This window comes from the organism of the source record quoted next, unplaced genomic scaffold (genome assembly GCF_019419815.1).
Source record: "Pyrus x bretschneideri cultivar Hongxiangsu unplaced genomic scaffold, Pyrus_bretschneideri_v1 Contig2, whole genome shotgun sequence".
Classification (NCBI taxonomy): domain Eukaryota; kingdom Viridiplantae; phylum Streptophyta; class Magnoliopsida; order Rosales; family Rosaceae; genus Pyrus; species Pyrus x bretschneideri.
Window position 1 is genome coordinate 10,353,221 of NW_025999501.1, and position 72,089 is coordinate 10,425,309.

Sequence of the window (72,089 nt, forward strand, 5' to 3'; positions counted from 1 at the left end):
TGACCAACAAGTACTATATGCAGAGATTCCTAAGATAGATCTTCAAGTGGCTTCGAATGATATCTCATTCTATTGAACAATTATTAAAAGGCGATGGATTTTTTATTGCGCATTCATGTATCTCCATACTCATATATATGAACCCGAATATCATATTATCGGGCTCTGCAAAGCAGTGAGGGTTTAGTGTGACATCCCACATCGCCCAGGGGTGATCCTTAAATGTATATCCCATCCCTACCTAGCACGAGGCCTTTTGGGAGCTCACTGGCTTCGAGTTCCGTAGGAACTCCGAAGTTAAGCGAGTAGCGCGCGAGAGCACTCCCAGGATGGGTGACCCATCAGGAAGTTATCGTGTGAGTTCCCAAAAACAAAACCGTGAGGGCGTGGTGGGGGCCCAAAGCGGACAATATCGTGCTACGGTGGTGGAGCGGGCCCGGGAAGTCGTCCCACCCGGGCCGGGATGTGACATTTAGTGTGAAATCAAAGTTCATATCTATAAATATAAGATACTTATGATGCTTCAAGTCTGAGAACTTTTTGCTACTACAACCAAAAGCTTTGTAACGTTTGACATGTGGTATGTATTCATGCGTTTAAGCTTGGTCGATGTTCAGTAAACTTGTTTAAGCGTCGATGTTCAGTAAACTTGTTTAAGCCTCTAAGGTTTGAGACCATGCTAACATTAATACGATATGCAACGACCTTTTTGGATAGTCAATGTCCAGTTGACTATTCAAACTAGGAAATTTATTTAAGAACTAAGGGATTATATAATACAATTATTTTTGTCCTAACCCTGTTTTGGACATTGCTTCCATTACTTAAATCCTACGGATTCATTCATAGTGTATGATATATCACCATAATTCAAACTCATGAATGAAAAAACTTGCCCTTTTATTAATTAGTTTAATATAAAGTTATATAATATCTAATATTACAAAATTAAATTTTAGGGCACAACTCCAACAACGTGTTATAAGCCTTGTGCATTTATTCATACTAGTTTAAAAAGAGTACACTTACTCCCCAAATTATACAGTAAATAGGAAAAATCTCTTTCCTACCCGTAATCCCTACCTTTAATTTACACAACCATATTTAATGTTACACACTTACTATAACAAAAACAAGCATTACAGCATCCCAAATCCCTCCCTCCCCGTTCCTGTGATATCAAATATATTATAATAACCAAGGCAAATGAAAACGTCAAGCAAAATGCTTTTATGGAGGAAACTTTAATAAAAAGCTTCCGGTACCGTTTATTTTAACGAAAAATCATATTTTTACACTAAAAAGTTAATCCTAATACTATTCATTTTACCTTTTATTTTGTCCTTATCGATAAAACTCAAAGTTTTCAAATCATTTTTATTAGTTTTCATTTTTATTTAATGGAATTAACTCATCTTCAAAAACCCACATCGCAAAAAGTAACCAATCAAAAATAGACAGTTGGAAATAAACAAGCCGGCTCTCAACTTCTAAGAACTTAGTTGACTTTTCTACAATCGGTCCTAATCTGACCATTGGTGCCCGTGAGAGGGCTTAGGTTTCCCATCTTTTTCATAGCATTGGCAAAATCTGCTCTGAAGGCTGCCGTATTGCTGACGTAAGCATTCACCTGAGCGTCGGTGGAGCCGCCACTAAAGAGCTGTTGATCGGAGTGCAAAAGGCCCCTTTGGTTCACCAAGTTCCTGAAGTAAGCATTGTTAAAAGTTGTTGGACTTGTGACATCAAGTGGGTAGAGATTGTTATCGCCCCCACTTGTTGGACAACTTGGTTTCAGTGATGTTGCGAATGAAGCGTTTATGTTTGTTTCGTTGTAAAGACGTGCCCGAAAATTTGTGCACCTAGCTAGCCCAATTGTGTGAGATCCTAATTATTAAACAACAAAAAACAAAGCAATTAGAGATTGGACTTGATTAGTACTTAAACAATAAGTAGAGATGATCTAACTTTTGAGCAAACCTGAGAGGGCAACTAGGTCCTTGGCAGTGAAGCCTTTGTTTGAGAAAGCAGTAATAAGGCCAGTAAGATTCAATGTGGGAGCGGGTATGTTGGAATTGGCAGCACTTAAGCTTGCTGTGGTGGAGTCTCTTCTGCCCAAAGGCACTTTATAGGCAGGTCCGCCCAACTGTTTAAACAATTGAATGTTATACCATAACACAAAGTGAGATTTAGTGATCACAAATTATAGAGGGAAGTCTTTATGATAGTGTAGACACTGAAATTTTGGTGAAATAAATGTTCACCAACACATTAAATATCAACATGCCAAGGCTTACGTGGCATGCACCATGTATCTCACGAATCATACATAATACACGTGACTCGTCAAAACTCGATGAGTCATCAAGAGTGACACTTTTTGACATTTGAGGGAAATTAATTAATGAATTATTTTTATTAATTCTTTGATTAATTTTAATTTAAAGCAAACAAATTAATTGATTTAAATTCAAATGTTATTGATTATTTGATGAAGTCAAATCACGAATCAAGCTCTAAATCAAGTATTGGTTTTTTCGTCAATGAATCAAGTCCACAATTTAGGCCAGTTCCAACCATAGGCAATACTTGGAGAGCCTATAAATACGAGGCTCTAAGACAAAGAGTGGGGCCAGAGAAATTCATTATCACACCCAGACGCTCAAACTCTCAAGCCCCAGATTCTACCAAACACTCCTAAGGCTCTCTGTGTTCTTCGTCACATCCATGAAGAATTATCAATCACCATTACACGTGCCTGTTCTTTCATAACCACAAGCCAAACCCTTGCAGCATCCGTTCATCCGAGATCAGTCATCGCGAAACTTGGATCAACAATCCTACACATACACTCTATAATCTCGGAGATCGAATAAGAGGATTTAAGTTTTTGTAAACAGATATTGAAACCATAGTTCTACATTATTACAATCATTATTTTGTACACATGTTATTGTCTCATTTTGTTTTTTTTGAAAGAATTTCGTGTTTACAATTAACACTCTAAACAAATAAAAAAAAATTAGACTTAAAGAAATGCATGATAATTCTTTTCGAAGTCTCAATAACAGGAGATATTTTTTAATGTGACAGGTACACAAGATGGTACACCACGTGTCACTATACAAATGATGAGATATGTGTGTTAAAAAGTTAATAATTTTAAAACATAAAATTTTCCATCACTTACATAAAAACACGTAGTATACCCTTTGTGTTTCGGTCACAACTAAAAATTTCTCCAATGACAGTTGATTATTAGTAGCGTTTTTTACTTACTGCAACAATAGAGTCCCGAGCAGCAACGGCTATGATGTCAGCACAAGAGACCACTTTGGGGCAGATACGCTCCAATTGTGATTTAATTGTATCGATTACATCAAATCCCCTCAAAGATTTAGCATTAGGATCTGCTGTTTTCTCTCCTGTGAAATTGGGTGTGTCATCCAGCAGAACCGAAGCATCACATCCCTGCATGCACAGTTCACATTTGTTATTCAAACAAGTCTACCTTTTTCTGTGAGAAACATGACTTATTTTTTTTGTCCTAATATATATACGCGCAGATTCACTTTTTTTTTTTTTTTGCAGTACGGCACAAAAAGCTCAGTTGAATGCGTGGCCCGCGAAGAACGAGAAAACAAGAAGTCAAATTAGATTATCGGATGGTTAAAAATTAAAACAGAGATAGAAAATAAAATAATTTATGAACAACAAATAAAAAAGTCCAAGATTTTGGTTGTCCAACTGAGTGTTAAAAAAATAGGATAACGCTATTTACGCACCTATTTTTACTTTTCACTCTTCTTAATTTTTTACTGTTAAATCGAATGAATTAAAGAAAATTATTGACAAAAAAAATTTAATAAAAGGATGTAAGAATTAAAAATTAGTGTGTGAATAGCACTTAAAAAAATATTGTATTTCTCTTACTTTATCTTCCACTTTATAATTGTAGATGACAAAGACAGCAATTACAACTCTTATTCTTTTCCAACATCTTTTTTACTCTTCTACAAGACTCAGAAAAAAATGTCAACAAAATCATGGAATTTCCTCAAATAAATAAAAGAAATAAACAAATAAAAGAAAGAGGACTGATTGGGAATTCGTACTATCTTCATTTTTTCTCTCTTCAACGAGGTATAAAAGAATTCACGAGCATGCATGCATGCAGGTGAAAGATAATAATTATATATATGAAAGAAAATCATTAGGCGGGAAGTTAAAGAGATGTAATATGGAGAAATGATCACTTGCATTTACAAAACAATCATGGAATTGAATACGGAGCAAGAAAGCTCCCATGCGAGCTTCCTTCGACACCGCTGAGTTCACCGCCGATTTTATGGTGGACAAGGCATTAGGACACGATGTTTCATAGAAAGTAGAGGACAACTGACCAGAAGCTACTCCAACAAGAAGGAAAATTAATGACAACATTGACATTTTAGTGATTGTGGGAGTGCATGAACCAGTATGATATGAACCCATGACTAATGCTAGATTTCTCATAACCAATATAACTAAGAAGCAAAGAGAGAAGAAGAAGCCTGCGACTAGTTTCTTGGTTTAATGCAGCATCATATCATATGTATTTATAGCCCGTGGTTAACTGGACTCTTACATTTTGATAATGCTTGTAGACTTCGAGTCAACTCAGAAATAAAAGAATATTAATGTGAAAAAGTAATCAAGAAAAATAAAAAGAAAAGGACCTTCGGATTTGTCACAATTTAATTGGAGCTTATTAAATTGGTCTAATAAGATTTTATGCCGTGGAAGACTTATGTTAGTTTTAGGTCAAGTAGCCCACGTTTCACAGCCAATGGGCAATGATGGACTCGCCTTTAATGGACTTGTCAATGCAATATAAGGAGTCATTTTCACGGTGTAATCCACTTTATTTTTCCAATTTTATGTTGGACAGGGAGGAGATCGTAGCTCCTATAATTAATTATAATTTCTTCTAGCTTCTTTTCATTCATTTTTTCTGTATAATCTTTGATTTAATGTAGATGATGCTTTATGCAGTGATAGAAAACAATCATATTTATGCACTTTAGTGCGATTCTATCCTCATTGATTCTACTTCTTTCTTTTTTGTACAAATGATAGTATCTACACTAAGAGGATAGGGTAGTGTGCTAAGTCTTACAATGAGTTTGCCATAATAATGAAGTTCAACTTTGTCTTTGGCAAGAATCGAACATAAGACCTCCCACTTACAAGTGAAAATGAATACTACTAAACCATAGTATTAAGTGACAATTCTCCTCCTTTAAAACCTAAATATTTAACTCACTAACCCTATCATTTGTAAATAAAAAAAAAAGATTTAATATTCATTTTCATTATACTATTGACACTTATTTATAAGGCTGGACAATTTTCCCGAAAATCCCAAACCAAACAAAAAAAACCCTTGATCCCATACCGAAAAATTCTCAAACTGAAAATACCGAAATTTATGGGATTTATCCCGAACCTTTTTGTTACATCCCACATCGCCCATGGGAGTGGATCCTGTAAGAATTATATGTATATTCCCATCTCTACCTAGCACGAGGCCTTTTTGGAGCTCACTGGCTTCGGATTCCATAGGAACTCTGAAGTTAAGCGAGATTAGGCTGGAGCAATCCCAGGATGGGTGACCCATTGGGAAGTTACTCGTGAGTTCCCAGAAACAAAATCGTGAGGGTGTGGTCGGGGCCCAAAGTAGACAATATAGTGCTACGGCAGAGTCGAGCCCGATATACGGTGGAGCCCGAGTCGGGATGTGACAATTTGGTATCAGAGTCACTATGCCGTGTGGTACGAGTGTGCTGACGAGGACGTCGGGCCCCTAAGGGAGGTGGATTGTTACATCCCACATCGCTCAGGGGAGTGGATCTTGTAAGCCGTATATGTCTATTCTTATCTCTACCTTGCACGAGGCCTTTTGGGAGCTCACTGGCTTCTGATTCCATAAGAACTCCAAAGTTAAGCGAGATTGGGCTGGAGCAATCCCAAGATGGGTGACGCATTGGGAAGTTACTCGTGAGTTCCCAGAAACAAAATTGTGAGGGCGTGGTTGGGGCTCAAAGCGGACAATATCGTGCTACGGCATAGTTGAGCCCGGGTCGGGATGTGACACTTTTGGTACGGGAATCGGGATTACATATTCAATTGTTTGGGAATCCCGAACCGAACCGAAAATATGTATGTATATTTATTTTGGTTGCATGCATGTTGAATGTTAAATTTAAGTAATTTGAGAGTAGACTATATTACAAATAGAAGTACGAAATTAAGTAGTTTGGAATTTTGGAATGTCAATTTGAGTTGGTAAATGATTTGGTATTTCAATTGGTAAGAAATTTCAAATTGGTAATAGGTAAAAAGCCTACATTTTAATTGATATGAAATTGGCCAACATAATCTTAAGCCAAATGCTCAAATTTTAGCTCACAACCAGCCCAAAACCTAAAACGCAATCCTGATCTATCCTGAAATACCGAAAATATTTTGGGATTCCTGAAAATTGAGAATACCAAAATTTCAGTTTGGGATTAGTCTTCAAATTCCTATCTTGAAAATTTTTAGATTGAGATTCAGGATCCTATTTTCAGTTTGAGATTCCACACTGAACCATCCCTGCTTATTTATAATGATAATCATTTTTGTAGTTATTTCGGATTAATGCTAACTGCATTTATGCTGTTGATTAAGCAAAATCATGTTGGCTCTCAAGAAAAATCTTATGCTGTACGTGTAGTGGTTTTTGTATACCGGTGGTTTTGGCTCGTTTTAAATTTTTTGATTTTTATTCAAAGTTTATGAGTGAGTCATGTACCAGGGCACAATGTAAAACCAAAGTCAATTATTTACAGACAAGAGCACATTACATATAAACCATATGAGTTGCGACGATGTGATATAAAGATCCGGGCTTCTGGTTAACTCGGACTTTAGACATCTGGAAAATCTTACTCCTTTGGATTTTGTAATCATGTTCACTAGCTAGAATATCGTCGTTTTGTGAGAATAATATTGTGACATTTGAGTTTGTTTTTGGGTCTGAATTCACATTTTCGGTCAAATTAGTCTTTAGCAGTTTTGGTCTAGTGGTGCGATGTTTGGATCCGATTTTGTTTCATCAGTTTTTTGAATTGAGTCCGTTGGATTTTAACGTTTTTCTAGATATTACTACTTGATTATTGTACTAATTATACTTTGGAAATGTTTTATGAGTTTGGAGATGAAAATAAATCTGAGAGGGTTTATGTGAGCATGTGATGTAAAAGAGTCTCAATGGTGAAATAAGAAACCTTGCAAGGGTTCATAAGAGGTTGGAGTATGAAAAGTATTCCTACAAAAACATTGTCTACAAATGATACCGGAGATGAAGATTTATGTTAAGTCACATAATAAGTTAGTCATTATAATTATGTATCAAACTCGTTATTCATAATAATCAAATTTGAGGCCACCCAACATAGCAAACAAAGCATGTGTAGCTCAAGTAGTGCTAGTGAGTTTGGTGGATCATTTTATTCTTGCGAGTTGCGCACATATGCATAACGAGCTTAGAATAAGTAGCTCAAAGAGTAAAGAATATTTACTTTTAATATCGTGTCTTCGATTGTCCCCTGTCATCATCTTTTGTGTCAAAAGTTAAGATTAGTAAAGTTTATATAATTTCCTTGGTTCTTAATCAAAAATCGAAAGTAAATGAAATAAAAACAGTCAATTAAACAAGGTGGGGAAACGGAATTCTAGAATCTAGAATGTGGTGCAAACATCACCGGCCAATTTTGATAAGAGCAACTCCAGCCCAAGCACATAGGCTGGTCCAAAGTGGGAAAAATAGGCTGGCACCCTTTAAAACCTCTCCAGCTGATCCAAATAGGCTGTCATCCAGCCCAAGTCAGCTTCTAGGCTGGTCCAAAATATGATGGGCTATGTGACGTCATGCTGGCGTCGGAATGACGTCACATGCCACTATAATAATTTTTTTACGTCAGGCACGTGGGAAACATGCGCCCATTCCAGACAGGAAAAAGGTGGCGGGGCCCGCTGTTGCAAGTGCAACAGAAGGGAGTGGGAGAAGCCACGTGGCTCGTTCTGGGCCGTTGGATTTCCAATAGTAAAAAAAAAAATTGAAATTCAAACCTAACGGCTAGTGACGTGACACGTTCTGGGCTGTTCGATCCTAAGATCAACGATCCACGATTTTCGCTCAACAAAGGTAAAAAAAAAATAATATATATATATATATACACACAAAACTGTCAGAATTATGACCGTTGGCCACGTGTCCACATCTAGACTGTTGGATTTGAATATTTTTCAAATCCAACGGTCTAGATTAATTAACTTAATAAAATATTATTAAAATATTTTCAACACTTTCAACCAAAGCTTTCATATACTTTTTTGTGAAAAAAATGGCTACGTGGAAGCTCATTGAAGTTGTTACGTTGTGTCAATGCTGGGCTCAAATAACTCATGACCCAATTACAGGTAATGAGATGGAGTTGCGAGAAATGTGGAGTAGAATTACTATAGCGTTTTGCGATAGGCTTGGAAAAGACACAAGAAGTAGTCAAGTCTTCAAGGTCGTTGGAAAAAACTCAACAACTCGCTTACTTGTTGGGAAAACACTCTCTCTCATGCTTCCACTAATCTGAGTAGTGGGAGAAGTTTAGCGGATCAAGTGACAATATGTTCATCACCCTCATCCTCAACCTCTTCCATTGCGAAAGCCTCATCTCCATCTTCCTCGAGATTGAACAATTCTTCCTGTTGTGCCAACAATTTTTTCTGTTGCTCATCGATGTCATACAATCTCCTTGAAGAAGACATTGAAAGAACTCAAGATTTAAAAACAATGAAAAAGGATTCTGAGCTAAAGGATTGAGTTTGGTGTGTGAATTAGGATGAATGTAGGGTTTATATGGACAAAAAAGAAAAGAAAGGATGAGGTTTTGGATAATGTCACGTGGCAATACGTGATTTGTTCAAAATCTTATTGAAATCTTGGCTAAATTATTGTAAATAGATAGTGACACGTGATGCGTCAGGATTGGTTGACAATCTTATTGAAATTTATCTACAAAATAGTACTTTCGGATAATGACACGTGGTGTGACAAGATTGGTTAAAATTCTTATTGAAATCTTGGCTAAATTATTGTAAACAGATAGTGAAACGTGGCGCGTCGGGATTGGTTGAAAATCTTATTGGAAATCTATCCACAAAATAGTACTTTCGGATAATGACACGTGGCATGACAAGATTGGTTAAAAATCCTATCTAAAATTAAAACTATTTTGTTTTATTATTTTGTAAAAAAATTAATAATATTTTAATGGGCTGAGTGCCATCATATTTTTTAGGGGTGAAGATGCATTTGTGTTAGCGCATTTTTTAGATTTTGTGCCAGTGCATTTTTTAGGTGTGGAGATGCATTTGACCAATTACTGTTCATTAGGGTCAATCACTATTCATTTGAGTGGATTAAATGTGATGGATGCCAACGTATTTTTAGGGGTAGACTTACTCTAAGGTGACTGCTGAGACTTATGATTGTGATTGACACAAAATATTACCTCATAGAATGAGTGAACCAACGACCCAATGAGACCATTGCCTTGGCCGAATCCAAATCCTTAGTCCAAAAAAAATAAAAATGTACTAGTTGCCAAGGCCCAAGGGGTAGGAAAAGAAAGAAAAAAAAAAAAATTCCATAATGGCATTTTTCTCATTCTCTGTTGTATTCCTACAAAGAGTCCCACATTTGTAGGAATACTTTTATACTTAAGATATCTTACTTATTAGTATAGAGGAATACCAACTGTAGTACTAAGTGGCAATCATATAATTAGTTGAACTACAGGATAATTATCATTATTCTAAGACCAACCTTTGGCCTCATAGGGTTCGTCTGTTGTACTGGATTATCTTAAACTGGACTAGCTTTCAGGACTCAGTTGGATTGGCTTGGGTTGGACTGAGCTGGATAAGAATAGAGAAGTGTTTGGTTCAGCGCCGGACTAAAATATCTTTAGGATCCAAATTATTTTTTATTATTTTTAATTTACTTTTTCCTTTGAAATAAAACAAATATTATATTACAAAATATTACTTTATATATTTAATTTTTTAAAACCTAATTAATTTTAAGAACTTTAACGAAAAGCTCACGATACTATTCATTTTAACGAAAAACCACATTTTAACACTAAAAAGTCAATCATGGTACTATTCACTTTATCCTTTATTTTGTCCTTATCGTTAAAACTCAAAGTTTTCAAGCCCTTTTCTACGGTACTTTTTAGAAAAAGAGAACCCAGATATTTGCAAATCTCTTTCTCTTCCTCTTCACCTCATCTCACAAAATCGCAAATTTTAAAATCAAACCAAAGAGTAAGAAAGAGATTGAAAATTTAGGAGTCGGAGCGGGGTGCATGTGTGATTGGCTCGAAGGTGGGAGATAGGGGATTAAATTTGGTTTCGGTTTCTAGGTTTTGGGCTTTTTTGCATTTTCTGGGTTCATATTTTGGGAGTTAGGTATGGTTTTGAAAAGGGAGAGATTGCAGAATTCCATGAAATGGGTTTCTCAGAGAACGAGAAAAGGAGTTTTTTGGGAAGAGGAGTTTTTAGGGAAATGAGTTTTTGACCACAAATCCATTGTGGTTTCACTGGAAGAGGAGTTTGCTAGGGAAAAAAATAGGAGTTAGGAGGGGCGAAGCGAAGAACTGGCGAAAGGGTGAAGCGGAGCTGGTATTAGCAATCTGTCCAATTTCAAGGGGTCTCTAAGACCCCTAGTGAGGCGTTTAGTCTAGGTGAGTCCCCTTAGTCTCATGAAATCTATTCCCCGTTGCTCACAAACATGGGATTCACTACTACAATATTAGCTTTAGGTGGCGGATATTAGAAAAATCATGTCGGATAAATTATATCCGACACATCATTTAATTAGTTGCAGATATTAGAAAAATCTTGTCGGTTATATCTGACATAAAGTCTTGGCGGATATTTAGTGGCGGATATCAAAAAAATTATGTTTGTTATAACCGACAATATTTTTTAATCTTTTTTTTTATAAATATTTTTGACAGATTATGGCGGTTTTTAAGTTAATGGTGGCGATTATAACCGACAGAAATGAAAATTTTATTATTTTAAAATGTTATATTGATTAAAAATAAATAAATAAACACAAATTTTAAATATTTTTTTTTTCACTCATGACCCTAAAGTCTAATGAACCCAATTCCCACGAGCTATAAATTTTCTAAGAGAATAATAACAACAAACTACAATCTAAAACTCTATCATTTTTGTAATAAGGATTATGCTCCCTCACAGGCAAGCAATAAGATACAAAGAAATTCAAACAATTTTTTTCAATGCATCACAAAGCACATTGTCTGGCACATAAACACACATGAACATCTGGTGTACTCTATCATGTCTGATTTTATTATTTTAAAATGTTATATTAATTATAAATAAATAAACACATGTTTTAATTTTTATTTTTATTTTTTCACTCATGGCCCTATCGGATATAACCGACACGAATAAAGTAAAATTTTGGACGGTCGCCAGAATAATCTCTGAATGGTTTTTTTTTGCGATTTTTTACACATGCTATCTTGGAGTACATACGAACATATTTGACGGTTAGATCGTTAAAACTAGTTTTGTAAAATGCATATCATATCAAAGTGATAGATTTAACAAACATTTAGGAGTTAATGTTATACTTCCATTAAGTATAAAATAAGATTTATCCACTAGTGTAAATATTTTAAATTGAAGATCGAATTCATTCATTACATTCTTATAGGGTTGAGGAGTGTAGCTGTAAAAAATCATCAAAATCGGAGCTAAAATAACTGTTAAATTGTGATTTTTCGTTTATAACCATCGAAAACTTTTGTTCCGTTACCTAATTTCTGAATGTTTGTATTTTGTGAGTTTTTATGTATGTGATCTCAGAGTGTGTACAAACAAGTTTGACGGTTGGGTCGTTGAAAAATATTTCGTAGAATGCGTATTGCATCAAAACAGTAGATTCAACAAACACTTAAAGTTAATGCTATATTTCCCCCATCAAGTATAAAATAAGATTTTGTGGTATCCACTAGTGTACATTTTATAAATTGAAGATCGAATTCGTTCAACGCATTCTTATAGGGTCGAGGAGTGTACTGTAAAAAATCATCAAAATTGGAGCTAAAATAACTGTTAAATTGTGAATTTTCATTTATAACCGTCGAAAACTTTTGTTCTGTTACCTAATATCTGAATGTTTTTTTTTTGTGATTTTTTACGTATGTGATCTCGGAGTGTGTACAAACAAGTTTAACGGTTAAATCATTGAAAAAAGTTTCGTAGAATGTGTATCGCATCAAAACGGTAGATTAAATAAACACTTAAAAGTTAATGTTATACTTTTATTAAGTATAAAATAAGATTTTGTGGTATCCACTAATGTAAATATTTTAAATTGAAGATCAAATTTATTTATTACATTCTTATAAGGTCAAGGAGTGTAGCTGTAAAAATCATTAAAATCGGAGCCAAAATAACCGTTAAATTGTGATTTTTCCTTTAGAATCGTCGAAAACTTTTGTTCCATTACCTAATCTCTGAATGCTTGTTTTTTGTGATTTTTTTACGTATATGATCTCGGAGTGTGTACAAACAAGTTTGACGGTTAGATCATTGAAAAAAGTTTCATAGAATGTGTATCACATCAAAACGGTACATTAAATAAACACTTAAGAGTTAATGTTATACTTCTATTAAGTATAAAATAAGATTTTGTGGTATCCACTTATGTAAATATTTTAAATTGAAGATCAAATTTATTCATTACATTCTTATAGGGTCGAGGAGTGTAGCTGTAAAAAATTATTAAAATTGGAGCTAAAATAACCGTTAAATTGTGATTTTTCGTTTATAAGCGTCGAAAACTTTTGTTCCATTGAATGTTTGTTTTTTAGGATTTTTTACGTATGCAATCTCGGAATGTGTACAAATAACTTTGCCTAAAATAACTGTCAAATAGTTTGCCTAAAATAACCGTCAAACAGTTTCGTAGAATTCATATCTCCGTTAAATTTGCCTAAATTTTGAAGTGGGAAAAATAATTTGTGCTAAATTTTTATTTATGTTTTTCAAGTATTGATTAGACAATATTTAGTTTGTGTGATGACATTTTCATTGTACAATGATCTTTTTGTTTCTTTATCGCATATTTTACATGGGTTATTATCTATTAAACAAAAAAACTATTTACTTAATTTTTAAAAACGTATTCTATTTAAATACATATTATTTATTAAATCAAAAAATTATTATTTTATTTTTTAAAATTGTAACCATTTTTTTTTTTTTGGGGGGGGGATTTTAAATTTTGGGGGGGGGTTTTGCATCCATTTTTTTTTTTTCTATCGGTTATAACCAACAATAATGAAAATTTTTTGTTGGTTTTTATTTTAAAAAATGTTTATGTCGGTTTTAACCGACAGTAATGAAAATTTTCTTAAAATAAATCCCCTTCATCTCTTCCTTGTGCCGGTGCCTTCTGATGGGGAAGAAGGGAAACAAATGGAAGATTTGACTCAGCTGTGTGAAATGCTTTCAATTGGAATTGAGGAGTCGTTGAGCACGTTTTTGATTGATTCATTTGTGCCTGTGCTTGTGGGATTGCTTAATCATGAGAGCAATCCAGATATTATGCTTCCTGCAGCTAGAGCACTCACTCATCTTTGCGATGTGCTTCCATCGTCTTATGCCGCCGTGGTACATTATGGTGCTGTTTCTTGCTTTTGTGCAAGGTTGTTGATGATTGAGTACATGGACTTGGTAGAGCAGGTTTGTCTTTGTTGTTCATATATTAAATTGATGGTTGTGTAATATGCACAAGTATTGGTATTTCTTGAGAATTTTTTTATATATGTTTTTTTTGTGCTTATTTTAGATGTACGTTTGGATTACTCTGCTTTAATTTCTACGGTTGTTATGATGCAAATAGTGACTGCCAGCTCTCAAGAAAATATCACAAGAACACCCAACTGCCTGTCTTCGAGCTGGTGCTCTTATGGCAGTGCTTTCTTATATGGATTTTTTCTCCACAGGACTCCAAGTAATCCTGCTTGTTAACTTTTCACATTGTAATTTAATTCGGTATATGCTGAGTAAGGTTTTATTTTTACTTTGGATTTTCTTCAACTGTTTCTATGTTACTGTGTGTCGCATTATCAACTGCTGCGAATATGTGCAAGAAACTTCCTTTAGATGCAGTTGACTTTGTGATCGAAGTTGTCCCATTGTTGACAAACCTTCTGCAGTATCATGATGCAAAGGTAATTTCATCTTTCCAGAGTTTCTAAGTTAAAATAGCAGAAGTCTATCTAGTTTTCGTTTCCATTGCATAATGTTCCGCTTTTGTTATTATGTAGGTTTTGGAACATGCTTCTGTTTGTCTGACACGAATTGCTGAAACATTTGCATCATCTCCTGACAAACGAGTTTTATTCTTGAAAGTGGTTTATATTTTTTTTATTATTAATATATTTTTTGTCGGTTTTAGTCGACAGAAAATACTCTTATTTATTCATTATTAATATATTCTCTGTCGGTTATATCTGACACAAGTTCTGTCAGTTTTAGAGTATTTTCTATCGGTTTTATCTAACAGAAAATGCTCTTATTTATTCATTATTAATATATTCTCTGTCAGTTATATCCGAGACAAATTATGTCGGTTTTAGAGTATTTCTGTCGGAAAATTCATTTCCTGACACTGGCAATTTTGTCGCTTATTATATCCGCTACTGCATCCATTTTTTGTCGGATTTTACTTAATATCCGACAGTAAAATATGTTTCTTGTCGGTTATCATAGTGAAACTAATAAATGGTTTCGTAGTAGTGATTCCAATGGCTAATAATCCTAGCCAGTCCAATGAAATTTAACGAGCCAAACAAACATGCCCATAGTGACTTGCGGAGAAGGAAAGGTATACATCACTATGTTGTAGTCCAGTTAAGGATTAATGTTATGTACAAACGATGGGAAAAGGATGGTATGAGATAATTTCATAAAATTGTTGGAATTTATTTCCTAGAGTTCAATTATGAAAGGATTATCATGCACGCGCGTTCTCTGCATCAGACATTTGTAGTTTTATGGCTTGCTTTGGATATTTTGCATGCATGGGATAATTATTAGCAACACCAAACTGCCAAATAACAGGCTAAGTAAATATTTTGTGGATAAATTAAGCTTGATGTGCCAAAGCCATAACGTTTGACTGAAGATAATCATCACTATGGGTTTATTATTATTTGTGGTAATTGGTGATCTCGACTGGAATATACAACACATTAGTTCTATAAATAGTGTGGATGTAAATTTCCGTCTTCTCCTTCTTGGACGAAAATGCATCTGCAAAACAATTAACACCTTAGGTCAAAGCCAAGGGACTCACGCGCCCACGATGAATTGGGGGGGGGGGGGGGGGGGGGTAGGGGGGTGCTTTGGCCGAAGAACCTCCGATGCCAAAGTTAGAATTTGAGGGAAAAGTGTTTAGAGAATTTGGAGAATTTTGCAAGAGAGTTGGAATTAGGTTTTTGGATAAATGAGGTGCTATTTATAGGGGTGTGGCCGACCCTTTTTGGAGAGATGGGAACCGGCCACGTTTGGTGGTTTTTGGGTGTAATTGCAAGATATTATGTCAAAATAATATCTTGCAATCAATTATGAAATTAATTAGGAAATTAATCAATTAATTTAGGTAATTAATTCTATTTTGAATGAATAATTGAAGGTTACCTTGTGGGGAGGATTTGATGAGGATGGATGAAATGAGTTTTGAATAAATACCTATTTTGATCACTTTTGACCTTGATTGAGTCGTGATTGTCCTCTGCTTGCACGTAGGAGTTCCGGTGTGCCTCGAGGGTAATTTTGTCATTTTCATCCAAAAATCCACGTGTCGCCTCCATATTTTTCTCGATTATTTTTGGCTCCACAAATGCCCCCACACTTGTTGGGCTGCTTGCAGGAAAGGGCAGCAACTGTAGAGATCTTCTTGCTTTAGGAAACATAGGATTGTTTCCTATTTTGATGTAAATTCCCACTTTAATAGGAAATTAGATCCTTCTAGGAAAGGAAAATAAATCACTTCCAAAGTCTATTTAAGTCTACCTTAAGTAGATGATTAAATCAACTTCAGAGAGCAATTTATTCTACCCTATAAGAAAGAGAAAGCTAGAGGATATTTGTTCCCCTTCCCCTAGCAATCTTCTACAGTTGCCCGTGCAAATGACTGTTTTTCGTTACTTTCTTTGTCTTCTTTGCGCCGCATCGAGATAATAAAAAATTAATTTTCCTTATCTTCTTCTTGGATAGTGTTGTCGTAGGGCAGCAGTCGACGTGGTGCAGCACGTCGGCTGGCAGGGGCTAGGAGTAGGCTCGGCATGGGCCGAGGAGGTTTTGTGGCAGGGGCCATTGCTTGGGCTGCTCGGCTTGGCTAAAGCCAAGGCAACTATGCGGTTGGGGCCATGGATCGAGGCGCTAGGGCGCAGTGCTATGTGAGCGGCATAGCTCATGTCTTTTGGAATTGACGTGGGCCAGATAGGCGATTGAGAGCAATGAGGAGGTCGCAGGCCTCATGGGCTGTTGAAATATTGGGCATGCAAGCCTTCTGCCTACTGGTCTGAGAGAAAAAAAATAAAAGAAAAGCCATAATGGGTTGAGCTCCCTTACCAAGTATCATGAATGGTGTTGGTTGCTTAGTCATATTTGCCAAGAGAAATGTGGGTTATTCTCGATAGAGGAGATGAAGAAGGTCAAGGCGGATGCATTGGCTCTTTCGATCGCTGTTGTGGATGAATGAAGGTGAAAAAAAAAAAAGATCATCCCCACTTGCCCAAGAAAAGCCGAAGACTTCCTCCGCTGCTCGTGAGGGTCCGCATATTGCTGATAAGTTTGTGATTGACTTGACTTCTTCCCAGGGGAAAAAAGATGAGGCTGCTAAATCTGAGCTAGTGATGCTTGCAGTGCCAAAGGTGGCTAGTACAATTACTAATAGGATTGCTTAATGTAGAAGTTCCGCTATGCCCTTAGTGCCAAAAAACGTCAGTCGAGGGCTAAGTCCGGTTCACCTTTGGAGAGACTTGTTACTATGAAAAGCAATAAGGTGGACTCTGCTGCTAAAGTGGTGCCAAGGCCTACTTCCCCTGTTACTGAAACTGATTTGCCTGCTGGGAAGGAGGAGACTGCTCACGTGGGTAGTTGTAAGAAATCCAATAAGCCTGAAAGTGCAGAGAAAGAGATCGGATGTTACATACCTCATATTCAAGATCTTGAGCGTGCCGTTTCTGAACTTTGTTCTACTGCTTATGCAAAGGATAAAAAGTTGATTGGTGCTTATAACTAAGTGATCCACTTCAAGAAGGTCGTTGATAGGCTTGAACCTCAAGTGTTGGATCTCCAATGTGCGCTGAAGATCAACGAAAGTTTGAAGAAAGAAGTGGATGAGCTGCAACACGTCTGTGTTGGTCTGCTCAAGGAGAACGAGCAACTGAAAGGTGAAAAGGCTGGGCTCAAGGCTTCGCTTGTTTAGAGTCAGGCCGATTTCTACAAGCTGGGTTATGTAAATCATCTCTTTGGTATGTTGTCTGACTTCAAGTTTGTTGGTAAAGACTTTGACAACTTCTATATTTCTCTAGAAGACTTGCTTGCCTTTACTTTTGAGGCCCCTTATTGGTGAAGTAGTCGAAGAGGTTGATGCCCAAGCTAGAGCAGTCGGGGGTGAAACGTAAGATGATGCCTCTGTTGGGAACATTGCGGCTGCTGAAGGTGTAGCGGCTGATTAGTCGTGGGATGTCCAAGCTGTTGAAGGGTAGTCTTATAGGTAGCCTTTAGGATTTTCTTTGTTTTCCTTGTTGCTTTTGTTTTACTCGAACTCATTCGGCCTTTGTTATTTGTTTATCTATTTTGCTAGAAAATTTAATAAACTTGCTTCCTTCGCTTTTCTTCATTTTCACTTCTTTTGTTTATGCCCAACCTTTGACTTTTAAGCCAATGGCATGTGAGCTACTTTTCTATAAGTAGACAGGCACAAACCATGAGTGACATCTAACAACATTTTATGGCTACCTAAATGAATAGAAGTATACGCAAACTAAACATGATACTTCCTTGAACCTTGATTATAGTTACAATGCAGTTTGGTTCTTCAATCATCCATATCTCGCTCAAAATTTATGTGATATGGGATAATGTCAAATCACTTGTAGATAACTTTGATCACCATGATAGCTTGATCAACAAATATTCTGGGTAGAGATTTTTTAGATGGATCTTCAAGTGACTTTGAAGCATATGTCATTCTATTGAACAATTACTAGAAGGCGATAGATTCCTTGTTGTGCATTCATGTATCTCCATACTCATAAATGTGAACTCAAATATCACACTATCGGGCCCTACAAAGCAGTGAGACTTTGGTGTGAAATCGAAGTTCATAATCTATAAATATAAGATAGGAGAAATTAGGTTCCCAACCCTCATTTTGCTACTTCATTGATTAAAACCTTATTCCTTTTCAATTTTTGATCAAGGTCCTTGGGTATTAATTATTAACAGTAGTGCAGAGTAGCACAGAGATGCAAAAAGAGAATAAGATATTAACAGTAGTGCAGAGCACAGAAATGCAGAAAGAGAATGAGAGAGAGAGAGAGAGAGGGGGAGAGAGAGAAAGTAATTGATTACATTGATACTGAATTAATCTTTACAACTATGAGAATACAGTTTATATAGCCATCATGACTAACTTGCAGCCTAAGCTATTTAACTAACTAATTTTGGTAACAACTCTAACAACCTTTTGGATATTGTCAACATCCCCCCTCAATCTCAACTGGGATTGCCCAATTTGAGATTGAAGCAGACCATCCAGCAATCAACTTCTTACAATCACAGAAATCAAGAAACACAACCTTCTTCGGCAATCGGCCTTCAATAAAGAAAGGGAACAAGAACTGCACTCCGACAATCGGCCTTAATGGAGTTGCATATAATAACAACAAACAAATTTTTTTTCTTCAAGAACGTTACTCCGGCTATCGGCCTTTAAGGAGTAACACACAATATCTGAGACAGAAATTTTCACTCCGGCTATCGGCCTTATGGAGGAAACAAAATGCATTCGACACACTCTTGGCAATCGGCCTTTTTCGAGTGCACAAATCTGAACAAATCTGAAGTATACGGCTATCGGCCTTAACACTTCCAAAATTCCCAAGAAAATTCTCACTGAGACATTATCACAAACAGTTGATATGCTAGAAAGAAAATTAGTAATCTAAGACAAAACCTGAGAACTTGAATCTTGAAACCCATAACACAGTGTCCTTACTCCAAATCACTTGCAAACACTTCTTTATCCTTTTCTTTCTCTCTCTTTTGGCTTCTGGGATCAATCGACTTCCAGTTTGAGATTTTGTGCTCCTTCTCCTTCAACTTTTTAACCGGACACGAGTCTGTAGCACTACCATTACGAGCTAACATCTTTTTTTTTTTTTTTTTTGTCCTTGATGCTTTGTGGATAAGTTGGCTGCTCCATTTTCTTCCCTGAATTGGTTGATTCAGGATTCTCCTCTGCAGCACTCAAATTTTCTAGTTTAGTAGCCACTTCAAGATTGTTAGAATCTTTTTGAGCAGGCAACACATGCTCTAATTCTTGTGGAGTATCTGAAGCCGCCAATACTTCTTGCTTATTGGGCCGAACCCATTCGCCATTAACCCAATCTTGATGCAATCTGAGACGTTCTTTCTGAAATTCGATCAAATCCGGAGGGTTTTCAAAGACGACGGTGTACTTGGAATTGTTCTCGACAACCTTCCCTATGACCCCAGTCCAAAAAAAAATCAGAGAAGAAAGATAAAGATCACGGCTTTACTGGTCCTCAAGTGCAATCCAGACGAATCCGACCCGATCATAGAAAACGCACTCGAACATCCAAGCTTGTATGAAAACTCGTTCACCCACAGTGGAAGAGGATCACCAAAGATCAATCCATGGCTCTGATACCATATTAACAGTAGTGCAGAGTAGCACAGAGATGCAGAAAGAGAATAAGATATTAACAGTAGTGCAGAGCATAGAAATGCAGAAAGAGAATGTGAGAGAGAGAGAGAGAGAGAGAGAGAGAGAGAGAAAGTAATTGATTACATTGATACTGAATTAATCTTTACAACTGTGAGAATACAGTTTATATAGCCATCATGACTAACTTGCAGCCTAAGCTATTTAACTAACTAATTTTGGTAACAACTCTAACAACCTTTTGGATATTGTCAACATTAATAACATTATTAATTATTTCAATAATAAAATATTTTTTTTATTTTTAAATATATTCCTTTAGTGTTAAAAATGTTACAATTAGTATATTTATATTTATGGCTAAATTTTTTATCTTATATTTTTATTTTTAATTTGTACCTATTTTTAATTTGCAAACCTTTTTTAATTTGTACTGATTTTCTTTTCAGTTTTAATTTGTACTCATATATTAATTTCTTTTTGTGCCCATATTTTTAAAAATTTTATTTGTATTTGTGCCCATGTGTTTACCGTCACGTGACCAAGGTTCTAAAAAACGCTAAGAGCTAGTTGGGCGGCGGGCAGAGGCCTAGCACCTAGGTGGCTAGGCGGGCGCCTAGGCGGATTTATGTAAATTTATTATATATCTTGTAAATAAGTGCTTATTTACACTTAAAAAAAAAAAAAAAAAAAAAAAAAAAAAAAAACTATACTTGTATGGATGATAGAAAAATGATAAAATGCAAAAATAGAAGTAGAAGAATACACAAAATACATTCATCTAACAATTGAATAAATTTATAGTCAATCCATCGTTTAAAAGTTAATAAGATTGTAAGCATATAAAATGGGCCGGCCCAACCCACCCCACACTTTCTTTTCTTTTTCTCCTCATGTCTTATGCCGCATCAGACATCTTTCTTATATTATAAGACTCCTCGTTTCCATCAACTAATTAAAATAACCATTTCTCCTCATGTCTTCTACCGCATCAGCTTTGTTTCTCTATTATTGTAGTTAACTCTCTCTCTACTTTTTGGTTTTCTCTATTATTGTAGTCACCTCCCTCTCTACTTTTTGGTAAACAATTCTCTCTCTCTCTCTCTCTCTCTCTCTCTCTCTCTCTCTTATTGTAGTCAGCTTTGTTTCCATCGCTTCCTCTCTGTCTTTTGGGCCTTTGGCGCTGCTTCTTCTTCTCTCATATCTCCCATCATCAAACCTCTCCCACCATTTCCAAAAGCTACTTCAAACCCCTAACCTTTAACCCAAAAACCCGAAAGAATTCCAAAAAACCCAACTATCAAGCAACATCAACGCGGCTCCGATGAGGCTCCGACGAGATTTCCAGTCCGCCCTCTTTCTTCCCATTAGATTGCAGCAGAACAGAGAACCGCCAAGGCTCCGACGAGGCCACCTAGACAGTCGCCTACCACCACCTAGACCGCCTAGATAGCGCCTAGGCGGCCGACTAACCCATACCCGATTTTATGAATGATTTGGCATTAATCCCAGCGGCACTCCACCGTCCAGCGCCTAGGCAGCCGCCTAGGGCATTTTTTAGAACATTGCACGTGACATTGTATGATTAGTAAAAGATGGAAAAAAATTATGTATGGTATATTTATGTTTTATGGCTAAACTTTGTATCATATATTTATATTTTTAGTTTGTACCCACTTTTCATTTGCAACCTTTGTTTTAATTTGTAGTATTTTCTTTTTGCCTGCGAACTTGGTATTGCGATTTGTATTAGTAGGATGAAACTGATTTTGGCTTGTAAAGAGAAGGAAATTGTTGATCAAATTCTCTGAAATTCTCTAACCCCATGTAAAGAATTCTCTCACAATTCATGTGAATTATCTGGAAGTTATAATCTAATTCACTCAAAATCTCTCGGAATTCATTTCTTTTTTTCTCTCAAACTCTCTCAAATTCCGTAGATTTAAATTCCCTGAAACTCTCTCAAAATCCTAATTGAATACATCCCTCTAAGAAGAATATATTTGCTCCCCAAATTATACAGTTACGTATAAGTAAAAAAATCTCATTCCCACGTTCTCTACTTTTAATTTACACAATCATATTTAATGTTGCATACTTACTATAATAAAAACAAGCATTACAGCATCTCAACCCTTCCTGATGTTACACACTTGCTATAACAAAAACAAGCCGTAATAGCATTACAGCATCTCAACTCCACTCTCCCTCTTCCCGTGATGAAAACATCAAGAAAAATGCTTTTATTAATGGAATTAATTCATCTACAAAAACCCCACGTCATAAAAAGCAAACAATCCAAAATAGACACTTGGAAATAAACAAGCCAGCTCCCTGGTTCTAGAACTTAGTTGACTTTTCTACAATCAGTCCTAATCTGACCCCTAGAGCCCGTGAGAGGGCTAAGGTTTCCCATCTTTTTGATAGCATTTGCAAAGTCTGCTCTGAAGGTTGCAGGATTGCTCACGTAAGCGTTCACCTGAGAGTCTGTAGACCCACCACTAAAGAGCTGTTGGTCAGAGTGCAATAGGCCCTTTTGGCTCACCAAATTCCTGAAATAAGCATTGTCAAAAGATGTTGGACTTGTGACATCGAGTGGGGAGAGATTGTTATCGCCTCCCCTAGTTGGACAACTTGATTTCAATGATGTTGCGAATGAATTGTTTATGTTTGTTTCGTTGTAAAGACGTGCCCGGAATGATGTGCACTTAGCTTGCCCAATTGTATGAGATCCTAATTATTAAACAACAAAAAACAAAGTAATTAGAGATTGGAGTTGATTATTAACGCTAAATAATAAGTAGAGATGATACAACTTTGAGCAAACCTGAGAGGGCAACTAGCTCCTTGGCAGTGAAGCCTTTGTTTGAGAAAGCAGTAATTAGGCCAGCAAGATTCAATGTGGGAGCGGGTAAGTTGGAATTGGCAGCACTTAGGCTTGCTGTGGTGGAGTCTCTTCTGCCCAATGGCACTGTATATGTAGGTCCACCCAACTGTTTAAACAACACAAATTAAGATTTAACGATCACTAACTATATAGGGAAATCGTTATTAGCATTGTAAACAAATCATCATACAACCTTTCCTTATAATAATTTAAAGGAAAATTGCACTTGAAGAAATGCATGATAATTCTTTTCAGAGCCTCAATAATAGTTGATTATTAGAAGGGTCTTTGACTTACTGCAACAATAGAGTCCCGAGCAGCAACGGTTAAGATGTCAGCACAAGAGACCACTTTGGGGCAGAGACTTTCCAATTGAGATTTAATTGTATTGATTACATCAAATCCCCTCAAAGAATTAGCATTAGGACCTGCTGTTTTCTCTCCTGTGAAATTGGGTGTGTCATCCAGCAGAACCGAAGCATCACATCCCTGCATGCACAATTCACATTTGTTATCCAAACTTGTCAACTTTTTCTGGGAGAAACATGACTCTTTTTTTGTCCTTATCTGTATATGCATATTAACTATTTTTTGGCACTCCGGCAGATAGCTCGGTTGAATGCGTGGTCCGTGAAGAATGAGAAAATGAGAAGTCAAATCAGATTATTGTATGGTTAAAAATTAAAACCGGAATGGAAAAGAAAATAACTTGCGAACAACAAATCAAAAAGTCCAAGATTTTGGCTGTCGATCCGAGTGTTAAAAAGGGTTGTATTTCTCTTACTTTATCTTCCACTTTAAAACTGTAGGTGAAAAAGACAGCAGACAAAAAATGAGACAATTTCATTATACAACTCTTTTCCGACATCTTTTTTCCTCTAAGAAAAAACTGTCCAATTGTCCTTTTGAAACAAATGTCCTAGCTCAAATAAATAAAAGGAAATGGAGTGATTGAGAATTTGTTTAGGATGTGCTATCCACACATCCTATTTTACTTCTCACACATCCTTTGTTAATTTCTGTCCGTTGATCTTTTTCAATTCATCCGATCCGACGGTCGAAAATTAGAAGGGTGTGTGAGAAGTAAAAAAGGGTGTGGATATCACATCCCTTCATTTATAACTATCTTCTTTTTTTTTTTCCTCTTCAACTAGGTAAAAAAAGAATTCACGGAATTATATTTGAAGAATTTATTAACTTCCTTTTTGGTAGGAAAAAACTCTAAAACAAACTCCATCAAATTTGTATTAAAAAATATATGGAATAACGGAAATGTTTTTACCAATATGTTCCATATATAGAGAAAAATGTCAGCGAAGCTTAATTTTTTTTGTCACAACATAACCTAAGCATATACTAAACTATCCATGACATATTACATGTGAACAATTATATATATGTTGTTGTTGATAGGACTCCAAAAAAGCCTCACGCACTCTAACCATGCACAAATATGCGGAAAAAAAACACACTTGAAAAGAGTATAGAATGAATCTACAAAATGTATTTTTTACAGTGTGCCAACAACAATCTATATATACACACGAGCATGCATACATGCATGCAGGTTAAAGATAAGACATATATATGAGTGAAAATCATTAGGCGGAAATTTAAAGGGACGACAGTATGAGAAATGATCACTTGCGTTAACAAAACAATCATGGAAATGAAGACGGAGCAAGGAAGCTCCCATGCGAGCTTCCTTCGACACTGCTGAGTTCACCGCCGATTTAATGGTGGACAGTGCATTAGGACACGATTTTCCATAGAAAGTAGAGGACAACTGAGCAGAAGCTCCAACAAGAAGGAAAAATAATGACAATGAGATTTTAGTGTTTGTGGGAGTGCATGAACCAGTATCATATGAACCCATGACTGATGTCTAACTGGGTTTCTGATAACCAATATAACTAAGAAACAAAGAGAGAAGAAGAAGCTTGCGACTAGTTTCTTGGTTTAATGCAGCATCATGTCCTATGTATTTATAGCCCGTGCCCCGTGGTATAACTGGACTATTGCGTTTTGATAATGCTAGACTTCGAGTCAACTCAAAAATAAATAAAAAAAGAATGTTAATCAACACTTAATTTAAGTAATAATTTAATTATTTAAAATTATATTATTTAATTTACAAAATTTAATTTAAAATTTTGATCTCCTTAACATTATTTATAAAAAAATGTTATGTGAAAAAGTAACTAAGAAAAAAAGAAAAGGAAGGATAGGTGAGGTAAAGGCAGTTTCATGTACGACTGATTAATTATTAGAACCTTTGGATTTGTCTCAACTTAATAAGATATTAAATTGGATTAGTAAGATTAAGACTAATGTTAGTTATTGGTCTAGTCCACGTTTCATAGCCAATGGGCAATGATCATATTGGTTTTCATGGACTTGTCAATGCAATATATATGTGCAGGTCATTTTCACGGTTTAATCCACTTTATTTTCGCCTTTTTTATTTGGAAAAGAAGAAGATCGTAGCTCCTATAACTGATTATAATTTCTGGGTCATTTTCACGGTAAAATCCTTTTTTTTTTTTTTCTCTCTTTTTTTTTAATTTTTTTTTAACGTTGGAAAAAGAGAAGATCGTAGCTCCTCTAATTAATTATAACTTTTTCATTTCATTCAATTTCTCTTTATAGTCCTGATTTAATGTTGATGATTCTTTACTGCGGTCATAGAAAGCAATTATGCATACATACTCTTACAAAGGTAGATCAATGGATGCACAAGGGGATCAAGGTGGTCCCAGGACCACCTAGAGTCGGGAAATATATGTAAAGATCTTCTGAGGATTCTCCGAATATTTTGTACGAGTCCTTTTATACCTACTAAGTGTTTGACAAAATACATGTCAGGCATCTTTCAACATGTTGCTTCGATAACACTCAGTAAATTCTCTCAATATCACTCATTAGATTGTTTTTGCATGTATAGTTAACTATTGAAACGTGCGCGTCATGGTATGATTCACAAGAACACGTTCACCCAGTGTTCGATGAAATGCCTCAGTAAATAAACTGAAAATATTTTGCGAACTTCGTGCTCATTTTTTGTCTAAAAAACTTAAACCTTTTAATACTTAGACCCCCAAAGATTCGAATCCTGGATCCACCACTGCACTCTTGTGAGGGGTTTGACACACATTGAATCCCCTCCTCCTTAACAACTAAATATTTAACCCATTAAACTATCAGAGGCGTAAGCACTATGAGGCCAACATAGGCTTAGGCATACCCTCATTCTTTCAGCCTTTCCAAATAATTAGTATTATACGTTTTTTTTGGATACTTAGTATTATATTTCTTTTAGTTTATACAAAACTCTTAAATTCTATTCACCAATAGTTAAAATAAGAGGTTTCTTTTCTTTTCAATCCCAACAACATTCATCCTAAAACTAAATTTAACATCTTCTTTTATAAATAAATCAATATCTCTTAAAATTAAAACTTAAAGTCTAGTTTACTTTTATCAAAAAATATTCTTTACATTACCAACTGAAGAATATTTAGCTTTGAGCTTTTCCTCCTCTACTTCTTGAAATTTCATATATTTGGTCCTCCAAGTTCCCAACCCACTACAATATTAAGGTTTGTAAATTTCTCTGTCTCTTTAACTTATTACTAAATTTTTATAACTTCATGAATTTTGTTCTCCAAAATCCCAATCCATTCTTTGCATTTATTGTTCGAAAATTCTCAATTCGTCTATATTGACTTGGGATGATAATAGAGAGAGCATCTACTTAACCATATTTTGAGACCACATCACAATATAACTGTTAATAGTTGGACTACTTCCTTAAATCATTAAAGAAGGAACTCAATCAAATCAATTGCCTCAAACAATTTAATTAGCCCACAACTCCAAGCATTTATTATCCTCTCTTGTAAATACTATATATTTATTTTAGTGTTTTTATCACAAATGGTCCCTAAAGTTGTCCCAAGCGCCGAAATTGAAAATGGATCAATGTAATCTTAGAAAATAGGTGTCACAAATTAATGTGATCCTTCTATCACAATTTTGTCAAAAATTCTATTATATGTTGATGTGGCACATAAATGAGATCCACGAGGTTTATGAGTTTTTATCACAAATGGCACTATCGTATGTAAAAAAAAACTATGATGTAATATTCATTTTCATTATACTATTGACACTTATTCATAATGAGAACCATATTTGTAGCTAGTTAGTTAGGATTAATGCTAATAGCATTTAATTATATTGTTGATTAAGCAAAATCATGTCGGCCCCCAACAAAAATCTTATGCTGTGTAGTGGATTTTGTATACGTGTGGCTTGGCTCGTTTTATTTTTTTTTTTTAATTTTTATTCAAAGGTTTAGGAGGGAGCCATGGCCAGGGCATTATATGTACACCAAAGTCAATTATTTACAGACAAAAGCAGTAGCACATTGGCTTTCTGAATAAGGCCAAAGACATATAAACCACATATTCCATCTTCTGGTTAACTTGCACTTTAGACATCTAGAAAATCTTAGTCCTTTGGATTTTTGTGATCAATTCCACTAGCTATAATCACTGCCAGAAATTATTATTCGACCGACAATATTTTTTCGGACGAACAACATTTCGTCAGGCAAATATTCTTTATCTCACGGAATTTAAATGTTTATCAGGTAAAAACGGTCAATGTTTTCGTCACACAAAGTGAACTTCGTTGGGTAACGTTTTTGTGCCAAGAAAAACACTTGGCGTGTAATATGGCATTCTTTGCACAACAAACTATTAGGGTTTCGTCGTGCAAAAGTGTATTTTAGGGTTTAGGGTTTATATTTCGTGTGGCAAACTACGACATTTCGTCGAGTAAAGGTGAGGGACATTATTGGCAATATTTAATTCTTTCGATGATTTTCATAGTTTGCAAAACTAATTTCAACAATCCAATCAACAAACTTGTTTGTCTATACTCCAAGATCGCATACACCAAAAGTCACACAAAAAAAACTAAGGGATTACGTAGTGGGATGGAATCCTTAGAAGGTTACAAACAAAAAATCACAATTTAACAGTTAGTTGAGCCCTGGTTTTGATGATTTTTTAAACTACACTCCTCAACCCTTGAAGAATACACTAGTGAATATCACAAAATCTTACGTTCTACTTAATGGAAGTATGGGATAAGCTCTACGAGTTTGTTGAATCAATTGTTTTAACTGGATACGCATTCTACGAAACTAGTTTCAACAATCAACCATCAAACTTGTTTGTATATATACTCCGATATCGCATACGCCAAAAATCATCAAAAACAAACTTTAGGAGATTAAGTAATGGGACAAAATTCTTTGACGTTTACAAACATATCACCATGATTTAACAGCTATAAGACCTTTGATTTTGATCTTTTCTTTTAAGGACGGTAATTGAGAATTTGAGAGTAAAACCACATAGTGAATTGACCTGGTCATCAAATTCGATGATTTTTAACAGGCGAATGCTTTTATTTCATCGGCAAACATTTAAGCGACTAATTTTACCTAAAAAAATTTTGTTGAGCAAAATTGGAGATGACGAAGCAGTATTTGGTCCGACAAAATGTTTTCGTATGGAAATGTTTTGTGTTTTTTTTTCTTTTTTTTTTTTTTTTTGGGTAGTGAACATTGTTGTTTTGTGAAAATAATATAGTGGTATATGAGTTTTTATAGCTAAGGCAACAGGAGATATTTTGAAATTGTGTTTTAATTAAAATTATGAATGATTTAGCTTAATTTGATATTAATATAATGTAGATTTTGCCTTGACTATTTTTTGGGAGCATTTTTGCTCACCACTATTTTGGTGTATGCTCGCCATACACCTAATCATTTGTTATGTACATGATGTGTTCTTTCGCTTAACCTTGGTTAATTTTTTACAAAATTGGGAAAGTAACATTTAATGTAAAAGTTAATTAACTATAATTATAGTTGAAAGGATACGTGACAAATAATTAGGTATATGATGAGCATATACTATAATTATGATGGTGAGCAAAAATGTTCTCATACTTTTTGGTGCGTGCATGCTAATTTTGTAAGACATAAAAATATCAAAATATTGAATTTCAGTGTCTTGTTGAGTATTTTCCCTTCCCAAAAGAAAAGAACATTTCATGTTGCATTACAACTTGTTATTTGGTTTTCGATTGTTTCACATATGTATGAAATGTATCAAAACTATTCCTCCATGACCTAATTAATTAACACTTCCTCTATAGACTCTTTGTGTAAAGAAAAAAGGCATGCAGGCAACAAGCTTTTGCTGCCCTAGCTTCACCACTCATCACCTACCCTATTACGACACTAATTTGAAGAGTTATCTGAATCTCTTTAATTAATTAGTTTTCAAATGTCCCATGCATAGTTTAATCACCTCTTCCAGGTCCAGTCAAGTCGCATGCATGTTTCGTTTTCTCACGGTATTATTTTGCTTTTTTTTGTTTTTTTAATTTCTTGTTTCTTTTCCTAGAAAGAGTATGTGCTTAGCCTTAGCTTTTTTTAGTGCGCCCATTTGACATTTGCTCAATTTTGATACCAAATAAGCGAGGAAAGAATAAACACGAGCGTGCGTCCATTCGTCGTTTTGAAAGATCCGCACCTTGGACGACCCCACACGCTAATCGCTTTCTATTTAGAATTTGAACACCATGCATGCAAATTATTAATTATACATGTCCCAATAATTAAGCACTCGATTTTGATTAAGCGTAAAGTTCCAATTTTTTTACATTTTTCAACCATCAAAGATTTTCTCTAAGATCCAGGATTATGTTGCATGTATGCATGGTAATTGAGATCATATACGTGTTAAGCTTGCCTAACCATAATTGTTAATTATAATATAATTTTGGTAATTAAGATCCCATAGAATTTTTGAAAGTTGGAGTATACAAACGCAGCAACGTTTGATGTCTGAATTTCTGATGTAAAAACTAGAGGTCTCGGGTTCGAAATCTGCTGCTGGTGTGAAAGTCAGACTTATGACCAGAATGAGACTGAAATGCCTCTGTGAGTCTTCCTGACCCCCGAAAGTTATGGATAACCGTAACTTGTCATCAGTTGTCCCCCTTTAAAATATATATATATATATAAAATAAAAAATAAAAATAAAAAACCTAGATACTATGGTATATTGTTTTACTACTTTGGCTGGTTGACTTGCTTTTCAAGTCTTGCTAGGCGCTAGCTTTCTGTCGGTTCATGAGCACATGTGTTGGAAAATAATCATAATTTGTTGTCAAGTCGAAAGGTGATTAGGGTCTGGTAAGGAGTAGGATTATCTTCCCTTTTTTTTTCCTTTCTTTTTCTTCTTTCTTATTTGAACAGTCACGGTTAAGTCATATCAATATCTTATATTAATTTTTAAAGAAAGAGAAAGAATAGAGAATGTGAGAGGAGGGGATAGAAGGGGATGGAAGGGGATGGAAAAAAGAGGGGAGAGAATCCTAGTCCGTCCGGTAATGACAATGGTTTGCAAATCAAATCTTATTTATCATGTAGCAATCATGCTTAAAACATAATTAAAGATTTTCACAAAGTCGGTAAAGAATAATCAAGGTTTTAATAAGAATAACTATTGGAATTAATTACTACGAAATCAACCATTCTGCAGAAATGAAATTATGCAAAAATCTAGAAGAACAAGAAAGAAGGAAACATACAAAAATGAAGATAAGATAGAGAGAAAGAGAGAGCGGAAAAATCAAGAGAAAACTAAACTTATGTTATTATCTTAATCGTCGCGGTGAATTAAAAGGGGTTGTGGCAATGCCTGGTCCAAGTCTTGTCTGTTGTGGCGATCGAATTATATGCGTTGAAGTTGGGGTTAGAGTTGGCGATTGATGCAAACCACAATCGCCAACCTGCTTCCCCTTGTTGTAGAATCTGATTCGCAAGTGGTTGTCCAGTTGATTTTACAGGAAGAGGAGTGTTTGACGGGGACAGGAAATATGTGGAGGAGGTGCTGCAAATTATACATGGTTGTCATTAATTTGTGTTAACCTTTGTTTATTTTTTTATGGTTTTGGATCGGTTTCTTAGGGATAGAATAGCAGAGAATTGAGAGGATATTGGAGTGTGTTTTTCAATTTCAAAGGTTGTGCAGAAAATGCAGCAGCCTTACTTCATTAAGTAGAAAAAAAGATGTAAGGGTATGGTACATTTCCATTACCCATACTTGTGTAAAAGAGTTGGTGATTAGATAATATTAAACACTAAAATTACCTTACTACTCCAGATTAAATCTTAGCCCTTCATTGGGATTTAAGTGATCTAATCTGCAGTGTACATTTGTCACTCACACAATTAAACAAAAAACTAGCCGTTGGAGGCCAACCCTTCATTTCTTCTTCTTCCTTCTTCGACGCAGACAACACCCTTCGCTCAGGAGCACTTTGCTGCCTTCGACCCCTCGACTCCAGGAGCTAGTTAGCTTCCAACACTCCCTTCTAAACTGCTTCTAGGAGTCATTCCGAGCAAACCCCTCAAGTAATTGAATCTCTCCTTAAGTAATGCTTTTGTGAATATGTCTGCGATCTGATCTTCTATGCTGCAATAGATTAGTTTGATTGTATTGTCCTACAATGCTTCTCTGATGAAATAATACCTTCTCTTGATGTGCTTTGTTCTTTGATGAAAAACTAGGTTTTTGGTCATGGCTGCAGAGGTGTTGTCACACAAGAGTGGTGTGGCATTAACCTGTAATTCGCCAAAATCTTTGAGTATAAACCTTAGCCAAATAGCTTGAGCCGTTGCTTCTGATGCACTCACGTATTCCGCTTCGGCTGTGGATAGTGCAACACTTTGTTGTTTCACAGAGGCCCACGAAAACACCCCTGAACCAAAGGTGAAAGTGTAGCCCGATGTGCTTCTACTATCATCTTCACTGCCACCCCAGTCACTGTCACAAAATCCAATTAGGATAGTTGACTTCCCCATTTCATACTTGATTCGATAATCTAGTGTTCCTTGCACATATCTCAACACTCTCTTATCTGTGCCCAGATGTATCTTGCTAGGATTCTGCATAAACCTAGAAAGTAGGCTTGCTAAGAACATTAGATCTAGCCTTGTTGCAGTTAAGTACAATAGATTGCCAACAATGCTCTTATAAAGATTAGCATCTGCAGATTCACTTCCATCATCATTCTTAAGTTTCTCATTTGCAATTAAAGGTGTAGAGACCGGTTTGCAACCCTTCAAACCAAACTTTTCAAGCAAGGTTTCAGCATATTTCCTTTGATGAATGAAAATGCTGTTTGCCTCTTGAATTACCCCGATGCCAAGAAAATGATGCAAGAGGCCTAGATTAGTCATTTCATACCTCTTCATCATTTCTTCTTTAAACTCTTCAATCATTGTAGCATCATTTCCAGTGTAGACAACATCATCCACATAGATTGAGACAATGAGTGTCTTGTTGTTACTTTCTGTCTTGGTGTAGAGTGTAGCTTCACTAGGACTTTTCTGAAACCCTTTTTAAGTGAAATATGAATCAATCTCATTGTACCAAGCTCTTGGAGCTTGCTTCAGGCCATATAGTGCCTTCCTTAGCTTGTACACTTTCTCTAGAAATGCTTCACTTGTGAACCCTTACGGTTGTTCCACAAACACACCCTCCTCTAGCACTCCATTTAGAAATGCAGATTTGACATCCAATTGATGTAACTTCCAACCATTCTTGGCTGCTAGGGCTATCAAAGTCCTTATGGTGTCTAACCTTGCTATTGGAGTAAAGGTTTCATTGAAGTCTACACCTAGTTTCTGTGAGTAACCTTTGGCCACCAACCTGGCCTTGTTCTTTTGCACAAAACCATCTAAGTTGAGTTTCGTTTTGTACACCCATTTCACTCCAATCACAGGCTTGTCACTTGGTCGATTTACAAGTTCCTAAGTGTCATTCTTCTCTATCATTTCAAGCTTTTCCTTCATTGCTTTCTTCCAAGCTTTGTCTTTCTCAGCTTCTTCATATGTTTCTGGTTCTACTACACAGTAATTACATGTAGCATAAATCTCATCTAGGTTTCTTAATCTCACTGGAGTTGAACTTGGAGTAGTTATCTGTGATTGACTTGATTGTGGACTCATACTAGCTTGCTGTGTAGTCCCTTGTATGTCACCATTATCTATGACTTTTTCTGGAACTAAGGTCTCCATAGGCTCCCTTATTTGCCTTTCATTGAGATTAAGTTGTAGGGAGACACTGTCCTTCTCTTCTACTCTTGTTTCCCAGTTCCATGTTGAGTCTTCATCAAAGATAACATCCCTTGATAGGATTATCTTCTGAGTTGATAAATTGTAAACTCCGTACCCTTTCTCACTGGTTCCATAGCCTACAAAAACACCCTTGGTACTTGATTTCTCCAACTTGTGCCTTAGTTGGTGAGGGATGAGAGTGTAACACACTGAGCCAAACACTCTCAGGTGCTTCACAGAGGGCTTCCTTCCGCTGAACACTTCAAATAGTGTCTTCTTATCCAGTGCTTTAGTAGGACACCTATTCAATAGGCACATTGAGGTGTTCACAGCTTCACCCCAAAATGTATAAGGCATGTTTTTCTCATGCATCATAGACATAGCCATTTCGACTATAGTCCTATTCTTCCTTTCTGCAATCCCATTCTATTGTGGTGAATATGCCACAGTGAGTTGCTTCTCCAACCCCACATCTTCACAGAATGCATTAAACTCATGTAAGGTGTACTCACCTCCCCTATCACTTCTTAGTCTTTTGATTTGGTATCCACTTTGTAATTCCACCATTGCCTTGAACTTCTTAAATATTATGAATACCTTTGACTTGAACTTCTTGGTGTTGATAACCAGAGTTCCTCTTCTAGTGGCTTTGACAATGTTTCCATTTCCCATTTTCACTTTTCCAATGAAATTTGTGTCAATGTTAATGAGTAATGACTCATGTGCAGTCTTGTGGTTGCTGGAACCACTGTCAATGTACCACACTTCATTGTTTTTCTTCATTTTTGCACTGAAGGCACATAACACATTTGCTTCTTCCTTCACTTAATTTGTGCAGTTTACTTGCTGCACATTCTTTGATCTGCAGTCCTTCATAATGTGCCCAAACCTGTTGCATTTGTGGCACCTAGGCTTGTCTTTGAACCAACACTCTCCAAGATGAAATTTATCACAATGTTTGCATTGTTGTTTGGTTCTTGGACCTACATTAATGTTGCTGGCTTGGTTAGGTCTAGAGTTGTGATACCCTTTTCCTTCCCATTTCTTGTTCTTGCCCTTCCACTGTGGTTTCTGGTTGCTTGCACTGGCTTAACTACTAGATCCAACATTGAGTGATTGAAAAGCTTTCTCAAGTGCAAAATTAGCATGCCTCTCGAGTCTTTGGTCAAAAGCTCTTAAGGATGCCATCACATCTTGCACACTGAGAGTTTCAGTGTCTTTGGTTTCTTCAATAACACTTACTATTGAATCATAGGGTTTAATCAAACTAATCAACAGTTTCTGGACAATTCTTTCATTAGGCAGTTCCTCACCATATGTTTTCATCTTGTTTACAACATCAAACAGCCTAGTGAAGTAGTCTTTTAACAACTCATTTTCCCTCATTCTTGTATACTCGAAATCTCTTCTAGGGGACTGAAGTTTTACCTTTCTGACTTTAGTGTCTCCTCTGTACTCTTGTTGTAAACCTTCCCAATCTCCCTTAGCAGTCTCTTCATTTGCTATCCTCAGGAAAATGGTGTCTGAGACAGCACCTTGAATGATTCCAAGTGCTCTAGCATCCTCCATCCAATTCTGTTTCAGTGTTTTGAGTTGTGTTTCTGTGAGATCTTTCTCTAGAGCATCGATCTCCATCTCAGGTAGTTCATACCCGTGTTTAACCATATCCCATAGATCATAGGATTTGAAAATGGTTGTCATTCTTATTCTCCAAAAATCATAATTCTCCCTATCAAAGACTGGAGCTTTTAGCTCACTGCTATTGCTGGATCCCATCATTATTAGAATTGTTTGTTGGTTGTTGTTGTTGAGGGAACTTCGTTGGTGCTCCCAAAAATCTTAACTTGCACAAATTACGCCCAGAAGGTTTTTCAAATCAGAAACTAAGCTCTGATACCATGTTAACCTTTGTTTATTTTTTTATGGTTTTGGATCAGTTTCTTGGGGATAGAATAGCATAGAATTGAGAGGATATTGGAGTGTGTTTTTCAATTTCAAAGGTTGTGTAGAAAATGCAACAGCCTTACTTCATTAAGTAGAAAAAAAGATGTAAAGGTATGGTACATTTCCATCACCCATACTTGTGTAAAAGAGTTGGTGATTAGACAATATTAAACACTAAAATTACCTTACTACTCCAGATTAAATCCTAGCCCTTCATTGGGATTTAAGTGATCTAATCTGGAGTGTACATTTGTCGTTCACACAATTAAACAAAAAACTAGCCGTTGGAGGCCAACCTTTCATTTCTTCTTCTTCCTTCTTCGACGCAGACAACACCCTTTGCTGATGAGCACTTTCCTGCCTTAAACCCCTCGACTCCAGGAGCTGGTTAGCTTCCAACAATTTGGTGTTGCATTCAATTCCAATGGGTGTTAATGGAGTTGCTCATCAGGTTTACTGTTCGCAAGCAAGGGCTATCATTTAGATGGATGTAGGGCCACTGCGGCTAATGGATTGTATCAATATTGAAATCGTAGTAGTTTGAGGTTTGATTCTTGGTTTATGTTGGCATGCCCGGCCTTTTTTTCATTTCTCGGAGTTTTTTCTATGTGGTTTTATCTGGGGAGGTTTTTCCAGAGGTCTTTTCTTTGGGCATGGCCGGTCATCTTCATGTATTTTATTTGGAATGAAATATATCTTTTCCCTTAAAGAAAACAAACTATAGCTGACTTGGAAGCCTTGACACCTCATTACTGACTTATAAGTCAACATAAGTCAATATTCCCCCTCAATCTCAACTAGGTTAACCTAGCTTGAGATTGAAACAATGTCTTACAAATGTAGGACTATGGAGTCTTTTTGTCAACACATCAGCAATTTGATCATCAGTAAATAGATATTTAATATGAAGATCTCCTTGGCGAACCCTTTCTCTCACAAAGTGGTAATCAATATCAAGATGCTTAATTCCTGAATGGTACACCGAATTGGCACTTAGTGCAATAGCTGACATTTAATCATAGTAAATGATGGGAGGACTTGGAAAAAAAAAAAAAAAAAAAAAAACTCCAAATTTTTCAAAATTAATCTCACCTAAGCAACATTTATTGTAATATGTGCTAATGCTTTATACTCTACCTATGTTGAGCTTCTAGAAATAGAATTTTGTTTCTTGGATTGCCATGATATGGGATTGCTGCCAAAGTATACCACATAACAAATTATTGACCTTCTGGTATTCAAGTTTACAGCCTAATCCATTTGGAAGAATCATCGTCAACTGTAGAACGTTGCTTTCATTTTTTCCACGGTCTGCCTTGTTGGAGCCCTTCTCATCGAATTCTTTCTTAAAGTGTCCATGCTTCTTAGTAGAATTTGGTACCTTTGTTGCCAGCTTCTCGTTCTTCCAAAGTGCGTCACATTCTGCTAAGTCAAAAGTCTCAACTAAGGTTTGCTTAGGGGTCATGGTAATATCTATGCGAAGTAGATGATCTACTGGCAATCCTCACTTGAAAGTTTTCCACACAACTATGTCTTCGCAACTGACAATCTTGGCTTAAGTATTCCTTCGTGCAAATGAAGGTATGTTCCTTGAAACTTTTGATAGAACGTGGTTTCAAAGTGTGGAACTAATCCTGTGTTACTCCCTACAAAGTCACGGCTAAGACTTTGCACATCATGGCTTCGTCCTACTTGTGAAATGTCAAAACACTCCGATAGTGCTTCAGGTGACGACCAGGGTCTAAATCTCTCTTGAATAATGGAGAGAATCTTTGGGAAGGTCGTGCCTGCTTGATCTCGTATATGAATGGTGAAACATTCATGGTGTATGCCTGCTTGCGAGCATGCCCTTCAAGTTTTCTTTTGGCTTGAAGTCTCTAAGTCATTCATCGAGTAACCATCGTATTTTTTCTAATTAGATAGGTTGTCTTCCTGCATGTTGCTTCGCTGCTTTATGATTCCAGGAGTGGTCTGCGCTCTACTTCCTGCAAATGATAGACTGAAGAATTGGTGGAACCTGTTTCAGACACACAATCATGATGTTGCTCTCATCTTCCTAGATGGTGTGCTAATCTGATTCTTAGGGCACGCCCCTAGAATTACTCATCAAAATCTACGGTCTCCTTCATTGTCCACTGGATAGTGTCCAAGCTCATGCCTCTACTTCTGATAATGGGAACTATGTCGTTTGCAACTTCTTTTCCTAGCCTTCTGCATAATGGTGATGCATGCTTAAATTCCCTTTTGATTTGGCAGGCCAAGATCAAGATCTCTATCAAGATTATGATGAGTAAGAAGTTAAGTGTGCATCCTCACATGATAATTGAGGTCTGCAACCTGGAAAGAAAGAGCAATCGTATGGGTAGATCTTCAAAGGTTTGCTCTGGCGAGGGTTTACTAGCAAATGTATGATGCAATGCGGGTAGGGCCGCTAGAGGCTGCATTGATATGCCAAAAAAACATAAGGGAGCTAGGGCTTCTTAATCAATGGGCTTAGTTCGCAGGGTCTATTCAACTAAGATTGTCTGCGCAGGCTAGTACGGATCTGTCAGAATCAGCCAAGCCGGTGGTTGAGGCTTGGTAAGAACCTGCTTAACTGACAATGGTTGTTTGGCAGAGAGTGGACGAACCTGCTGGGGCTGTGCCAACGACGGCTGTTGTTGTGGCTCAGTAACTATAATGACGGCACGCGATAGTGGCACAGCAGTAGTTGCGAAAGCAACCATGGTGGCGATTTAGAGACTCAACAAAGTTGCAACAATCTTGTTCCACAGCTAAAGTGGCTCTAATCCTCGAATAAAAGGTGCAGGGGTCGTGATCAACGAAAACTCTAGATTCACATTCTGAGGCGTCAAAGTGACAATCCCAGATTGCAAGGAGTGGCTGTTTTTGTTTTTGCTCATTGATTTGACAAAATTCCACCTACAAGGGAATACACATCGTTAGCCTAATTGACAAACAAAAAGAAAAATGGAGAAGGGTGTCTGCCAGAGCCCTCGATCCTTAAGTCAGAAAAGTAATAAAGAGAAAAATAAAACTTAAGAGTGTTCTGAGTAATACGTGGCGATTAATTTTTCTCTTATTGTCTTGCTTATTTATAGGGAAGAAACCTTAACAAGCAGCTACGAAAGGAAGCTGTAAAGCATACTTGGCAATTCTTGATGATGAGGCCAATCTCCGCAGTTCTACCAGCTAGTAATCTTGAAGGTCCATGTTGGTAAGAGCGCAAGTGTATCAGACATCCAAGGGGAGACTCTAGAAAGTCGTTGCCCTACCACAATTGGACTGGTATGGGCCGATGGAAAGATGTATTATGCGGCCCGAAAAGCCATAATATGTGTCATGGGAGACCCAAAGAACCCATGACCCGCACTAGGCAGCCTAGAGAGCCCATGACTCGCATCATGGGCAGCATGGAGAGCCCATGGTCCGTTAGTGGCATAAAAGCTAAATTACCTTAAGGCAGACAACGTCTTATTCCCTTAGGGTAATTTTGTGGTCTACTCACGACGTCGAAGGCAACATTGTCATATTGAGTATATAGTCCACATGTCCTTCTCTTATTAGATGTGATTATTTTGTGTCTCCACAATGAAGATACTTTATTTACAAGGTGTTAGATATGTGCATTCCCTTAATGAGAGGAATGCATATTTTATTCAGAAGGGATTCGCCTGTTGAAAAGGAATTTTCATTGACAGAAAACAGACAATACACCAAAAAATAAAAACTACTGAAAGAGAGAGCCATGATTGAGGAATTGATCGATCTCAATAGACTTAGAGCGATGTGAGTAGGGGAGGGACGGATGGGGGGGAGAGAGAGAGAGAGAACTGAGTAATTAATCAAACTCAATAGCAGAAATCTGGAGAGAGAAAGTGGCAACTGTGAGAGAAGGAAAGAGCGAGAGGCAAAGAGAAACGACATCAAGAGAGAATAGAGATATGATAGTTAAGGCGTATAATTTTAATTTCTATCCTGGCGTATTCAATATTCGACAAGAAAATAAAAAACTTCCACGGCAAAAACATCGACGGAAAAGCATAAATATTTGCCGTCTAAAGTTATACCCGCGAGTTGACAATTTGAGGAGAAAAATATATTTGTGCCGGCCAATCACTTACTGGCTAAGGTTGTGATTTCGTCAACATAGTTTTTGCACCTTTAACTTCAGTTTCACTGTATTTCTCAAAGGACAAACGCAGAATTTTGCCGGGATAAATGTCCATTCCTGGCAAATTCTAAATTTGCCGGCATAATTTTGCCGAGAAAGCCACTTTTTTTTCTAGTGTTTAAAGGCATGCACATTATGATCAACTATATAGACTGCATCCAAAGTGAATTAGTAAACAAATTTACAGAATCTAACAACTACTCTCATATTCCCTTTGAGATGTTCCCCCACGTACAAGGCCAGTCTTCCAAATTTACAATCATTACGCCCTAACATTTTATTAGTTTTCCCATATTGTTAATTAATTAGTATCTAAATCCTCCAAACTTTTAAACCTATTATTCTCACCTGCATGACATTGCTGCATCGATCCACCCACAAATTTATCATATGGGCAGAAGGACAAACATGCCTTACAACAACTATGAAAGACATGAAAACAAAACACCCCATCGTAATTGAATATACATAGACACACAGTCATCTTCCGTTAAGGGACAACGTTTGGTGCCTATTCTATAACTTTTTCTCAACGATCCGAATCATTTATATTTGATTTATCATTAATAGATCATCTTTGAAAAAATTAAATAAATCCAAAATCTGACATCTAATTGTAATGAAGAAAATACACGAATAAAGTTTTTCCAAAAAACGCTAATAATGGCTACCATTTAATCTAACGGTCGTATAAATACGAATTTCTATAACATAATATTGGTAATAACGATTTTTAAGAGAAGACCTAAAAAATAGACCTTTGATCGCTAAATATATATGTGTGTGTTTCTGTGTGTAAATTATATGTGCAATGTAGCAAATTGTCTTTGATTCGTTCCACTCATTGAAAACAACTTGAGCTACCAACAATTGATCCATTACCCACTTGCCATACACATGTGGGAAAATTTTGGCAGCTAGAATCATCTTTCTTATTGGATTTTTCTACGATCATATATGTACCTAGAAAAATTCTATCCAGAATCTATATGCTTCAGCTTGAATTTGGACCTTTTCAAATTGTTTTTTTCCTTTTGTATTGCATGATATTTTTTCTGATATAAATAACATACTACTTTAAGGGTGGAGAATTTTACACTCAAGGAGAGGGTGGATTGAATTAGGCCGCATAATGGGCTAGTCACTAATTAGGTGTCGAACTGAACACATATGTAAAATATTCTTGCCATCTATAATGTGAGTTGAACTTAAGACTTCTCACTTACAAATAAAAAAATACCACTAAACTTACTAGATTTTTTCTGTAGTGCATGATGAATGATTTAATAAGTTTCACAAATGATATTTTGTTTTTACAAAGGCCTACTTGAGCGCATTGATTATCCGACATTATCTAATATAATTAAGCTAACATTTGTAACTAGATGATTACTTGAACAGTTCATTGGCCCCAGCGGAAGAGGGGAACATAGCTAGGGGATAGGACAAAGAAACAAAGGGGTAGAAAGTGCAGCAAAAGATACAATACGTATGAAATATAGGTCAGTAATCTTGCTCACTACTTGTGCTCCAAGTTTGAATAGCTTGCAAGACTGCTTGTTCCACCGCCTGAGCATCTATGCTATCAGCCCCCTGTTCAGTGCAATGGAAATGCAACATAAGTAAAAAGAATTTGTATAAATTCTAGATGATCTCAAGCAATATACATACCTCGAGTGCCCTCGTTTCGACAAAGTTAAAAAACTGAGTTCTAACTCGCTGATTGAATTTTAAACCATGCAAATACAAAATTTGATGTCATGCCACAATAATTGCGTTAGAGCTAGCGTAGTCGCAATAAGGAATACAGAAGGTGTGGTTAAGACCATGTTTGTACAACTCACACGCGTGATGTTAATTTGTACAATAATATACGTAAAAAGTTAGAGTGCATGACCCATATATACATATATGTATGCTGGCATAATATACACACTAAAAAAATAAAAAATAATAAAGGGCCCAAAGTGAAGGGTTAAGTACAATGGGGCTAAAGTGAACGAGACTAAGGGTTTTTCTATAGTACATTGGTGTATGCACCACTTTTTGGATAGCTAGGTTATGACGGTTGAAATTCAGCCATGCAAATCCTGTCGTCCACTACACCGATACATCTCATACATTATTGCATTGTAAAATTTTTGAGAAATTAAATTTGATAATATAAGTTCTTACTTCTCCAACAGCTTCTAGTTGGAAAGTGTCTGAACAAGAAACCCTAGCATCCAGCACATCGAGGCCCAGTTCCTCAAAGGCTTCGAGAATGGAGACCAGCAAACCCGGGCATTTCTTTTCCGACAACACATGAATTTGGAAACCCTTTTCCAGGGTTTGAACTGTTACCTGCTGGAAATTATAACAGGAAGGACAATTAATCAAATGAACAAGAACTATGTTATGATAAGGTGTCCCAAAGAAAATAAAACAATCTTCAGTAGTTTATTTGAGCAAATATGCACCGCGGGTAATGGATTTCGGGCAATCGAATTCTGGGAAGTTCCAACGCCTTGGCTCAGCATGTCCACTTTGCACTTCAACTCATTGATATATTTGGATGCATCAACAATAATTGAAGTTTTGTTCAGCTGCCAAATCACAGAAATCAGCAACAAATTATGAAAATTTGGACGAAAGATATTGGAATACTTTATATCACTAATAAAATTTGGATATACATATATAGTAACTAATTCTGGCTAAAGTAAGTCATAGCTTATTTTAAGTTAATTACATCACTGGAATTGGTGGCAGCACGAAGTTGCAGCAATTTCTGATACAGAGCTGCTTTCTTTCGTTCCTTAGAACTCATGCTTCTTCACCCCTGCAGTCTCTCTTGATCTTATGATGGATTTGAGGGCTTTTAAAGAGAACAGGGATGTTGCATACTCCGGCCTCAATATTCCCTAGATTTTTCTCCAGTATATTGACGTAATTAACCTTTCTAGTTAACAATTCAATTATTTTGACATATAACAGGGCACATATTTTGTTTTTACAAGCAAAAACCGGGCATTTTTGGTTGGCAGCGCATGTACTGTTGGTGATCATATTTTAGGCAACAGTATCAAGTAGTTACAAATCATGCATGCGTTGTGTGTGATGGGGGGTAAAACAAAATCATGTGATAGAGATAGGAGTGGGGAGAGAATATATAATGATATATATGTTGGACAGGATTATTGTAGTGTCTATGTTGGTCGTATGAGGAAAATAAGAGTCATATTTATGCATGAGCTGTAATTAGCATTTTGAAAAGAGGGTAATTAAACGCAAACACGGGCCTATAGGTAGAAGATGGTAACCTAGTAGAAAGCGTGAGGAGGAAGATTTCGATTCAGTCCATGTTAGAGAGACCACTTATTTGGATTAAAATTTATTATAAACAAATTGACGTGTTTGTTAGATTAGATTATTACGTGTTGATTAACGTGCTTATTTTTTATTGGTGACACATCACACGATTTGCAAATTTGGTCTAAAAACTTAGTCTATCTAACATTACTCTTTGAAAAAAAAATTATCAAAAACTCATTTCTTGTAAAAAATTACATACACATGTATATCTTTTTCATTTTTTATTATCGAATAATTCTCTTCTATGAGATTTGAAGACTACCTCCAACAAAGGTGGATTCTAAAGCTAATTAAATGGCCACTACACCAAATGGCTTACAGTATACACTACAGTAATATAACTTTAGCTTTGTAAGAGTGTTAATATGGATTTGAATCCTCTGTTTGAATGCTAGGGTCTCCTTGAATTTTCTTCTCCATATGCCACCTCATTTAAATAACATCTGATGGTTAGAAAACTAGTATCTTTAATGATCATCAGTTCTTTCTCAAATCAATTTCTTCTAACCTAGGGCTTAGTCTAGTGGAAAGTCAGTTAAGGCTTGAAACTTCAAACCAAGTTCGAACTCCTAGGGATATTTTTATTGGGGCCACCGGCACTGCCTCAACAATACCGTTTCTCATTTGCAATGGGGCTTCATAGGGAATAATAGCTTTTCCCGAGCAACTGTAAGCTGTGGACTTGGGGATAGATCTACCATAAATTAGTCTGAATGAACCAGTAATCCAGTGGTAGCAGCAATGGTGGCATTTCATTATCAAACGACATTGATTTTGATTTTTGATCCAACGATGTTATCTACAGTAAAGGGGTAGAGGAGTGGGCTAAGCCTCACAATGAGCTAGCAATAATGTGGTTCAAATTCATCTTTGGCGAGAATCGAACCTAAGATCTCTCACTTACAAGTGAAAGGGAATACCACTAGAGCGTAGTACTAAGTGACTCAAATGACAGTGATTTAAACTAAAGAAAATGGAGTGATGAGGGCAAGTGAGAGCTAAGGACAAAGGGACGACGGCAATCGAGAGAGAATAAGTACGTACGTGCGGGAGAGAGAAGTGAAGAGAGTGAGTCCCGTGAGTGAAGAGTTTTGGAAGGATTGACAGCTAAACAACATTTGACGCGTCCTTTGCACCTTTTGGATGCCTCACTCACTCTCGTCCTCCCTCCTCATCTCTCTTCTGATCACGCGTAGATTCTCTTCCGATGTATTACTTAACGAATTAGTAACTTTTTCATTTTGAATATTTTTGTTTTTTTTTTAATACTCTCCTTATATCCAGATCGTTTAATTTTTATGCCACTTTCTAAGATCAACTCTGTCAATGACCAACCAATTCTAAAATTTCTTAATCATCTAATAGTAATTCAATAAATAGACAAACCTTGTTATTAACTTAAACACTAAAAGGAGAACCGAGAAAGTAGAACGAGAATGATCGACTGAAAATGTTGATAACTTTCTCATTTGAATATTTTTTTTACGACTCTTTAAATCCGAACTGTCTAATTTCTATCTTCTAAAGATCAACTCTGTCAAAAACCAACCAAAATTCAAATATCTTAATCATCTAAAATTAATTCAATAAATAGACGAACCTTGTTATAAACTTAAGCAATAAATTTTTGACATTGTTAATCAAACAGTTAAACAATTTTGAATTTGGTTTTGTTTTATTTTTTTTATTTTATTTTTTTTGTAGATTTGATATTTGAAGTGTGAACTAGAAAGTAGACGGTTCTAATCATCGTGCAACATTGCGAGATGAAAACGAGAACCAAGAAAGTAGAAGGAAAAAGTCCGACTGAAAAAGTTTGATAGTATCTCCCCTTACTTATTCACCTTAAGTATAGAATATTACTGTCTGAAAATCTCTTTTGCACTTGCCCTGCGCTTGTGGTTTTTTTAAAAAGATTCAATCATTAAAGAATCAAGCTGCAGTACTACAGTTAACAATTTCGACGACTTGAATGTTCTAAATGTTTTTCAAGAACATGCAAATCACAACTAACAGTTTGCTGCATGTAGTACTACTCTTCCCTTCAACTGAACATTAATTAAGGAACAATAAAGCATGAAAACCTATTACTAAGGTATGAAAATTAAACAAAAATTCTCAAAGTTTGATAATCATATATAGCTAGTTAATAAAAGCGATTGAATATTTTGTTACTGGGATAAAAATGGATTTGGATATTTCAAATATATTGCTTCAGAATTGTCTTGCACACAAACAAACAAGCAAGTACCCCTATTCACATGTGTGCCTCTTTAATCATCACAACACAACAATGTACAAAGAACACACAGCAGCTCCGACCTTGTCTCTTTGCCTACTTTCAGTTTCTGTGTTTCTTAGGACGGCCTTTAAGGATCTATCATGCTCTGTAGTCATTATATATACGTGTGTGTGTGTGTGTGTGTCTATATATATATATATATATGCATTTTTTTCTTAAATTGTATCCTATAAGTACAAGATATGGAGCTCAGACGATCGGACTGTGAGATCCCATTTTGGGCGAGATAGCTGGTTGGCACCAATGGACCGATTGTCTCACATTCGGAAAAAATTCAAATATAAATTTGATTTTGTGAGCTATTATTAGGAATAATCCATTTTTTTTAATTATCCTTTTGTTAAGTTTGTGATAAAACTGAAAATTTTAACGAATGCAATATCCTAAACTATAAGATTAACAGGAAAACTGACATTTGAAACCTTGAACTATTATTTCAGTTGATATCGATCCCCGAATTATATTTTTGGTAAATTAACATTCTGAACTATTTGAAATTAACTAATCAACCCCTCACCGTTAGATTTGATGAAATTTCATCCACTCTGCTGTCAGATACTGGTACGACTTAACCCTCAAGAGTGAATCACATGTTGGTTACGTGCTACTATTTAACGGTAGAGTGGAAGAAATTTCATTGAATCTGACAGTGAAGGGTTAATTGACTAATTTCAAATAGTTCAAGGGGTCAATTTCAACTGAAGTAATAGTTTAGTGGGTCAAACGAGAGTTTAATCTTAGATTAATACTTAGAATTAAATTCTTTCGATTCCTATATCACAATTTCATTTATTTATTTATTTTATATACCTACATCATACATTGTTCTAAAAATTCTCACCTAAGCGCTAGGTTGCTGGCCATCGACCCGATTAATCTCTAAGCGTTTGAAAATTAAGAAATGGTGCTTAAACCTGCGTAGTTGCCTAGATCCACTTAGGTCGCGACTCTCATTTAGACAGAAAATAGATAAATTTCATTTTGCATTTTATTTTTCAATAAATTGTAGGAGACTCTTTGAATAATTAGTTGAACACTAAATCTAAAAAACAAACTTGGAATTTTGAACTTGGATCTAACTGCTTTACATATATTTTGATCTAGAGTTCATTATTTAGTATATATACAGTATTATCTCAATCAAACATATCAGTGTATAGTATAGTATAATTACTCTGTAAACACAATATACGTGCTACGCACTAATTTTAGTCAAAAACATATATAAATCCTTGTTGCGGATCCAACGAGATGGTCCCATCATATATTGCATCAATACATTATGCAAAAGAACTTTGTTTCAAGGATAATCAGCATGCAGCACATGCTCTACTACCTTGACTTATGTAATGACATGCTATTTGTTGTTTTCTACACAGAAACTCCAATCTAAACTGGTACAAACTAGATAAAGTGACACATAATTGGACATCATTATTGGTCTTGGAAATTCAACAGCGGTCTTCAATCTCGTTTCAATTTTCCCAACAATCATGCATGTAATTACAAAGTTGTCAGCCAATTTGTGTGTGTGTGTATCTAGTCAAACTTGATATTCCGAAGTTACAAAAAATATATTTATAAAGACCTAATAAAATACTCTACCCTAACATAAAAATGAATCAAATTGCTAACTTGCAAACCTTTTCAACAATCTATGGCCAACATAAGTTGTATTAGTGAACTTATTTTTCAGCCACATGTACTGGTGCTGCATGGGTTTGTTAAACAGCAGAATTGATTGTTTCAAACCACATATTTAAATGCAAGAAGGATGGAACTGTGAAATGATTAGCGGCAGCATATTTACAATATTATTACAACAAAGCTAACAGGATCGATGTATATCTCTCGCGGTCTGTGTGTGTGCACGCCAGCAGATTGTGAGGTGCATTTTAACTGTGAACTAATTTTAAGTTTTACATGAACCGTTGGGAAGAGTACATTTTAAGAAGCATGATTGGATGTCCAATCAGACAATACGGATATTAATACAAATAATGCAAAATTTGGAAATGTATCTCGTGACAAACCCTATTTCTTTCTGGATATAATTTTCTTGCAAATTGAGATTTCAATACCTTGGAAAATTAGTCACTTAATACTACAGTATAGTGGTATTTCTCTTCACTTGTAAGTGAAAGAGGTTTTAGGTACGATTCTCACTAAAGACGAATTTGAACTACATTATTGTTAGCTTATTGTGAGGCTAAACTCACATACTCTTCTTAGTTTAGATAATATTGTTTATTCAATAAAAAAAGGTAAAAAAATAAAAAATAAAAACCTTAGAAAATTAACGGAAGAAAAAACATAGCTAGCTAGCTCAATAAGTGATCAAATAGATTTTCGAGTTCGTAAACTAAATTATGTCTGCATACTACCGATCATAATGGGATCTTAAAATGGCAAAAAAATTAAAAAAAATAAAAACAACGAAGTATTCATGCAGTTTCAGAGATCATATCATATAAACATGTACATGTAAAGCATTAGAAAATAATTAAGAACTATATATATCTAAAGGTCTAGGGATCAAAATTTTATCTTGTAAATTTTATTAATCCAGTCATGCAAAACTTTCACAAAACCAAATCATTATTAAGGCTATATATCATAAGATCACAAGAAGAATTTATTGTAGGACAAAGTATGGCAACGGAAATTAGATAATTTAGCAGTTGCGAAAACACAGAAAGTTTAAATTAAACAATAATGAAGGATAACTAGGATCACTCCAGGGCATCACACCCGTTGTTGGCATCTCACCAAGAACTTTGGCAGCTTTCCAGAATCATCCCATCGCAGGATTAAAATTCCATTCTCTTAAAAACAACGCTTTTCTATTTATTAACTCTTCACCATTTGTTAATATGAATTACAAGCTTAAACCTAATGAATTATAAAACCTTAAACCTATTGAACGCACAGAAAAGCAAACTTATTACAGGAAAGAAATCCTTATTCAAAATAGAATAGAAAACTAAATCTAACCCTCATAATCAAACTAGAAAGAATGTTAATCCCTATAAGTCGGAAATCAAAAGATTAAAACCATAAATATTAAATTAAAGACTAAAACGCCCTTTAATTTAGGACAGCCACAATTTTTGTTCCACATCAAAATTGGTTTGAGGCTGCTTCCAAGTAGAACTCGGAAACACTGACTTGCATTTCTATTGTGAATCTGTGTGATGAAAAACTCGGAGGACATTTGAGCTCACGGGCAAGGTTCTAGCTAGGAAAAAAGATTAACATAAATTTCATATATCATGTCATAAAAACTAGATATGTCCCTAGCTAGATAAAGAAAATTTGGTAGGTTGGGACAACTAATATCTATAAAAGGGACAAAAAAGCTTAAAAATATAATTTCCAACCCCAGTGAATTTTAGAACTCATGGAATAAATATAATCGAGTACAAGTTAGGCATTCTTTGTCCCTTTTCCTCACGTGTGGGATAGCCTGCAACATATCAGAGAACAAACCAAATGCATATGATAGCACAACGATCGATAAAACATCTCCAGACTTTTGAAAGATAAATTCTTGACTTGGGGCCATGGACAGCTAAGATATTGTTTGATCCCCATAAAATAGGAGCCCAGCCAATACCAATGTCTCTTCAACAAGACTTTGACAAGATTAATATACCTTTTAAGGAAAACAAAGCACCATTTCATACAAAACACCATTTCAAACAAAAACCTAACTGCCTTGATAATTGGAAAACCATTTCAGTCAATTAGAACATATGCAAGTTGGTAGATGAGAGATTTTCTTCTTTTCTAATTGAGTTAAATGTGCAATCTAAAACTTATAATTATTGGAGTATTTTTTCTAATTTATTATTAAAGAAAAAGCAACAGCAACCCCTTCGAGACATTCATCGCAATGTATGATTAATAGTGTATCAAATTAATATTAGCTAGGTGAGACGAGAGGCCACCAACTCCAAACATATTGGCAGCAATTTGGAACTTCTAATTTGGGTTTATTCTATCAGCTTATGGTTTCAGAAATCATATGCATGAACGTTAATGATCATCTTGATCAGAATGTGTAAGGTACAATTCTTATCAAAACTTAATGATGTTCTTGACCCCAAGATTTGAGGATAAGGTGTGTTATTGAAAAGGGTCCTCTGTTCACATCAATCATGTATATCGGTACAAGGAAGGAAGGGCTGAAGCCCAACAAAACCTACGTACCTAGCTAATCTCAGAGAATAACTTACATAAAGTGGGTACACAGTTACGATGACGTCTTGTGTTAATACATGTGTAAATTTTATGTCCACATGTTCTTATTTCATTAGCACAAGACACATGGTGGTGCACCCGTACCATATAATTAATTAGTTGTTCTCCTAATCTAGACCAAGGGACCCCATGCATATCAGGTATCCTATTTTTTTCCATACAAACCCTAGATAGTGAGTAGATTAGATTATCCTTCACATATCTTTAAACCCCAAGCGGTTTACAAGATTTGGCCATTGAAAGTCGTACCTATACCCATACAAAGGTTACATAAGCCTAACAGTTACCAATTAATTGAGTGTTTGCCCAAAATAATTGAATGTTTCCAATTTACAAGAATTAGAGGATGATCACTGTTTGTTCTCTTCTAGAGGGTGAGCTCCTGTACGATACTTTGTTTCTCTTCTTTAATGCTTAGGATTGTTCTCAATTTTCTTGTAATGCAACACAATCAAATCAGACGTGTATATATATATATATATATATATGTAGAGAGAGAGAGAGAGAGAGAGAGAGATTTACCCTTAAGCAATGTGAGGGAGCAAGGTGTCAAAACCAGCGCCCAGACACCGCATGAGTGCTGTCTAGTTCTTGACTTGAATGTGGAAGCGTATTAGGGTCCTTGGTTTTTTTGGATCAAATAGAAGGGTTCTTGGTGATTGTCAATCTTGGAATTGGGGGCCCCGCCCTAAATCCCATCCTCAAATGGGAGAATGGTAATCAAGCCAGTGAACAACAAACAGTATTTGTATGATTGTGGAGGACAGCTCGGTTGACCATTGGACCCTAGCTTGGATAGTTGGGCTTCATATGAAGCTACTAACTGCTGGTCTCGTGTATGAGTCGGGATTGTGGTCCTTTATAAGTGGGCTTCCCCGAAGTCACATTCACCTCTAAGTAAAGGGACAGTAGTATTAGCAAATCACCCATCACTCTAATTTCATCACTCGTTACATGATCAAGTAACTGTAATAAAAGTCACTTAAATTATAGTCTAGTAGCATTAATCTTTATTATTATTTCCAACCCATTGTGATGCTTAGCTCAATCCTCCACCCTCCTTAGTGTAGATAATATCACTTGCTCAAAAAAAAAAAAGTAACCGTAATTAAAATGTGTGTACCATAACGACCTAGTCTTTAGTCTAATAGTATTTGTATTCATTTGATTGGAGAATGTATCTGATTTTAACTCACGTGGTAGCGATGAAGTTATATATTTGTGATGAGTTCAACACATAGTTGCATAGTTGCTCATAAACCATTGAAAAACTGAACTTAGCTTAGCAGGTGGACTACTAAGCAATGTGGTCTCTTAACAAAGTTAACCGATTTAAAGAATAATATTTAAAAAATTGCCTAACCCAAAAACTGAAAAAACAAACAATTGGATTCGGTTCAGCTGTTGCTTTTGTAAATGTACTCTTTGAACTTAATCACATTTCTTCTTCTCTTTTGAACGTGTCAAAAACAACCAAAAATTCTGTTTCCTTTTCCTTTATAAATCGAAATCGAAGCCAAAAAAACAATGCAGTCAGTTGCTATGGCCATTAGGCAATGAGTGTCTTCTTCTCTTCCTTACCAAGTAATATCCAAGCCCTCCAAAAACAAGAAGAATAATCAACCCATCAACCACTCCTACCAAGATCAAAACCCATTTCTTCAAATTTGACTTCCCATGACCCCCATGACCTCCCCTTGGAACCTTTACCATATAACTCAATAATCCACTTCCCTTATTCTCAACCTGTTTAACACCAATTACCATTCCATATATAAAGCACTCTTTTGCAGAAGAGTACAATGCTGCTGTACAATTACAGTCCTCGAAGCACAAATTACCACATTCTTCTTTGCTCACATTAACAATCTTAGCACCTCCTCTCAAAACACTAGTAACACCCTTCAATTCACGCATCTCCACCTTTGTTTTCTTCCCTCCTTTGCAAAATCCTCCTGATGAAATTCCTCGTCCGCAGTCAGAAGCAGTAGTACTAGTACTAGTACCCGTCTCATTTTCGGTGGGCATGAGTTGAATGCATGAACAAGCTCCGGACAATGTACAAACTCCGTAGGGCTTACACGCCAATGGAAGATCACATGTGGCGTTGAGCGCTTGAAAAGAAGCATCAAATTTCGACATACTAGGTGAGTAAAAATAGAGCCTCAAATTTCCTGTTTGGTTCCCCAATGCTAAAAACCTCATGGGCTGAAACTGAAATTTTTCATCAGATGGATGAATCTGTGCAATTTTCTTTTGATTATAACTGAATAACTCTAACCCTTTTGGACCCAATTGAATATAAGCAATGTTTCTATTCTCGGTGGGCTTGAATTCCCAATAGGAATAGTTCCACTTACCAGAATTCAAGTAGAGAGCAATCCTGCTGGGTTCAATTTCGAGAGAATAGTATGAAGTGGAGTTGCTTGGGAATGAAGTCAACCTAGAAGCCACGCTTAGTCTCTGTCCCCAAAGCATTACATCAGTTGGAAAATTAAAACTCTGCCACTTTATTCTGCCTAATGCATCAACTAGAACTAGATTGCCTGTCCTCAATATCTGTAATTTCTGCACCAAATTGACAATAAAAATCATAAAAAGGAGAAAAAAAAAAAAAGAAAAAAAAAAAGGAAATCAGCACTGATCAAATATTGTACGAACAAAAGGTAGCGATTTTGACACTCCAATGTTAACCATCTGCACTCCAAATTGAATAATACAATTTTTGAGAAATGGTTTTCTATTCCTTCTTTCAACTCCAATTCTCATTTTGTTTTTCTTTTCCTTAATTCTCATTTGATTTATCAATACAACGGCTAAAAAGATAAAAGACAAGTGCAGGGGGGGGAAATAGAACGTAAAAGTGCATGAGGATAAAAAAATGAGCGTTAAAATTATCATTTGCAGAAAAACAACCATTTTTACGGTACCACTTTACACTTTAACCATATGCGCACTTACAAATGGAGTGTAGAGGCTAAAAGATGAGCAGTAAAATAACTAGCCAAAAATTAAATTTATCGGTATAAATTTACCTGCACACCTTGTCCAGAAGTCCCACTTCTCCATCCCACTCTACCTTTTGGGCCCTTCAATCTCAAATCACCGTCACGGGAGAGCTCAAGAACACATATTTTTGAAGTATAAAACTTTGAGTAATGGCCAGAACTCCACACCTTGACATCTCCAAGAAAGACTTGCAAGGAGCATGAGTACTTCCCACTCACAGGTTCCACACTCATTCCAACTTTAAAACTTGGTTTGGTTTCATTGTTCTCCATCAAAAAAGCTCTGGATCCCAAACTGTTCTCAAATGGCACTGGCAACCTGAATTGGTATCCGAGAGGAGCATCGGTTTTCGAGTAGCCGTAAGTGCAGAAAATGGTGAGGGAGATGAAGAAGTACAGCTGCATGAGTGAATCGCAGGCTCAAGTTTCAAGCATGAAGGCCTTTTTATGGCAGAATTTGATGAGAGACAGAGTGGGGAGAAGGTAGGCACGAATTGTGGAGCTTTTGCAAAAAGGGTTCGTGCTTTCATTTTGCTTTGTTTTTTTGCTGTGTTAAATGTATACAAATGCGGGGGATGTAGTGGAGTTGCTCATTGGCACGCTGGAATGACTTGTGAGTGTGAATATTCTTGTTAGGGTTTTAAAAAGTAAATAAATATAAGGTGATGATTCTCTACAGGGTGTCCACGTGAGGGTGTTTTTGGTCACGAGGAATACCAATAACATCTTAACATTCTTCAGTTTGGATTTGGATCCTCTCTTGAGCTAATGGAGAGGATCTTCATGATCAATCATCATAGGCCGTTAGATTTTTATCCAACAGCTACAAACAGAAGGGTCCTTTTAAAGTTATAATGATTGTAACCGTTGGATAAAAATCCAACGGTCCATGATGATTGGTCAAGAGGATCCTCTCCATTAGCTCAGGTGAGGATCCAAACCCCTCCAGTTTTTGTACGCTCTGAGGTGTCTTATTGCCTTTTAAAGCTAGTGTGGAGCCCATAGAGTGAGAGTAATGTGACAAGATTTTTTGAAGTATCTAAGATATGGAATTAAACAACACGTGTCATTATATAATTAAAACAAATTCTTTAAATGTCTCTCAAATTTAATAAAAATGTATAATATTTCGTTTTGTATTTCAACCACACTGAAAATCTTTCGGTTAAGTAAGACCGCCCATCTATGATTCTATAATGCGTTTGGTGTCAAATGAGTGCCAGTCGTCGTAGTGGGGGCAGCAGGCCAAGTTGCATGATGAAAAAGCATGAAGCCTCTTGCCACGTGTACGATCATTATGTCCTCCACATTTCCATGCTGACGTAGTTCTCGCGCCACATTGACGTGTAGGGTTCCTAAAGGACCGAACCAATTGGGCGATTTTGGGCTTCATTGAGCGACCCGACCCGAGACAAATCCAGGTTGATCTGAATTCTTGCAGCTGACGGTTCGTATATTTCGGTGCCGGTCCGGCTTCGTCGTTTTGGGATATTAATGGAGATCGGATATGCGGCTCTTCTTCCACCGTACAACCTCTAATTCCTCACCTCCTCTTCGTCGTTCGCTATCGCCGCTGTTCCTTCTCCGCCAAGTTCTTCCGCCGGGAAAGTGGATGAAGAATTGGAGGAACGAGGGTCGTACGACGAGCTCTGAAGCGCCGGGTTCTCCCGTCACTCCCGGTGGCAATTCCGTAATTCGATCTGATTCCGTGAGTTTCTCGTAATTCTGTTTTTCTATTTTCAGAAAAATAGACTGTATAAATTTACTGCTGAATGTGCGCTATAAAATTAAAGAATTTATTTAGTGCATTATTACTTTGCTTTCCAGTAGAGGATAAATTGTTCCCTATGCCGAGAACACGGCTCGGTACACCAACTTATCACATTTTTTAAGCCTCCGGCCATTTGTGTTATGAAACTCAATATATAGGCCGTGTTCTCGGCACATTGAAAAATTAGAGTTTAGAAATTTTGTTTGGTATTCAAATTATATATTTATATGGTATATGTTATCTTTGATGTTCTTTTCATTTCCTTGTGCTTCTTGTGTCTCCCTAAATAGTTGTTAATGTTATTTAAAGACACTCCAAGAACTAAACTTTCGAAAGAAGTAAAAAAACTCACATAGTGAAATGGTGCTTTTAAGGTTTTTCAAATTGGGAAGAACCCTAATTAAGAAAGTGTTTGATACTAGAAGTAAGCTAAGAAGTACACTAAAATGTTGTTCAAATTTCCAGAGGTGGTTTTTTGAATTCGTAGTATTTAGTTTATTCCCGCCACTCCTTAGTTCTTTTGAATTTTAAGCAAAACCAACTAAAAAAAAGGACTACTGAAAAAATAAAGCAATGGAACACATTTTGGTTTAGAGTTTTTGCAAGATATTATTTGTACCAAATTTACCGATCAAGTTACTAAACAATTTTTAAGCCTGACATGTGTTCGTGTTGTGCTTTAGCCGCTTGTTGTTGTAAATGTAGGATTACAGATTTAAGGTTTGGTAGTTAGTACTACATTAAACCTTTTATCTATCAGATTAATAGCAGCCCAATCATTGGATTCTTTTAATTATTACGTATTTGGATATCATTTTCCTAATTAAGTTCTGTTTCCTGTTCTTTAAACTAACAGGTGACCAGCTGTGGCTCTTCTTCAAATACTTATGCTGGTGTTGTGAGTGGAAATGTCAGAAACACATACGAAAACTGGCAGATGATAAGGGTTGGAAGTTTTTCAATTGATTACAAGATTTCTGATGTCCCATCTGGTATTAGAGCAACGCAACTTGTTCCCAAGTCTGCATTAGATCCTACTGATAAGGCACACTGCTACTCTCTCAGTTCGTTTATTCATTTCAATAAAAGGAAGTATCGAATCGATTTAAGATCAAAGCTAGTTAATATGGAAGATGCTGCTACAAGTTCAAGCTCTAAGAATATAAGTAAACTTCCACATGAAAGCTCAAATATGTCAGATTGTCAAAGAGAGAAGGATATATATTCATCTTTACCTACAGAATTTGGGAAAAAAAGAAAGCATGGCCTCCCAGAAAAATCTCAGTCCGCACCAAGAAATATGAAATATGTGCCTGTTAGCAAGAACTCATATTGGTCTAAGGGTTCGCAGTTGCATTATAATGAACCGTTTGATATATGCATGTCTCTGACCAGAAGTTCTGCACCTAAAGATTCTTGGCATGCAAGAAGGATAGAAAACCAGAATGAAGAGGAGGACATGGTGGAATTCGAAAATCCAGCACACACGGAACTCACAAGTTCAATAGTACTACTGAGGTCTGGGATGGTATTGTTGAAACATTTTGTCACCCTCAGTGAACAGGTTTTGCGTTCTTTCCCTTCTAGATCATAGATTAGCAATTCTAAACCGGAGAAGTAGTCTCGTATAGCATCAATTTCCAGTCATGATGTGCATTTGATCAGCGATATAGTATTAGTAGTGTATTTTGGTTTCCAAAATCATTACTGATAATTAGGTTTTGGATATTAGTGCCACTAACTGAATCCTTAGTCAACAGTTCAAGATGTTCTGATGATTCTGGTCTGTGGTGTCACATTTTACAGTTTTTTTTAAATTGATTGTTTTAGAGTTTTTACACTGCAAACTTGTTACTAATACCTTGGTAACACTTAAATTTATAGGTTGAAATAGTGAAAAAATGCCGGGACCTCGGAGTAGGTCCTGGAGGCTTTTATCAGCCAGGTTACCAAGATGGAGCAAAAGCTTCGTCTACAGATGATGTGCCTTGGCAGGGACTGGGATCCTCAGACAAGAAAGTACGGAGATAGGCGAACAATAGATGGTACTCGGCCTCCTGGTATTCCTAATGAATTTAGTTTGCTGGTAAAAAGAGCGATTCATGAGGCACATGCCCACATTAAAGAGGAAGTTAGCAGAGCTGAGGAAATACTCCCTTCAATGACTCCTGATATATGCATTGCCAACTTTTATACAACAACTGGCCGACTTGGTCTTCATCAGGTATTTACTCAAAGTCTCAAATACACCTTTAATAAAACCAAACGTATATATGCGTTGCAGGATCTTGAATCAATGTAAGTAGAATTATAAATTTACATTTACACGTCAAAATAATTCTTCAACGCTGTTAATTTGGTTAATCTTATTCTTAAATTTGTGTCACTTTCCACGAGCCCCAATTGTCCTTGAAAGCAACATTGATTTTATTGTACTTTTTTGGTGATCAGACAAGCTTTGATTTTCAGGATCGCGATGAAAGCAGAAAGTCTCTCCAAGACGGATTGCCTGTGGTCTCCATCTCTATAGGTGATTCAGCAGACTTCCTCTATGGAGATCAGAGAGATATTGCAAAGGCAGAGAGTGTTATTTTGGAATCAGGTGACGTGCTGATATTTGGAGGACCTTCGAGGCATATATTTCATAGCGTGACATCCATCCTACCGGACTCAGCCCCAAGGAGTTTGTTGGAAGCAACCAGCCTTCGTCCTGGACGTCTCAATCTTACCTTCAGACAGTATTAATTATACACCTTTCATATGTTACCACAGGTCTGGCATTCTACTTGCACACCTTGTTTAGTTTTCGTCCTTATCCCCCAATACAATTAATAGACTTTGCGATTAACGCTGTGACTGCAACTTGGTGCATTCACTGATCTAAAAACAATTGCTGCTATAAACATATTCAAATTTTGTATGGTATTAAGCTTCTTCGAGAGTTACGCTGTGATTACGACTTGTTTAACTCACCGATATCAAGATTCGAGGCTTCATTCAATCGCGTAACATTCGAACATAAATCGATTAACTAAATGCTTATGAAGCCTATTTATTAGTTCCCTGTTTGTATATTAGGTTTGATGTGTACATCTAGAAGGTCATTTTTGGCTGTGAGGCTGTTTGATTGGTTTAGTTATGAGCTTAATATTCCAATTAAACATAATGTGACGTTGATCCAGTGGCTAATTATTTAATTATGAGTTAAGTGATAGAATTAGCAACATTCTACTTCTCAGCCGCTGCTTTTGATGCGTGCACTGCATCAGCACTGTCCTGTTAGATGATGCAAGTATCTTATGATTTTTATATTCTTGAACTTGTCGAAAATCTGTGTTAGTCTGTGGGCTTATCAATAAAAATATTATGCTACTTGTGCAAGGAATCTATTTGGAGTTGTCAAGATAAGATACTTGCCTCAAATACACGACATTTGGCTTCGATCTGACGTCGGCCCTTGTCTTTTGTTGATCGATAAAAATAAAGAAATGATGGTTAGACACTTTCACATAAATATGTGGCTTTGATCTGACGCAACTAACTTAATGGTTAGACACTCTCTCAAAAATTTGATAAGATAACAGGATCCTCTCTGGATTTTTTTGGTGACGATTTTAAAAATTCGTAAATCGTGTATATTCATCGTACATCACTGTTTTAGAAAATGATGAACTTTGGTTGTGCTTATAGTTAGTTAAGCCACTTCCTATAGTATTAATTTGTTTTATGACGTGATCTCAACTTTTTTTGTAGTATGTTCCACATGTGAAGCTCAACGGCTATATGTGCTCCATATCATCCTATTTGTGTTGTTCATGTGTTAGGCAAAATGTGTGAAGCCCAACAGCCATAGGCGTTCCCCGTCACCCTTTTTGTGTTGTTCCCGTGTTATACTTGAGAATTCGCGACACTTGAGGGGATGTGTTAATGATCAAATTCCACATAAAGGAAAGGATGAACCTTGCATCTGTTTATGGTTAGTTGAGTTGTTACTTAGTACTATGGTCTAGTGATATTTATCTTTACTTGTAAATGAGAGGTTTTAGGTTCAATTTTCGCCAAAGACAAATTTGAATCACATTATTGATAGCCTAGTGTGAGGCTTAGCTCACTATCCCAGAGCAACTTGTTCCACGTGTGAAGCTCAACAGCTATATGCACTCCACATCATCCTATTTGTGTTGTTCATGTGTTAGGAAAAATGTGTGAAGCCTAACAGCCACAGGCGTTCCCCGTCACCCTTTTTGTGTTGTTCACGTGTTAGACTTGAGAATTTATGACACGTGAGGGGATGTGTTAAGGATCGAATCCCACATAAAGGAAATGATGAACCTTGCATCTGTTTATAGTTAGTTGAACTGTCACTTAGTACTATGGTCTAGTGGTATTTATCTTCACTTGTAAGTGAGAGGTTTTAGGTTCGATTTTCACCAAATGCAAATTTGAATCACATTATTGATAGCCCAGTGTGAAGCTAGCTCACTATTCCAAAGCAACTTGTTCCACGTGTGAAGCTCAACAGCTATATGTGCTCCACATCATCCTATTTGTGTTGTTCATGTGTTAGGAAAAACGTGTGAAGCCCAACAGCCATAGGCGTTCCCCGTCACCCTTTTTGTGTTGTTCCTGTGTTAGACTTGAGAATTTATGACACATGAGGGCATGTGTTAAGGATCGAATCCCACATAAAGAAAAGGATGAACCTTGCATCTGTTTATAGTTAGTTGAGCTGTCACTTAGCACTATGGTCTATGATATTTCTCTTCACTTGTAAGTGAGAGGTTTTAGGTTCAATTTTCGCCAAAGGCGAATTTGAATCACATTATTGCTAGCCCAATGTGAGGCTTAGCTCACTACCCCACTCCCTTAGTGTAGATATATCGTTTATTAAAATATATATATATATATATATAGTAGTTAGTTGAGCTGATTATTATATTGACAATTCATTTTATTTGTGGAACCTGAACTTTCTTCACGCTATGCATTATATTCAGGTACCATCTAACCTTGCGTAGGTACAACTCTAGATGTACACGTCCCAATCTTAATTTATAAGTTGCTGAGGCTCCCCAATTAAGGATTCTCCTATCAATTAGCTTGGGCATCAATTATGCTATTCCATCCTTGATAACAATAGATGATTGTATCAAGTTAATGTCATATGTATTTTGTTGTTAGGCATACATGTTATACTACTAAACTATCAATTTAAACAGTTTACATATGTGTATTTTGTTCAAAATACGCATTTAAAATTCGAATTAACGGTTTGACAACATAAATTATTAGATTACCGCTTTCTTTTTAACGAATTGTTTATCGGGGGAGGATGTTTAGAATCAAAGGAACGACTGTGACATATAAAATAACATTGATAGGCAGGGCCGTCTCTGAGATTTTGAAGGCCTGTGCGAAATTTGAAAGAGGGCCCCTCCTTAAGATAGGTTTTTTTTTTTTTTAATTTATTTATTTTAAAAAACAATGTATTGAAGCTAGAAAAAAGTCACTTAAATCAAAACAAATTTTAACACTCACTGAATGCAAGTTTACAAATGTCATTAATTATAAATAAAAAGAGTTACTAACATAACATTCGCTAAATAATCAAAAGCAATTCATTCTTAAACAACCAAACATGAAAAACGAAAAACTTCAAAACTCTTAACTTTGAAGTTTCACTTGAACATATAATATTATTATATATATCATTTTTCGAGTGTTATTACTAGCACACAAAATATCTCATTGTACTCCAAATTGTTATATTTAGCATATTTACTCTTATAAGAGGTGCACAAAGAGATTTTAAAGTACTAACAAAAACAATTTTTTTTTAATATAAAACATTATTACATAATATTAGATAACAAAAATTTGAGAGTTCCTCTAAATTTGAAGCCTTGCGCGACCACACTTTTCGTTCTTCCTCAACGCCCCCTCTGCTGATAGGGATGTGGAAATCCTACGCAGAAAACACGTAATGGTGGCATTTGATCAACTTGCACGTCGAATTCCATTTTGTTAATTGCAATGATGATTTCGTTTATACTTGGGTCATTGTGTTAATAATTATTTAATTGAATCTTCATAGTTTAACAGTTTTAATTGCATAATTGCCCTCCAAATACTCAAACCACAACCACAACTTCTAACCTTCTTTTATTAAAGGAATGTGATATTCACACACCCTATTTTATTTCTCACACAAATTTTTAATTTTCGATCGTCAGATCGGATGAATTGAAGAAGATTAACGGACAAAAATTATCAAAGGGTGTGTGGATAGCACACCTTTATTAAATCTTAACATGTACGTTGTTTAATAGTTCTTGAATATGATTAGCACTAATCTCCATACTTACATAACTTACATAAACTTCCCACCTTAATAGTGATTGTATTCAAGATATCCATGGTGTCGTGACTCCCTTTAGATAAACCGATATTATGTAATGTACGCAATTAGCTCTCCTTCGGCTTTGATTTTCGACTATGTTCATAGGAGGATGGTTTACTAATTAATCCTATTTAGGGTTCATGTGAAATCCTGTCCCTGGATTTCATTATTGAAAATTACGTATCTCACATTTCGTATTCATATTCGTAGTTTCGACGAGTTTATATTTACGGCATATAAAATTTTTATTCGATAAGTAAAAGGACGAAATTGCCCCTATTGTGTTAAACGAGAATCTTTGTGGATGTATTTGATCCTTTCATAATTTTTCAGATTTCTTTACATATTTGGATAGTATGTGTCGATACGAACGTGCGGGCACAAATGAAACGTAATTTGGAGTTATTAACGAACAAAGTCAAGGGCAAAATGGCCATATACTTATTAAATTTGGAAGGCTCCAAATTTGTTGGAGCAAGAATGGCTGGGATGAAGCCACGTGTGTGGCTGTGATGGAGAGAAAAGAAGAGAAAGGGGTGTGGAACTGCCCAATCGAGAGAAAAGGTGGACCAATGAAAAGAGAGAGCTAGGAGGGGAAAGGAGAGAAGAGAAAAACACTGGATCACCCTGGACTCGACGACCCAACCCGTTTTAACCAGACTTCCGCGAGTTTTCACATGGTTTTCCGTCTGTTTTTCTACGAATTTCTTCGAGCTACCACCTAGAAAACCTTCCCTCTCCCATTTGCACCCATAATCGAAGAAGTTGGGCCCTAATTTCACGAAGAACAGAACCCGTCGGCATTAATGGGTGCACAGCAGCAATTCGCCGTTTTTACAAACACCACCGTCCACCACCACCATCAATCAACTCCTCTTAACCCCAGGAGCAAGGCCCAAGCATTGGATGAGGTGTCAGAGATCGTTTTGGTGACGAATCGAAGCTCACCCTTTTTTCAGGGTTTCCAACGCTTTAAGGGATTTTCCAACCACTTCCTGGCCAAACTAGGCTTTAGCCCAAGTATGAAAAATGTTCCTCTCCTTCAGTTGTACATTTCTACAAAATTTGGTGAATTTTAGTGTTGGTCGGAATTTGGGGTTTCGTTCGCCGAAAACTGCCACCCGCAGCGACACGTGGCTAGTGGGCCGATGTTGCCTTTTTAAGTTAAATTTGATGTTTTGATTTCAAATTTGTTAACCGTGTGATAGAGTTTGATAGTTTGAACCTAATATGGAATACTACGCCACTTGACCATTTTATAATTCGATGATTCGATTGTTGGATCGTCACCAAACCTTAACACGTTATAGTACGTAATATTTGAGAACCGTAGGAACTGATGGATTAGGAATCTAACGTACGGATCTTTCCAAATTGAATTTCTAAGTTTGTAAAACTAAACATTGATAGCAACCTAATTCTAGCAATTGGCGGAGATCCAACCGTTGGATCGTTCCAAAATTTTAGGATATTGTTCTAGAAGATAAATGAGACCCTTGGGAAGTTATGAATCAGAAATCCATGGGCGGATGTTCCAGATTGACTTTTATAGGGTTCTGAACCCCACCTTTGACAGAGACTTGACTTTTGGTCAATATGCTACGAATTAATCTTAAATATTAAAATCAGTATTACTAGAGACTATGTAGGACTTAGTGGGCCTATATTGGTTAGGAAGTTACCCCATATAATATATACATTGGTTTACGTGTATGAGACGTTATATTGCGATATATATATATATATATATATATGTTTATTTATCTTCTTAATAATGTGAATGATAAGTATGATAAATGTTATGACAATGTGATCCTAGAATCCTATTAGATGTATTCGGTAGAACTTATATGCTTGTGTGACATATTAGTTGGTGGCTATGAGAAGTTGATGGTGTAGGTAACTATGTTGTAACGCATAGGATTTGAGGTGTGGGTAGGTTGTGTGTTGAATTGCATCATGTAGCAGTGATACACAGATGGTCCTGCTTGGTATATCCGAGATGGGGGACCATACGTATTTTAGGGTTGATCATGCTTGGTATATCCGCGATGGGTGATCATCGTCTGCACGATTAAACTATGCTTATGGTTCTGCTTGGTATATGTGACATCCCACATCGTCCAGGGGAGTGATCCTTATATGTATATCTCATCCCTACCTAGCACGAGGCCTTTTGGGAGCTCACTGGCTTCGGGTTCTATGGGAACTTCGAAGTTAAGCGAGTAGCGCGCGAGAGCATTCCCAGGATGGGTGACCCATCGGGAAGTTCTCGTGTGAGTTCCCAGAAACAAAACCGTGAGGGCGTAGTCGGGGCCCAAAGCGGACAATATCGTGCTACGGTGGTGGAGTGGGCCCGGGAAGTGGTCTTCCCCCGGCCGGGATGTGACATATATCCGCGATGAGGGACCACAAGTGATCATGCTTGGTATATCCGTGATGGGTGATCACTTCCTAGAGTTATAAGATACAACCCTGCTTGGTATATCTGCAGTGGGGGACTGTTATAGGTGATCATGCTTGGTATATCTGCGATGTGTGATCATTGCCTACGTTATTAGACTATGTATATGGTTTTGCTTGGTATATCTGCGATGGGGGACCATGCGCATTCTAGAAGTGACCATGCTTGGTATATCCGCGATGGGTGATCACTACCTAAAGCTATAGGATACAGTCATGCTTGGTATATCCGCGATGGGGGATTATTAGGGGTGATCATGCTTGGTATATCCATATTAGGGGACCATACGCATTCTAGGAGTGATCATGCTTGGTATATCCACGATGAGTGATTACTATCTAGAATTAGGATATGGTCCTGCTTAGTATATCCACAATGAGGGACCATACATATTTCAGGAGTGATCATGCTTGGTATATCTGCGATGAGTGAGCACTGCATGCACGCTTAGATTAGGCCTATGGTTCTGCTTGGTATATCCGCGATTGGGGACCATACACATACTAGGGGTGATGAGGATTGGTTGTACTTGGAACATTTCGGTACGTGCCATATTTTAGTTGGATTCCGTTGAGTGGTCCGGAATCCTTACTCTTGCTCATTTTCATAAGGTTAGTCACACCCTAGATTCGAGTGAATGGGGAGTAACCACAGTAGACCTTGTGAATATAAATGAAATTCACCATGTTATTACTTATAATCCAAGTGGGGATTTATGTAGAGTTCTTTAATTAAATTTGTGAAATGATATGTTATTTCATTGATTGATTAACGTAGTTACATGTTAATATCGTGCATCTTTGATTCATGGATTTAATTGACATGATTGTGGAGTGTCATTGGATATGATTGTTATTATTATGAATAGATCAGTAGATCAATGTGGCTTGAGAATAATATTGTGCTTTGTTGGTTTTTTGATATGTTACACGTTGTGGATTGAGGTATCATGATGAAAACATAGCGATTTATATGATGGATGGAATGGAAATCTTGAATGTCATGTGGGTTTGTTATGTAGCTCTGGACCTAGTAATTTCATGCTTGTCAAGTTCTAATAAATGATTGAGGAATGCTATGCTTTTCTACTTGAACGTACTGTGATAAACGTCGGAGTGTAGTGAATGGTGAACTACAAATGACTTAATCCCTATTTAGGGTACGTAGGCAGTCTAACGAGGAGGTTAGATGCAGCCATAAAGTATACGGAATTGACAAAGCAATTCGAATCTTGAATTATGCTTTGTACATATTCTGTAGGCAGGGTCTATTGGATATACGGATACTTGGTGACGTCACGCGTTGATCCTAGACATATGTCAGGATCAGGGCGTGACTTGGTTAACCACTTCTTTGGAAATGGTATAGAGACGCATGTCAGTACTTTGCTTAACAATCCTTATCATTCGGTCTAAGTGCATTTTTGCTTGATAGACACGGATCCATTTTTTTGCTTACGCCATTGAGGTTAGGTTTATGGATGCTTTGTTGGGATGCACTGCTCAAGCAAACACCCATTTATGGTTTTGAGTGCGTGATTCACAAAACTACATAAACAATAGTTGTTTTAAGGAGGCAAGAAGGGTAATCGTGACATAGGCCTGCTTCTGGCCTAGGTCAACTTAGGTTATGGATGTTTTGTTGGGAGACATTGCTAAAGTAAACCCTATTTATGGCTTTGAGAACGCGATTCATAAAACTATATAAACATTAGATTTTTTTTTAATGAAGCAATAGGACAGTCTAATCATGTGATTATCTAGTTATTCTTATAAAGTAACATTATTTTGTATTTGTGTATCGTTGGGCCCAGCATAGGTGCAATCCTCAATGCACGAAGTCCCCTTCTCTATAAGAATGTCTAATCAACCAGTAATCAGATTGACCTATTGAAATTTTAACGTGTTTTAGGGCCTAACAAATACCAATGAAGTAGACGTAGGTTTGGACTTATATCAGAGTCCTTGGAATTGAAACATCTTTGAAAATGACTTTCACCTTCACCTCAGTTGTTTATTTGATTCTATTATTATGAATACGGATGTCTAACTTTCCTTTGCATCATAATCCATGGTTCTTTTTCTTGACTTCTGTTGCGTGGTATTCGGTATTCCACATGCCATTTGAGTTTATTATGCAGATAGTGCTTGCGTCACATGCTCGTTAGGCAATTGATTCTTAGGTTGAGTTATGCATTTTAAATGCGTTTTCAGAAACAAATAACAGTAGTTAATAATACAACATAATAATGTAACAGTGGCAGACTCACATATTTTAGGTTCTTAACATGAATTTTAACATGGTATGGGTCGAGTACAATGATAAACACATGGACCAACTAATTATAGTACTACAAAGGAAGCACTTAGAAAAAGGTACTTTTTCTATGGCTAATAAGGGCCTACTTGGTGGGTGCTCAACTCCCCGAAGATGGTTTACCATTTTCATGATTTCATTCACTAATATGTTTTGGACAAACAACTTTGCAATGTCTGTTTCCATATTTCCCATCATTGTCGAAATTTGAAAGAACCAGTCCCATATTACATGTACCCTTTACCCCAGCCAAAATACAATAGAATCGGTGAGATCATCACAAGAAGGCATTTATGACTAAGTATCGTGACAATAGACTAAAGCGTAGTTACATTAATTAGAACGAATATGTTTTTCTTGTGCTCGAGTTCGAATCTCATTTTTCACAATTTAGATTAGTTTAAAATGTTTTAGCATAAATAAACTATTATACTATTAAGAAAGTTGAGGTTTCACCATAAAACCAAATAGCATGGAGAGTTATTCAATTACATATAAGCACACACAATGTCACTTCTTTCTCCGATGTGAGATTCATCACATGCAAGTTCCCTTCTTTTCCCGATGTGTGATTCATAATCTCAACAAGCACATCACATGTGGCGAATTTCAGGCCTAACAAGTGGACAATACAAAATCGGGTGACGTGGAGCGAGTGACCCTTGGACCTCACATGCAAGACAATCTAATACCATGAAGAAAGTTGAGGTTCCACCATAAAACAAATGGATAATATGGGAAATCATCCACTTACTTCCAAGCACATGCAATATCTCTTCTTTCTTCGAGATGAGATTCATACTTCAACATATATCAATAAATAATTAAAATAAATTTGACATGGCTCTTATGGGGATAATGATAAGTAATAGGCACAAAATATAAAGGCATATTAGTCGAAATGCACCATGAAACTGTCATTGAGTTTCAATTTACCCCCTGAAACTGGTTTTGTTTCACTTTCCCCTCTGAAACTGACATTTTCAACTATTTTATCTCACTTTACCTGTCACATCCCAGACAGGTTATGTTGTAGCACGATATTGTCCGTTTTGAGCCTACCATTCTCTCACGGTTTTGTTTCTGGGAACTCACACAAGAACTTCCCAGTGGGTCATCAATCCTAGGATTGCTCTCGCCTAAACTTGCTTAAGTTCAGAGTTCCGATGGAATCCGAAGCCAGTAAGTTCCCAAAAGGTCTCGTGCTATATGGAGGTGGGCATGTACATATAAGGCACATCACCTCCTCTTCGTTGGTCGATGTGGAATGTTACAATCTACCCCCCTTAGGGGCCTGACGTCCTTGTCAGCATACTCGCACCACACAGGCAGAGTGACTTTGATACCATTCTGTCACATCCTAGTCTCAACTCCGCCGTAGCATGATATTGTCCGCTTTGGGCTTACCATTCCCTCACGGTTTTGTTTATAGGAACTCACACGATAACTTCTCAGGCGGTCATCCATCCTGCAATTGCTCTTGCCCAAACTCGTTTAACTTTGGAGTTCCGATGGAATCCAAAGCCAATGAGTTCCCAAAAAGCCTCCTGCTATATGGAGGTGGGTATGTACATATAAGGCACATCACCCTTTTTGTTGGTCAATGTGGAATGTTACATTACCCACTTCCGTTAATGGACTGTTAAATTCAAGGGTATTTTAGATATTTTAGTTTTTGCATATTTATTTACCTTTAACCCCCACACTAAACAAGTCTCGATTTTATTTTTGACAACTATAATTCAAACGCATAAATTTTGGGCATTTTTAAAAACAAATTATTCAATCAATAGAAAAATTCCGAGCAACAAAATCATTGTATCAACCAAAATAAAGGTTAAATTTGCTCGTAAAGTCATTTCACTTGCAAGACATCCATATATTGGCTCGAAACTCTGCAACTGAAAAATATTGATTACAACAAAATCATTATACCATTAAGCTATCCTATCCAAAATACTTCCCAAACCAAAAAAACATTTAAAGCAAATGTGCACAGTTTGAAACAAAAAAATTTCACATTGTTGAGCACTGATTCCACTAGGCATAAGCTTGTTCAAATTATGCACATTTGCTTTAAATGATTTTTTTTTTTTTGGTTTGAGAAGTATTTTGGATAGGGTAGCTTAATGGTATAATGATTTTCTTGTAACAAATATTTTTCAATTGCAATGTTTCGAGCAAATACATGGATGTCTTGCAAGTGTAATGACTATACGACCAAATGTAACCCTTATTTTGATTGATATAATAATTTTGTTGCTCGAAAATTTTCTATTGATTGAATAATTTATTTTAAAAAATGCCTAAAATTTATGCATTTGGATTAGAATTGTCAAAAATAAAATTGAGACTTGTTTAGTGTGTAGGTTAGAGGTAAAAATAAATGTGTAAAACTTGAAATGTCTAAAATACCCTTAAATTTAAGGGTCTATTAACTGAAGTGGGTAAAGTGAGATAAAAGAGTTGAAAATGTCAGTTTCAAAAGGTAAAGTGAGATAAAATCAGTTTCAAAGGGTAAACTGAAACATGATGGTCGTTTCAGGGGACATTTCGACTAATAAGCCAAATATAAAAAAGGACATATAGTTTTTTCAGTCAACATTTATCACATGGGTCACCACGTTTTGTTGATGAAAAATGTGGCAGCTTGCCATACCATTATTCAATTGCTCTTCTAGACTTTCAGTTTTAACAAGCCTGTGGTGCACACACATCTTTTAAAGATAAGCTTTGTGAAACAAATTGGTATCGTTGTAGCTTAATATGTTATATTGTCGAATTACAAATCAAACTAGTGACTAAGTACGAGTTATTTCACTATCATCACCCATGTAACCCTTACACTTGTTCTACTATTTTTCTAGACATGTTTTTTAAGACACGTTAACTCTACTTACACCTGTATTTTTGTCAGTATGACTCTACCACTACTTAATACTAACAATTTGATAACGCATTGTGTTGAACTGGACGAAAGATATTTGACATTCAATACGAATATATCATGAATTTAAGCCGCTGCAATCAGATTCAAGAGGGAAATCAAATCCCTCATATTTTGCATTTCATCTTTACCATCAATAACCAAATACAGACAGATTAAGCTAATTAATCCTGCTTACCACAAACCAATTAAGCTAATTAATCCTGCTTAAAAAACTAACCAATTAAAAGCTAATTAACAACAAAAATCCAACACGTCTTCAAAATCTCCCTATATATTTTCCCTCTCCGCCTTCCCCTCCATTATCTCCACCTCCCTCGACCACTCTCTCTCCCCTCTCTCTCTTCTCTCTCTCTTCTCTCTCTCTCCTCTCTCTCTCCATTTGTACACTCTCACGTAACCACAAAACGAAGCCAAAAACTCCTGTATTTTCGGAGAGAGGCAGCGAAGGGAAGAAAGTTGGAGGAAAAAAACAGGAAAAAAAAAAAAAAAGAGATGCAGGGATTAATAGGGAAAAGGGTTTTATCGAGAACTGCAAAATCCCTGCGGTGGCAACAACAACGCTGCTTCTCTCAGGTGTCTCAGAGGGAGGAAGCCCTTCTCCAAGACAATGGCGTCGATGTTCCCAAAATGCCCCCGTTTGACTACTCCCCTCCGCCGTACACCGGCCCCACCGCTGACGAGATCCTCGCCCAGCGCAAGGAGTATCTCAGCCCCTCCATGTTCTACTTCTACAACAAACCCGTGAGCCCCGCCGCACCCGATCCCTCCTCCTCTCCCTCCCTATCTAATCACGTGTTTCATATGTTTGATTTATTTTCTTTGTTTTGTGCAGCTGAACATAGTGGACGGGAAGAGGCAGTACTTGTTCGACGAGAACGGGCGGAGGTATTTGGACGGATTCGGGGGGATTGCGACTGTGAGCTGCGGGCACTGCCACCCGGACGTGGTGGAGGCCATAGTCAACCAGACCAAACGCATACAACACTCCACCATCCTCTACCTCAACCACGCCATCGGTGACTTTGCTCAGGCGCTCGCTAACAAGTTGCCCGGCAATCTCAAGGTTGGTTGGACGAAATAAACTTTATGTCACGGTGACGATATCTCAACTGGTCATCCATTTTTATTAAATTGAAATACAGTCACTATAACATAATTAATTTATCATGAGTAATTTGACGGTCTACATTTTTTGATGAATAAACTTACTTGCATCAAGAATTATACTATGACAATTAATTTATCGTAGTGTATTCCACTGTCACAACTTTTGGTGAAAAAACTTACCTAGGAGATAATATTTACTCATCTCAACGTATTTATGGAGTGATACTGAGTTGGGATATCGTTGCAATATCTCAATTTCATTTCAACGTATTTATGTAGTGATATTGAGTTGAGATATCATCACAAAATTAAGTTATATAATTAATCAAGCATAATCTATCCAACGGTGTATGTTTTTTCTGTGAAGAATTGTCATTATGACCGATGACGATGAGTGATTGTGATAATTTTTGTTGGTAGGAGTCGCAATCACACCCATGATAGAATCAATGCCTAGTTCATCATGGTATTGTTCTCCTAGTTATTAAAATGACAAAAAAACCCATTTGTAATCTTTGGGATTTTATGTGTATTTCGTATTCATTTGTGGTAAATTTGTTGGTAGGTGGTGTTTTTTACAAACTCGGGGACGGAGGCGAACGAGTTGGCGATGTTGATAGCACGATTGTACACTGGATGTCACGACATAATCTCGCTAAGGAACGCATATCATGGCAATGCTGCTGGTACCATGGGTGCCACCGCCCAGGGCAACTGGAAATTCAACGTCATCCAGGTCATTTTCTCTTCTATTTTCTACTTTTCACTCTAAAAAATTTTGGATGCTTCAGAGTATTGAATACTCCTGATGTTTAAACCTCTAAGGATTAAAATATCTAAAATATTAGATACTCCAAAGTACCCGAAAAAGTCTTGTCTTCGCTTTAAATATCAATAAATTAATATTCACGTGAAGTTTTCAAATTGTAGTGGCTAAAGCCGAAAGGGGCCAAGACATTTGTTAATATATTATCATTCTCGATTGGCTACATACATGCATACAAGCTGACCCCACGATACGATATCGACACCACCTAACGTCATCCCAATTGAAATGCCTTCAGTAATAGAGGTAGATTGTCTGCTCTCCTGTTTGGGTATCTTTCTCATCCTTTTTATTTTGTACGGTCACAGTTAAGCCACGTCAATATTTTATATTAATTTGTTTTATAGAGATAATAAGACAAAAAATATATATATATATAAAATGTTAACGTGACTTAACTGTGACCGCACAAATAAAAAAAATAAAAAGGGCATCCAAATAGGATGACAGACAATCTGCCTCCTTCAATAATACCAAAAATGGACCAAGTACTATATAAATATGACTAAACGATAAGGATGTCCAAATCATTGCTTGGTGATAATATTTTTTTTCTCTATTGGTTTTCATTTGGGTGGGGATATAAGTCCATTCCAATTCATGCATCAAATACATTCCCCATGCGTAAATTATTTTTCAATTATGTATTCACCAATATAGAACGGTGACGCATTAACCAATATCTTTCTTTTAATTCTCCTTCTAAAATAATATCATGTTAAATACGTAACTATTAGCACATGCATATCAGAAGAAAGAATACTTAGTAGGACATGATTATATTTGTATACACTGATTTTGGCTTGTTTGCTTAATAATAAGGAAAGTACTACATTTCGCGTAAGATTTATACTACATAATAATAAGTAGGTTAGTCTAGTTGGTCAAACTGGTGTCAGTCTTTTTCTATCTATGTTCAAATCCTTATTTTCCACAGATTAAAATAGTTTAGAATATTGTCTTAAAAATAGGTAATGTTAGGAAAACTAAATTTGTAAACAAAACTTACAAACTAAATAATGTGTCAATCAATATGAATGAGCACACATTTATTAACGTTTAAGTTATGATTTAATCATTAACTTCCATTTTATTTATTTTGTAAAATTTTGTCTAGAGGCTAATTTATGCTTATCGATATTATCAACGCTAAGTTATGCATTTATGAGGTTACCTTTAATTGACTCTATTATTTGGTTTTGCATTGTTCCCAATAAAATTATTAGAATTCCCAAGGGGGAAGTTAGATGTTGAAAGCAAAGTTCAATAGAACCATCACGGGTGGTCCAGTGATTGGGACGAATTCTAAGTCTTGTATTTTACACAATTCATCTTGAGTTCGATTTCTAGTGCTAGTGAATCACACAAAGATGACTTGGGAGATGTTGAAATGCTTCTGTGAGTCTACTCGTTCCCTAGAATGGTGGACAGTCGTGGCTTCGCCACCGGCCAGTCCTCTTTAAAAGATAAAAAAGGGCAAAGTTCAACAGTACGTATATTATACTGTTTAGGCTGTATAAGGAATGGTAAAGCATTAGAGAATCATTAAGTAAAAGACGCAAATGTTTCATGAAATTGTACATTCTCAAAATCTTTTGCTTCTCCAACAAAGATATTTAGATGGTTTTTTAATACTTTAGTTAAATACTTAAACCAAGTTCTGTTTCTGTGCCGTTAAATGAGGATCGTGAGACATAGGAGAGAGTGTTGTAGATGCATATACTCATTCGCCACGAAAGTTGTAATTAGCATTCTGAAATATTCTTCAGTTTTCCGTCTATGGAGTGCAGAATGATGTTTTTGCTGATACCTTGATGATTTTACATTAGGAAAACTAATGAAAAGGGCTTGAAAACTTTGAGTTTTAACGATAATGACAAAATAAAAGGTAAATTGAATAGTACCATGATTGACTTTTTAGTGCAAAAATGTGATTTTTTGTTAAAGTGAAAAGTACCGATAGCTTTTCGTTAAAGTTCCTTTTACATTTGCACCAA

General features: G+C 36.3%; 6 protein-coding genes and 1 non-coding gene across 8 annotated transcripts in view; 2 read left to right on the forward strand and 5 right to left on the reverse strand.

Annotated features, from left to right (window-relative positions):
- Positions 1–1,371: 1,371 nt before the first annotated feature.
- On the reverse strand, positions 1,372–4,557 carry LOC103961182 (cationic peroxidase 1-like). The gene is made up of 4 exons (XM_048582990.1): positions 4,258–4,557; positions 3,277–3,468; positions 1,978–2,143; positions 1,372–1,884 (listed from the first exon to the last, which is right to left on the reverse strand). The coding sequence occupies exons 1-4, from the start codon at positions 4,510–4,512 to the stop codon at positions 1,499–1,501; spliced, it is 999 nt and encodes a 332-aa protein (XP_048438947.1). The 5' UTR covers positions 4,513–4,557; the 3' UTR covers positions 1,372–1,498.
- A 17,779-nt stretch (positions 4,558–22,336) lies between these two features.
- On the reverse strand, positions 22,337–24,975 carry LOC103961180 (cationic peroxidase 1-like). Its single transcript, XM_009373709.2, has 4 exons — positions 24,652–24,975; positions 23,301–23,492; positions 22,944–23,109; positions 22,337–22,849 (listed from the first exon to the last, which is right to left on the reverse strand). Exons 1-4 carry the CDS (start codon positions 24,877–24,879, stop codon positions 22,464–22,466), a joined length of 972 nt encoding a protein of 323 aa, XP_009371984.1. The 5' UTR covers positions 24,880–24,975; the 3' UTR covers positions 22,337–22,463.
- A 9,327-nt stretch (positions 24,976–34,302) lies between these two features.
- Positions 34,303–34,989, reverse strand: LOC125476835. Its single transcript, XM_048583397.1, has one exon. It carries the CDS (start codon positions 34,987–34,989, stop codon positions 34,303–34,305), a length of 687 nt encoding a protein of 228 aa, XP_048439354.1.
- Positions 34,990–40,599: 5,610 nt separating this feature from the next.
- Positions 40,600–42,316, reverse strand: LOC103961179 (transcription factor SCREAM2). Of its 2 annotated transcripts, none has more exons than XM_009373708.3 (4): positions 42,063–42,316; positions 41,791–41,916; positions 41,507–41,674; positions 40,600–40,924 (listed from the first exon to the last, which is right to left on the reverse strand). In XM_009373708.3, the coding sequence occupies exons 1-4, from the start codon at positions 42,138–42,140 to the stop codon at positions 40,835–40,837; spliced, it is 462 nt and encodes a 153-aa protein (XP_009371983.1). In that variant the 5' UTR covers positions 42,141–42,316; the 3' UTR covers positions 40,600–40,834. The 2 variants fall into 2 exon arrangements, with proteins under 2 accessions (XP_009371983.1, XP_009371982.1); XM_009373707.3 differs by having other exon boundaries at positions 41,507–41,677; positions 42,063–42,300.
- Positions 42,317–50,507: 8,191 nt separating this feature from the next.
- Positions 50,508–53,028, reverse strand: LOC103961178 (G-type lectin S-receptor-like serine/threonine-protein kinase SD2-5). Its single transcript, XM_009373706.3, has 2 exons — positions 52,286–53,028; positions 50,508–51,818 (listed from the first exon to the last, which is right to left on the reverse strand). The coding sequence occupies exons 1-2, from the start codon at positions 52,661–52,663 to the stop codon at positions 50,784–50,786; spliced, it is 1,413 nt and encodes a 470-aa protein (XP_009371981.2). The 5' UTR covers positions 52,664–53,028; the 3' UTR covers positions 50,508–50,783.
- A 403-nt stretch (positions 53,029–53,431) lies between these two features.
- LOC103961177 lies at positions 53,432–56,970 on the forward strand. Its single transcript, XR_007258211.1, has 4 exons — positions 53,432–53,966; positions 54,886–55,593; positions 55,914–56,253; positions 56,499–56,970. It is a non-coding gene; the product is annotated as an uncharacterized LOC103961177 (transcript).
- Positions 56,971–68,464: 11,494 nt separating this feature from the next.
- The window catches only part of LOC103961176 (alanine--glyoxylate aminotransferase 2 homolog 2, mitochondrial), a 5,335-nt gene continuing 1,710 nt past the window's right edge, over positions 68,465–72,089 (forward strand). Inside the window, exons 1-3 of the mRNA XM_009373704.3 lie at positions 68,465–68,900; positions 68,992–69,222; positions 69,832–70,002. Coding sequence (XP_009371979.2) covers positions 68,652–68,900; positions 68,992–69,222; positions 69,832–70,002 — 651 coding nt within the window. The 5' untranslated portion in view covers positions 68,465–68,651. The remainder of the gene's footprint in view (positions 68,901–68,991; positions 69,223–69,831; positions 70,003–72,089) is intronic.

Coding starts and splice junctions, on each gene's coding strand:
- LOC103961182 (XM_048582990.1), bottom strand. CDS start 4,512: ATGAGAAATCTAGCATTAGTCATGGGTTCATATCATACTGGTTCATGC. Junction 2,144..3,276: donor CTCGGGACTCTATTGTTGCA/GTAAGTAAAAAA, acceptor TTGTTTAAACAG/TTGGGCGGACCTGCCTATAA. Junction 1,885..1,977: donor GGACCTAGTTGCCCTCTCAG/GTTTGCTCAAAA, acceptor TTTAATAATTAG/GATCTCACACAATTGGGCTA.
- LOC103961180 (XM_009373709.2), bottom strand. CDS start 24,879: ATGGGTTCATATGATACTGGTTCATGCACTCCCACAAACACTAAAATC. Junction 23,493..24,651: donor TCCATGATTGTTTTGTTAAC/GCAAGTGATCAT, acceptor TTGTGCATGCAG/GGATGTGATGCTTCGGTTCT. Junction 22,850..22,943: donor GGAGCTAGTTGCCCTCTCAG/GTTTGCTCAAAG, acceptor TTTAATAATTAG/GATCTCATACAATTGGGCAA.
- LOC125476835 (XM_048583397.1), bottom strand. CDS start 34,989: ATGGGATCCAGCAATAGCAGTGAGCTAAAAGCTCCAGTCTTTGATAGG.
- LOC103961179 (XM_009373707.3), bottom strand. CDS start 42,140: ATGAGTTCTAAGGAACGAAAGAAAGCAGCTCTGTATCAGAAATTGCTG. Junction 41,917..42,062: donor CTGCCACCAATTCCAGTGAT/GTAATTAACTTA, acceptor GTGATTTGGCAG/CTGAACAAAACTTCAATTAT. Junction 40,925..41,506: donor AACTAGAAGCTGTTGGAGAA/GTAAGAACTTAT, acceptor TGCACTGAACAG/GGGGCTGATAGCATAGATGC.
- LOC103961178 (XM_009373706.3), bottom strand. CDS start 52,663: ATGCAGCTGTACTTCTTCATCTCCCTCACCATTTTCTGCACTTACGGC. Junction 51,819..52,285: donor CTTCTGGACAAGGTGTGCAG/GTAAATTTATAC, acceptor AATTTGGTGCAG/AAATTACAGATATTGAGGAC.